This window comes from Cyprinodon tularosa, unplaced genomic scaffold, assembly GCF_016077235.1.
Source record: "Cyprinodon tularosa strain WSP-4 unplaced genomic scaffold, ASM1607723v1 ctg668, whole genome shotgun sequence".
NCBI lineage: Eukaryota > Metazoa > Chordata > Actinopteri > Cyprinodontiformes > Cyprinodontidae > Cyprinodon > Cyprinodon tularosa.
In genome coordinates, this window is record NW_024039416.1 from 245,202 (window position 1) to 306,149 (window position 60,948).

General features: G+C 40.7%; 4 protein-coding genes across 11 annotated transcripts; 2 read left to right on the forward strand and 2 right to left on the reverse strand.

Annotated features, from left to right (window-relative positions):
- Nucleotides 1–11,458: 11,458 nt before the first annotated feature.
- Nucleotides 11,459–23,623, forward strand: mbpa (myelin basic protein a). Of its 6 annotated transcripts, XM_038267273.1 has the most exons (8): nt 11,459–11,655; nt 13,410–13,505; nt 13,854–13,880; nt 17,963–17,983; nt 18,274–18,326; nt 21,028–21,111; nt 21,231–21,251; nt 22,786–23,623. In XM_038267273.1, exons 1-8 carry the CDS (start codon nt 11,536–11,538, stop codon nt 22,949–22,951), a joined length of 588 nt encoding a protein of 195 aa, XP_038123201.1. In that variant the 5' UTR covers nt 11,459–11,535; the 3' UTR covers nt 22,952–23,623. The 6 variants fall into 6 exon arrangements, with proteins under 6 accessions (XP_038123201.1, XP_038123206.1, XP_038123202.1 ...); XM_038267274.1 differs by lacking the exon at nt 21,231–21,251 and having other exon boundaries at nt 11,461–11,655; XM_038267277.1 differs by lacking the exon at nt 18,274–18,326 and having other exon boundaries at nt 11,463–11,655; nt 22,786–22,907.
- Nucleotides 23,624–31,085: 7,462 nt separating this feature from the next.
- Nucleotides 31,086–39,274, reverse strand: zbtb22a (zinc finger and BTB domain containing 22a). 3 transcript variants are annotated; one of them, XM_038267249.1, is made up of 4 exons: nt 39,117–39,274; nt 33,130–33,346; nt 32,364–33,054; nt 31,086–32,217 (listed from the first exon to the last, which is right to left on the reverse strand). In XM_038267249.1, exons 2-4 carry the CDS (start codon nt 33,331–33,333, stop codon nt 31,238–31,240), a joined length of 1,875 nt encoding a protein of 624 aa, XP_038123177.1. In that variant the 5' UTR covers nt 33,334–33,346; nt 39,117–39,274; the 3' UTR covers nt 31,086–31,237. The 3 variants fall into 3 exon arrangements, with proteins under 3 accessions (XP_038123177.1, XP_038123179.1, XP_038123178.1); XM_038267251.1 differs by lacking the exon at nt 39,117–39,274 and adding an exon at nt 37,330–37,435; XM_038267250.1 differs by lacking the exon at nt 39,117–39,274 and adding an exon at nt 37,274–37,421.
- A 2,967-nt stretch (nt 39,275–42,241) lies between these two features.
- On the forward strand, nt 42,242–52,007 carry LOC119771387 (sodium channel subunit beta-1-like). The gene is made up of 6 exons (XM_038267272.1): nt 42,242–43,264; nt 43,347–43,513; nt 45,936–46,173; nt 47,946–48,087; nt 49,343–49,417; nt 51,651–52,007. The coding sequence occupies exons 1-5, from the start codon at nt 43,213–43,215 to the stop codon at nt 49,410–49,412; spliced, it is 669 nt and encodes a 222-aa protein (XP_038123200.1). The 5' UTR covers nt 42,242–43,212; the 3' UTR covers nt 49,413–49,417; nt 51,651–52,007.
- Nucleotides 52,008–53,285: 1,278 nt separating this feature from the next.
- naxe (NAD(P)HX epimerase) lies at nt 53,286–60,609 on the reverse strand. The gene is made up of 7 exons (XM_038267254.1): nt 60,492–60,609; nt 57,855–58,046; nt 57,668–57,776; nt 56,874–56,984; nt 56,676–56,786; nt 56,438–56,585; nt 53,286–53,732 (listed from the first exon to the last, which is right to left on the reverse strand). Exons 2-7 carry the CDS (start codon nt 58,025–58,027, stop codon nt 53,533–53,535), a joined length of 852 nt encoding a protein of 283 aa, XP_038123182.1. The 5' UTR covers nt 58,028–58,046; nt 60,492–60,609; the 3' UTR covers nt 53,286–53,532.
- Between the last annotated feature and the right edge of the window lie 339 nt (nt 60,610–60,948).

Here is a 60,948-nt window from a genome sequence, read left to right on the forward strand (position 1 = left end):
TTAAGGTTTTATATTTCCGCCACAGAAAATGTTCAGCACTGAGAGCCGCTACTGTTGTATATTTGTACTTTATTACACTTCTTATTTGGTTATGAGTGAAAAGATAACTTGATATGATATGAAATTAAACAGACTAAACAGACTGACAGGTAAAAGCAAACAAACATCAAATAATCTGGCCTCGATCGCTCGGCTGAACTGGATATTAAGCAACAGACGCAGGTGGATGAGATGAGTGATAATTAGAAAACCAGGCAGAGTTAGGCAGGTGAGGGAAATGAACAATTAAGGTGAGCTATCAGGCATGATCATGACATGAGTCTCTTCAAAAATGTGTGAAAATCCTCCACTATACCTTTAATTTAAGAAGGAAACAAGATGAAAAAGGATTCTTGTTTTCATTTAAATGAGATTATTAGATAATTTGCACTTGAAGTAAGAGACTGCAGTTGTTGTTTTTTCTTATTTAAATGTAATTTTTCTTATTCAATTGAGAGAATGTCTCACTTATCTGCTCAACTCATGAAATAATTACTTTTTTTTTTTTAAATTACCTCTTCTTTTCTAAAACCCACTGTTTCATGAGATATACTACATTTAATTTTATTTTCTGTCATTTATTTATGTATTCATACATAAAATGGTTATAAATTGAAAACAAAGTAGAAGTTTCTTTGCTTGTGAGCCAAAACTTGGTCAATAAACCTTATTTTAATATTTAGCTACAGGAAAAATATGGAATTGATAAATACTATGATGATGACTTTCTACCAACCTTCTGGTTCTAAAGGCTCCTCTAGAGGTCAGATATCAACATCTAATTGGCCAAAACTATTTTAAAATGTATGGGGAGAATTTTGTTCCAAATATTGTAGAAAGCAAAGTGAAAGAACATGTTTTGTGAATTGATATAAAAAAATGAAATGCAGAAAATAAACTTTTTTGGGTGGTTTTGCTGTTTTTTGAGACGCTGTTTTTTCACCAATTTTATTTAACTTGTTCATTGAATATTTTTTGCTAACTAAATATTTAGATTGTTTCAGGGTTTGGTTGAGGTTTGGAGGACCCAAATGCAGAGGCAGAGAGGCTGAGGAGATTTCTTGGAGTTTAATGGGGCAAAAACAGTAAACAAAGGCAGGAATGCAAAAATCCAACTAATAATCAAGAGAAAACCAGAACTACGGAGACATCTGGGGAAACCGAACACGAGGAGCCAGGGAGAGACGAGGGAGGTGGACAACAGCATGAGGACAGCAAAGACAAGGAACCAACAAAGAGTGAGAGCAGAGGGAGAGCATATGTAGCTGACTGAGACAAAGGGAGGGCTAACGAGCTGATGAGGAGCAGGTGTGAGAGGAGACAACGAGGGAGCCAAGGGGAAAGGAACACACACAAGAGGGCAACAGAAAAACATGAAAACTAACATAAATCTAGAAATTAAAACAAAACTGGAATTAAACTAGAAACTAGAAAACAAGGAGCAAAGTAAAGAACAGAACCAAGACCATGACAGATTTATTCTAAATGTTTTATTCCAAGCCGTTTTTAATTTGCTAATTAAATGTTGAGTTTATTAGCTAAATAATTGAATTTAAATCTAAATATTTAGGTCTGGGCTTAAAACAATATTTAGTCTACAAATAATATATATTTCACTTATGAACTACTTATTTAGTTAACTTGCTAGTTAAAGGCACACTGCAGACTTTGTGACCTAAAGAGTTGATGCATATAAGCAGAGATGGGAAGTAACGAAGTACAAATACTTTGTTACTGTACTCAAGTAGATTTTTCTGATATTTTTATTTTTATGGCGACTTTTTACTTCTACTCCTTACATTTTTACACAAATATCTGTACTTTCTACTCCTTACATTTTAAAAAATTGTCTCGTTACTTTAGTTTTGAATAATTTCAATGCAGTTACCGTTATTATTTTTCACGTCATCAATACCAAATCCAATCTAATTGGATGGGAATCTACGTTGCATTTGACGCACCACTACAAGATGAATCGACAGATTCGGCGGGATTCATTGGCGGCAAATCATTGCAGCTTGGTGGCGGTGGCGTTAGCATAGTAGCATGGACGACGAGATGATTGAAAATGAACACAACGGAGATCTAGTCCTATTGGCAGACATCCATTTAAAATGTAGGCAACGGCATGAAAAAAGTGGTTTCTACTTTTACTTTTATACTTTAAGTAAATTTACAAGCCTGTACTTTGTTACTTTTACTTGAGTAAAGAAGTTTAATCAGTACTTCCACTTTTACTCTTGATTTTACGTTATTACATCATGTTCTACTCACCCATACGAGTTTTGTGTCATTTGGAGCCGTTCTACCAGCAGTAGAAATGCTGCTCTGTCAGGCTGTTTGCCCTAATAAGTGCCGTAAAACCTGATGTTATCCAATGATACTGTCCCTATTAACTTAATGTGATTGTGAGCTGTGTGCTATGAGCTATCTCTATAGTTCTGCTGCTATAGGCTTAGACTGCTGGAGGACATAGGGACCCCTTTTTCATCATTCTGCTTCATTCTATCTCTATTCTCCCACTCTGCAGAATCTGTTAGTTCAATCTCTAACGTTCTGCTCTCTCTGCTTTTTCTCATAGTAGCTTCATCTGGTCTGTTCCTGTTTGGCTGTGACTCCATCCTGGAGAGAAATATCAGCTGTGCTGCTGCCATCAACACCTTTGTTTCTAGATGTTGGAGCTTGGCCTGTTTTCCAGTGTAGTCCTGTTTCTCTGACTGTGACTAACTGGATGTGCTCTCTTCATCCTCTGACATGGGAGCTGGCTCGGAGCTCGTCTGCCTGGCTGTGTGTTTCCTGGACGGGGCCGCCTGTGGAGCTGGTTGACAGTTGCCTTTTGTATCTATGCTTCTTTTTCTATGTCTGCTTCTGTCTCCTTGAACCCCAGTCGGCCTCAGCAGATGGCCGCTCACACTGAGCCTGGTTCTGCTGGAGGTTTCTTCCTGTTCAAAAGGAGTTTTTCCTCTCCACTGTCGCTACAAGCATGCTTAGTGTGAGGGATTGCTGAAGAGTCAATGAGTCGATGCAATCAGCTGGTTTTCCTTAGATAGAAAACTTTGAATCAATCTGACTGGATGATCTGGTGAACTGGAAAGTGACCTGAGATGACATGATGTGAATTGGAGCTATAGAAATAAACTGAATAGAATTGAAATAATTGAGAGTTGTACAAATAAAGCCAGATGTCATTAATTTACTGTCTAAAAGCTGTACTAAACAAAATTTACTTGCAAAATGACAACGAAAGCTAAGTCTAAGCTGTAATGCATTTTTTTTTTTGTTAATATAAAACTATTATTTTCTAAATTTCTCCCGTTTTCTGTGTCTTTGCTCATTTCTTTGCAGTAACTGTTCGCATCCTGCACATCAGCGCTGGCTTAGAATTTGCTCTGAGCATCAGTCTGAAACAAGAGAGCGTGATATTGTTGAGATGCAAAACAGATGAGGGCATTATTCTGTGAGCGCCGAGCTGCTGCTCCTGCCAACGGCTGATGGAATCACTGGCTTCCAATCTGCAAGACATTTGCATGGAGTTGTTTACCAGCCTCCAAAAAAGAGATGGAGTGCCGGAATAAAAATGTTAAAAACTGTGCCTCGGCTTGAGCTTCTAATTTTTAAAGGAATATGTAAAGGAGAATTTCAAATAAGATGTAATCCTTAGAAGGACATGCTAACATTTTTTCTTACACATCCAGGCCTTTTCTCTCACTGATAAATTGATCAATCATTCCATTTTACCTCCAAGTTCCTGTCTCATTTCTGGATCTACAAGGAAAGATCTATATGAAATCAGGATATGAGTTTCTACAGGAACAGAAAGTCAGAACAAAACTAATATTTTATTTGTTTACATCTGACAGCAGTGAGAAGATTTTAAAAGACTGAGAAAAGGGCATAAAAAGACTCGCATGATTAGACCATGAATCGAGGTTTTAAACTGGGGTTTCAGTTCAGACGGTGTGACAGAAACTCTTGCTCTTTCCTGCGGTGCTTATCGCTGCCTGCATGTTTGCTTACAGAGGTTGCAGAAGTCATAAAAACTGTTGTAGCTGAAGCCTGTAAGGACGAGCTGTCTGATCTGGACCTGAGGGAACAGAGAGACCCTTTCTTTCTCAGTGGGCGTCCTGGTCCACATTCCTGCCAGGGTTCAAGGATATCTCCCATGTTTGTGTCCCACCGCTCTCTGGACATGGCTGCCATTGTTTCCCACAGCTCTGCCTCAACCCTCCGGCCACAGGAACAAATCCAGGACTCTTTGGGCCGATCGGTCCAACCAGAGTGCACGGCCCACTCTCTGCATGCTTCTGTCCGGCCCGTGGGTGCAGCACGGATTGAGTCCTGCAGGTCAAATATGTCTCCCTCTCAAATCGTCAACATTTGATTCCGTTTAAAATGAAAGTGAGACGCCCTGTTGGATCCTGAGGCTCAGTGCTATCAGCACTCCTCTTGGGTTGAACTTTCTGCTGACTTTGTGTCTGGTAGAAAGGTGTATTTTTTTGTCCGTCCATCCATCCATCCATCCATCCATCCATCCACCCATCCATCCATCCATCCATCCATCCATCCATCCATCCATCCATCTTCCTCCGTTTATCCGGGGTCGGGTCGCGGGGGCAGCAGCTTAAGAAGGGAGGCCCAGACTTCCCTCTCCCCAGCCACTTCTTCCAGCTCTTCAGGAGGAACCCCAAGGCACTCCCAGGCCAGCAGAGAAACATAGTCTCTCCAGCGTGTCCTGGGCCTCCCCCCGGTGGGACGTGGGGCCACCTCACCAGGGAGGCGTCCAGGAGGCATCCTAACCAGATGCCCGAGCCACCTCAACTGGCTCCTCTCGACGTGGAGGAGCAGCGGCTCTACTCCGAGTCCCTCCCGGATGACCGGGCTTCTCACCCTATCTCTAAGGGAGAGCCCAGCCACCCTACGGAGGAAACCCATTTCGGCCGCTTGTATCCGCGATCTCGTTCTTTCGGTTATGACCCAGAGTTCATGACCTTAGATGAGGGTAGGAACGTAGATCGACCGGTAAATCGAGAGCTTCGCTTTTTGACTCAGCTCTCACTTCACCACGACGGACCGGTACAGTGCTCGCTTCACAGCAGACGCTAAAAAGTATTTTGTTGTCTGCTGACCTTTTTCAGTGTGTATGTGTCCAAGTGTTTCAGATCATTATCCTTCATAAAGCCTCCACCCATTCTGATTATTATTATATATTTGCATCTCAAATATCTTGGGGTTTAACTGGTTCCTCGTGGCACAGACTCCACCAAGGTTCTAAGGGTCTCTGAGAGAGAAACTGGCCCACCTCATCACACATCCTCCACTATACCCAACAGGATGCTGGAGCGGCTTTCCAAACATTCATCCTAGCAGACGCATCTGTTCCAATCTGACCAAAGCTCTCTGTTCTCTGTGATTTAGCTTTAATCAGTAAAGTAATAAAAAAAATACTTTTAGTCACAACCACTGAGTCTGGAACCCCTCCCCCCTGCCATCTTCCAACAGTGACGTCACGGTGCGGTAAGCCTAGCGCCATTCTCCCCGCTTTCCAAGCTAAATCAATGGGAACTACTAGACACATCTGCAATCAACAACAATTATTGAAGATTTCCAGAGGACTTCACCATTGAAATTCACCAGAGCTATAGTGAAACTGACAATGCCCACGTGCATGGCAGCTGGATGCTGGAATACATCGGGTAAAAGTGAAAAAAAGAGTTATTCCACCTTTCTGATTCCTGATCCTCCACGGACGGGTTGGTCGTTGGATCGCCAACTTGTAGAGGGAGGATTTGCCATCGAACTTCTGGCCAGAGAAAAAACCCGTAATATGTAGCCAACATTTGGAAGAAGAATGTTTTCAAGATGACTTGGATAATAGCGCGTTGTGACAAACACCAGATACAGCACTGTTTATGTTATGTATTCGTGTTAGTGGTTCATGTTTGTTTTTGAGTTTAGTTAAGTCTGTGGTTCTTGTCCTGACTCTTGGGGGCCTGCGTATCCAGAGGGTGTTATTATTTGTCTCCTCCCTCCTGATCGTGTCCCGGTCCTTCTCCGCTGAGCCCACTGGTTTTGTCTCGGCGTGCAGGGGAGGCCAGTTTTAATTCCCATAATCCTGGCTCCTAGGAGGAGCACAGTTTAAAGTTCTGCAGTTATCCTGGTACCATGGCTTTACTCTATTCCTCTCAACCACCGGGCCCACTTGTCTCTATCTGGGTGTGTCTGTCTGAGGTCGCTGCTGGACTCATGGAACTCTGAACCTTCCTTAAGACTTTGTGGATTCCTGGAACCCTGGATCTGACTGTTCCTGTTCAGAACGAAACCCTTGGTCGGGCTACAGACTCCTGGATCTCAGAACGGTCCTGTTCTGAACTGTTTCTCTGACCCGGATCGGCCTTCTGCCTGCTTGCTGGGGCTGGTACACCGGAGACACTCTGGGCGGCGACACGGATAATCATCTTGGTTCAGATTATCGTGGTCACTTACCTGTGTTTCTTCCTAAACCAGAGTGCCAGTGATGGGTTGTGCCCCACCCCCCTGCATGTCCACTCATCCATAGCTCCACGTTCAGTTTCTGGTTTGTCTTATTATTTTGTCATTAAAATTGCCTGAATACTGGGTCCATCTGTCCTGCTTTATGACATTAGAGCCTCTAATCTGCAGCTTTGGCTGATCTTTTTAATCCTCTCATACATAAATGGTTTTAATTAAATGCAGGTTTTAAAATCCTTATTGTATATTTTGTGCTTTCTCTGAATCCTGCGAGTCAAAACCTTCCTGATTTCTCCAGAAATCGTTAGAAAAACTTTCATACATTTTTCAGAAATAGTCCTGGAGAACTGTTTCCCTAAGTGGTTTAAACATTTCTTTGTTTCAAAGTTGCTCTGTGATTAAAAATAAAAAGCAGCCCAAACAAGAAGCTATTTGTATGAAAATATTCATATTCTGTTGCTGCTTGGGTGTTTCTGAGCGAGCCTAAAGAACAACAGATCCTGCTTTGTTCTGCTGCCGCTTCACCAACATAAGCAGGACTTTCTGTTCCGCTGTAACTCGGACCGAGATAATTCATGAAAGGGTTTACATTTCATCCTCTGACTGAAGGTTTACTGGAGCTTCATGTTCAGTGAAATTAAAATAAAAGCATCGATTCTAGAGAAACGCAAAAATCAGATTCCCTTCATCAGTTTCCTGTGCCACAATCCATACGGTTAATTTCTGATAGGAGGTAAAAGATTCTGGGAAGAAAACTCAAGATAAAAAATCTGGAACAAAAATTGTGAAACCCTAAGTTTGACTATTGTTCATTAGCAGAAATTAACTGATCAGTTTAATTATATTCAGTTTATTTCTATAGCTCCAATTCACATCATGTCATCTCAGGTCACTTTCCAGTTTACCAGATCATCCAGTCAGATTGATTCAAAGTTTTCTATCTAAGGAAAACCAGCTGATTGCATCGACTCATTGACTCTTCAGCAATCCCTCACACTAAGCATGCTTGTAGCGACAGTGGAGAGGAAAAACTCCCTTTGAACAGGAAGAAACCTCCAGCAGAACCAGGCTCAGTGTGAGCGGCCATCTGCTGATGCCCACTGGGGTTCAAGGAGACAGAAGCAGACATAGAAAAAGAAGCATAGATACAAAAGGCAACTGTCAACCAGCTCCACAGGCGGCCCCGTCCAGGAAACACACAGCCAGGCAGATGAGCTCCGAGCCAGCTCCCATGTCAGAGGATGAAGAGAGCACATCCAGTTAGTCACAGTCAGAGAAACAGGACTACACTGGAAAACAGGCCAAGCTCCAACATCTAGAAACAAAGGTGTTGATGGCAGCAGCACAGCTGATATTTCTCTCCAGGATGGAGTCACAGCCAAACAGGAACAGACCAGATGAAGCTACTATGAGAAAAAGCAGAGAGAGCAGAACGTTAGAGATTGAACTAACAGATTCTGCAGAGTGGAGAGAATCAGTGGCGGCCGGCCCATAGGGGGCGCTGGGGCACCGCCCTCCCTGATAAGAAGAGAGAAACGTAAAATATATTTTTAGAAATTAACTCATAAATGTCAGTTTTACTCTCTAGACTGTGTACATATAAGCAAAACAAATTATATAAACTACATTTCCCTATCTACTGTCATTAATTTGTGGATTTCCACAGACAGACTCCTACCGTCTCTGTTCTGGGGGCGCTGATCAGACTGACCCACATTTGCAGAGAATCTGCCAATCATGTACTATTGCTAGGTGAATTTAATGGCCAATCAGCGTCTCGGAACTTTTTGGTCTTGGGGCGCTGAAAATACTGCGCTTTTACAAGCTTCTGCACCCAAGCGCAGGTGCAGACAATTAGAGGGAAGATGGCGAACGTAACGACCGAGATGCAGCTTCCACCAAATTCGGTGAGATCCTTATTTATCTACCCGTTTGCCAGAAGAACATCCCTGTTGTAGGATATGAACATTTCATGTCATGGTTATTGTGACTGTGACGAATCCACCTCGTCGCTTAAAACAACCTCTCTAACTTTGCGCGCCACACACACATTCCTGTTATACTGTGTTTGTGAGGACCAATACACTCGCGCTGAGACCAGTAGCTCCATGAACGTAAAACACACAAGCTCTTCCTGGTTACCTGCTGGCGTATTGAGGGTGCACACTTAATATTTCAGTGGGGTTAGCCGTGTGTGTGTGTGTGTGTGTGTGTGGGGGGGGGGGGGGGTGGGTGTGTGTGTGTGTGTGTGTGAGTGTGTGTGGGTGTGTACGTGTTTATGCTACGGGGACTTGTCATCTTCAGTCTGGCTGCGTCTTTGCTGGGTTCAAACCCAGTTTGGTGTAATTGAATAAGTCAATGAATCTGTGTAAAAGAATTAAGTTGTAAAAATTATTTGTTTTTGTACATCAATTGTTTGTGGAGGTAATATATGGACAAAACTGATTAATGAGAAGAAATCAGAAATAAGAGAGCCTGAGGTGAGGGGCTTAAACTATTTAATGAGGGCTGTGGGAAGAAAAGCGGCAATTTTTGTTTTCTGTTTCTTTGTTACATTACTGGTAACTGGAGGGAGGCTGAGGCCCAGAGTATCTTGTATGTTTTGTCTTTTGCACCCTGTTTTGAGTTTTTGAGCTCAATAAATCACCAACACCGGTAACCCGACTGAGACTGGATTCTTGGAGGCCAAAGAACCCCGTCACAGTGACCCAAATCATCACTGTTACTGTTATTATATAGTAAATTAAATCATTACTGTTAAATTGTATGTATTGTCCAATTCTTTATTTGAATTCTTATTCCGGATTAGTTGGAGACATACACTAGGCTATATCAGCCCCACCAAAAATATTTTTCACCAGCCGCCACTGGAGAGAATAGAGATAGAATGAAGCAGAATGATGAAAAAGGGGTCCCTATGTCCTCCAGCAGTCTAAGCCTATAGCAGCAGAACTATAGAGATAGCTCAGGATAACCTGAGCCACTCTAAAGTTTATCCTTTACACAATCAATGTAGGGTCTTCAGTTCCTTCCAATATAACATTACCAGGTGCTTTGCGAAGGTTAGAGATGTAGATATTGCAAAACATAGAGATGAGCATTTAGTTTAAAGTAGTGATGGGTCGGGCAACACCGATGCGTCGGCGCATGTGTCTGTCTCATAGAGCGAAACCTGTGTCGACGTGTGTATCGCTACGGAAAAGCCACGTGACCGAAACAGTTCCTGTATCGGTCACGTGACCGATGTTTCGAACTGACTGACAAGCCTTTATAAGGATGCGCATCTGCCAACGAGATGCATCTGCCAAAACAATCTTGCGTGTTTTGCGAATATAAAATTCATCAAAAATTATGGAGCTTCCTCAAGCAAAAAGAAAGGTTTCTGCCGTGTGGGACCACTTTGATGTCATTTCGGAAAATAAGGTATTTGTTTTAATTTCCTTGTTTCATCCTGTTCCTCTCAGAGTTTCCACTTGATTCATGTACTAAAATACTTTTTTTTTTTTAAGATGACCTTTGGGAACATTTTGATCTCGAAGTGGGGAGGCAGACCAAAAGTGCCACAGCTGATGCCATCCTTGAGCTGCAGAGATACATGGCAGAGGGCAATATTGCGAGGTCCCAGGATCCTCTTGTATATTGGAAAAACTAAAGGACGGTTTATCCAAACCTCTTCCGCCTGGCCTTAAATTTTTTGTGCACTCCAGCTTCATCTGTGCCGTGTGAGCGGGTGTTTTCCACAGCTGGAGAACTAATATCAAAAAAGCGCAACAGACTGAATTTCAAAACTTATTTTATTTTAATAAAAATGTGTAAAAAAAAAAAAAAAATACAAGTGAACAAGCATCTTCATTTACTACATGTTTACTTAGACTTAGACTTGACTTTATTAATCCCTTGGGATTACTCCCTTCGGGAAATTGTATTTCCAGTAGCAGGAAAAATTGCACATACAAGAAAATAGAGGATGTTTAGACACAGTATATACAATAGAAAAATAAAATCAATTAAACAAGGTGTAGGAAGATGTATTGGGGGATGAGGATAGACAAATAAATACAGATTAGAGATTATTAAATTATGATGCAGGTTCTCATTATTCATTGACTGTTTCTAAAATATCAAATATGTTTTAATAATAATACAATGCATCATACAATGAATTGCATCATATTAGTGTATATAATAGGTCATCAAATCAGTGTCAGTTAACTCTGTCAACTAGGTTGCCTGTAGGGATTTTTAATGTCCAGCAGGTGTCAGTATTCAGTGACACAGTATCGACACAGTATCAATACAGTTTGGTAATGTGTCGAAACGTTTCATGACGCCTCATCAACCCATCACTAGTTTAAAGGGTTTAGATAGCAATTAATCAATCAATCAATCAGCTATTATTGGCAATTCTAACTACTAATCAGGACCAGACATCAGTTGAATACGGGTTTGGGTCTAAAGCAGAAACTGGCAGAGTCACCATAGTCCACCCTGAAAGCGTTGCAGACACTCGGTCTGTTTTCACAGGTTCTTGCATCTTTTACGCGGACGTCTTCCAGCCCATGCCTTCATCTGGGTGGCTTTACATCTAATTCAGCCACGATTCATTAAAAAGATGTATGAGGGCGGTCCAACAATGGCCTCTCAGTGCTCGGTGACGCTTTGCATCGGGCCGTGAGTTCAGGCTCAGAGATGACCCTTGTTGTTCCCCTGCGGCCGGGGTGAGGCAGATGGGGTGAGGAACAATGGCCGTGCCCGTGTGGAGGGCGGCAGCGACTGATACAGCTTCTGAAGCTTCAAAGAATGCCTGGATCAGAGCCAGAACCAGGGTCCTCCCCCCCCCCCCCGGACCTAAACGGCCTCGTGTCCCATGGTGCTGGGGGCCGAGAGGACGACACCTTCAAGGACGGCCCCCCCTTCAGCGTCAGACCTTGAACACACCCTGAGGGAGTAGCAGAGCTGGGTGTTGGCAGAGTGGGCCATGGATCCGAACCATCAGCAGCAGATATAATGGCTACAGCCAGCACCTCGGGCCAGAGCAGCTTTGGGCTTGGCAAGAAGAAGAAGAGTCCCGGTCTGATGGATCAGCTTAGCAAATTCTTTGGAGGAGAGAAGAAGAAGAGGAGCAAGGTGAGCGACTGGGATTTTACAGATTTCTTTCCTTTTGCTTTAATTTAACTTTGATTTAAGCTGTAGATGTTGTTGACAGTTCTGTACCGCTCTGGACATTCAGGTTTAGATGGGCTCATTAAGTCCAGCTGGCTGTTCTGGATCCGGGTTCCGTCTCTAACAGAAACAGGCTTATAAGTGCAAAGATCTTGGTTGACTTCAGGTCAGTTTGCAGCGGTTCAGTTTCAATCATTAGCAGTTTATCATTTTTATTTTCCTACGTCGACCAATTCTTAGTCAAAATACTTCGGTTTGATGTTAATTGCCATGAACTTCAGGTTTAAATTGATTCTTTTCTTATGGTTTTATACATAGTTTCATGTTATGTTGCAAAGCTGGAAAAAAAAATGTCTCTTTTGTATAAATAAAACACTCAGTCAACACGTTTTTAGTTCTACTTTAAGCTTCGTTTCGCTGCAGCGGTGCAGATCAATTTCATGTGTAGTTTTGAAATGTTGATAAGCTGCTGAAGGATCCAGTGCTGAGAATATGATGTGAAGCTGGAATTAATCTCAGCTCTGCATCGTAAATGAGTACAATCTGGAAAACAGGGCAGAAGGTTCTCATTCTTTCACAAACGCACAAAAACAGTCAGTTACTCTGAGCTGCGGCTCCATAGGCTTCTATACAGCTGCTGCGTAACTTCACTGCTACCAGTGTTGTTATTACGGAGTATTAGGGCCAGGCTAGAGGATTCTTTTCTTCTATTTCGAGATTAAAGTTGTAAAATTACGACTTTATTCTCGAAATAGAAGCTTGGCCCTAATACTTCGTCATAGTTTTTTTCTGTTGTTTTTTTTTAGACACAGTAGCTTGTTTTGTGTGTGTTTTTTTTCTGTTTCTGTCTAAAGGATGCCTTTCCTTTCCATGGCTTTTCTTTCTTCTGTCTCTCTGTCAGGTTTATCGTTCACATGTAAAATAACAAAATGAATAAATAACGTAATTTTGGGTAATTAACACTGGAAAAAAAACAAAATCTAGATAAGTCTTTTTTTTCTTCAAAATGGCTGAATTTGTTCTTGGATTGAGGAGGTAAGAGAAACATTTTGCCAACGGAACAAGACAATTTACATTTAAAATAAGAAAACACAATTGCATCGTCTTATTTCAAGTGCATATTATCTAATTATCCTATTTTAAGAGTAAAAATACTCATTTTATTGGCAAACTATCTCATTTACCTGCTCAAATTATTTTCCCTTGGTAAAGCAAATGTGCTCAGTAGAGAACGGTACTCAGGTTTCTGTTCAGCTGCCATGATGCAGGACAGGACAAAAATCAAAAAAATCAAAAAAGGAATTAATCTCAGCTCCAGTATTTTATTATTATTGATTTTTCTTAAAAGATATAAAACAAAAACCTGCTTCTGTTTTTTATGCCAAATCTAAAGACAAACTTCACATTCAAACCATTCAGTGTTTAAATTGATGACCACAGATGTTTATGATTATTAGCTTGTTAATAAAAGGTATTAATTTTCTTTTTTTTTTCATAGCACAGGGTTTTTCATGTGATAAAAGGAAAAAATGACTGAAAAGAAAATCCATATTTCCCCCTGACAGAACACCTCTTACTGGACTTTAATTGCTCCGTTTTAACACAGGACTTTCTGAATGTTATCTTTTATTGTGGGAGCTGACATCCCTGAAACGAGGAAACTCTAATTGGTTCAATAATAAAAAGCATTTTATGAACAAATGTTCTGACCTTTTCAGGGCTCGTTCAGGGGTCACTCGGCTACCTCACCCCAGCAACCCTCCGCTCGCCGTCGCACCAATGAAAACGCAGTGGTGCATTTCTTCAGGAGCCTTGTGAGTCTCATTATAAATCCCACTCTGCAAAGTAAAATGATCTGCTTTTTACCATGAATTTGCTTCCATTTGCATCCTAACATCCTAATTCTGGGTCACATCTTGAATACATTTGAAGTTTCCTGCATTTTTTGAGTTTTTGTAAGATTTTAGAGACTTTTTAAAACAGCGAATGTAATTATTGTTCCCGTTCTTCCCAAAGTAAATGTTAAAAAAAAACAAAGACTAAGGAAAACTGCAGGAAATTTCCGTCAGCGGCTCAGGTCAAAGCGTGTTGTTGTGTTTTCTCTGCCCGTTTCAATCAGTCACTCTCTTGTTGTTGTTGTCACTCTGATGTTTTTCCTGCAGGTTTCCTCCCCTCCTCCCAAATCCACGGTGAGTCGCACTTTTTGCTTCCCCACATTCAGACAGTTGAATTTTTATTTTTTATTGTTTAGATTTTAGGAGAAAGTCCTTTTAAGTATTTTAGAATAATTGTTTACTCTCCTGGAAAATCAAGATATTTGCATGAATGAAAGACTTGATTAATGAGAAAATCTCAAACCAGTTGTGTGAATATTTAATAATCCAGGTAGTAGTGCCATCTGGTGGCTTCTTTAAAGAGTGTGCCACAGGGAACAGTATATAGCAACAAGCTCCTGACACAGAAACATAAGATATTACCTAACTATAGCACATGGGAACATATTTAAAATGTCAAATCATGCATTATTTACCTCCTCAATGTTTTTTGACCACAAAGAACATTATTTTCTAATCCCAGGGAGTAAACCTAGCAGATGCCAGACTCCTAAAAGCCTTGTTTTACTCCAGGTTTAGTCTTTTATCTATTTTTTATTTTCTTGGTTTTGTGGGGTGTGGTCTCATCTAATTAAAAAAAAAAACAGAACAAGGTTGAGTCAGACTGAGCAGTTGATCAGAGCTGGGACAAAGGGGAGGAACATCCATTGTTAATAGGGTTGCGCCGATGCCATTTTTTTGGCCCCGATACCGATACCTATCCTGACATAGTCCTACTCAATTCTAGTCAGAATGAGTCTGATGCTGCTCCATAGAGCTGTGATTATGGGGCGTGTTTCGAACGAACCAGGAAAAAAAATTCCTCTGCTCTCAATTGGATAGACCTACAACCAATAAGAGCAACGGAGTACGTGACGTATGTTAAGCGACGCATAGTTGTTGTCAACAAAAATCAAAGCGTGCAGTTGCACGCCTAGAATAAGAAGATGAGCCTTGATCGCGTTTCTCTGTTCCTCTTTTAAAATTAATTTGCTGTCGATATCTTCTAGAACAGACCTAATAGCAGAATCTACACACCTCAACTCTCCAGCGGCAGCCATTGTTGTTGTCACCCAAGCACGCTTTGGTCACGTGGTTGATTACGTTGATTACGTATTATCCGTCCATCATCGTATAAAGCCCGCCCTGACAATTTGATTGGCCCGCCGGATATTGTGCGACCATACTCGCGCTACTATTGAGCAATGCCAGACCGAACTTCCCGACCTCAAACGTTGTGGGCGGGACTAAGTTCGGAATGGCACCCAGGCTAACCGATACCTGGCTGTGCAGTATTGGCCGATACGATACCATCTACTGTATTTGAAATTAATGTGTGTGTATATATAAAGAACTGCAGACTACTTGGATGTAAAATAATTGCCATCATGGCTTCATGTCAAGCTGCTGCCTTCCTTTCTGAAGCAGGAAAAAGACTAAAACAAAGTGAATCCAGTAGAACTTTGTATTGCCTACCTGGAATAGGTGACAATAGTTGAATGAGCGTTTGGCTCTCAAATGGTATCAGTGCCCTATTTGTTGGTACTCGCAGGTACCAATGCCACCATTTTAGTGCTGATCGGGGCCCCGCCTGATACTGGTATTGGTATTGGTGCAACACTACATGTTAATGTAAATGAATCAACCAGAAATGAGTAATCTTTGCAAGGTCTCAAAGAGAGCATCTATATACATCAAAAATAAAAATAAAAAGCTAAGAGCTTAGTACCATTTTTGATACTCCAATCTTAGGCTTCTTAACATAAATGAACCATCGCTGCTGTATATAGATGTCTTTAAAAACTCTGTACTCTGTTTATTAGCCCATCTTTAATTTTACCAACAAGGTTCTGTCAAATGCAAAAAATAAAAAATGGCACGGAAAATTTGGGGGATCCTAGACCTTAGGTCAGTGGACTTAATACATAAACCGAATTTAATACCTTCAGATTAAGCCGGGCATACACTCTACGATTTTTTTTGCCCTTTTTGGGCCAATTTTCTAGTTGTGCGAAAATTCTTTGATCAGGCCAACCTTCCGCCTGAAGGTTCGTGGTGTCGTGTACAGGGTAACGAGGGGCGATCCGCCTCTAATGACCACCTCCCCATCAGGAATCGTAAGGTCGGGAGAAAATCAAACATGTTTGAAATTCAGTCGGCCATCATAAGGTGGTCGTGGACAAATCGCTCACAGACGAAAACACAGAAGCATTGCGGTGTGTGATTTTAATGGAGTTCTTTCTGTAAAACTGACAGACCGGAGTAGCCATACTTGCTCATCCATGTCTTTTCCAAATACGTTCTTGCCTTTTCTTTTTAGGGCTTTCAGCACAAATCACCAAGGCAGCGCGTTTCACTCTAGTGAGCTTCATATTCTTCTTCTACTCATTTGGCTTCCGGATAGACGAGTCTGAGTAGCGCCATCTCACTGCGGAGCTGAGTCCCATGTGATTTTTTTGACTTACAGTGAGCGTCAGAGCGTCGGGTCACACCGTGTGAACTTTTAAACCCTGCGGTGTCGTCGTACAGTGTGAGCTGTAGCTGCGTGCAACGACTGAAAAAAAATCGTACAGCGTACGCCCGGCTTTATTCCCTACCCTGAGGGAGAAATCTATTATTGATGGATGAGAAGCCTACGCTTAAGGTCAGGGAATTTAATACGACTTCTTTAAATTGTTGTTAACAAGAATATTAATGGATTTAGCAGACGCTTTTATTCAAAGACCCCTCTCCATTCAGTTGATTGTGAGGGTTGCAATTTCAGGGTGTCTTAAACTAGAGTGACTAGCTCAGTGGCGCTGGTTGAAAGACAAGCCAGTGTTTCAGACTTGAATTCCGAAAAGTTAAAAAACAATCCAATGGACCTTGTTCCGAACTTTGAAGACGTTTCTCTTCCCATCAAGGAAGCTTTTTGAATTCAAAATGTCAGAAATAGCATTGGGTTCCAGGCTTTATGCAGTTGCCCAACAACGCCTTGTTTTTGCTTAAAAAACATCCAAATTGAAACGGACTAACGGTTCCGCCCCTTTGGAATGGGGGTCATTTGGCCAAAGGGGTGGACCTGTTCGTCCATTTCAATGACGTGGATGACTGGGAATCTTCACCAGCATATTTCAGACTTAAACTTAGTTGCAGAACCCTACTTTTTATAATGGGTCAAGTGGAAATGGTAAAGCCTTCTGGACCATGTCAATGTTTAATGTATCAGTCCAGCAGACGTGAGTCCTTGAGTACTGGTACTGTGGTTTGGATTGACTCCGTCACACCTCCACATCACTCTTCTGCCATAAGAAGATCCCATCTGCTTTTATTGATATATATCTTATAATTGCTACTTTATGACACCTTCAAACTGAAGCACAACTTTCCACCTCATCTAAATATGCATATTGACAGAACCGGCTTGGCACTCAGAAGGAGGTTACTGTTCACCAATGTTTCCCAATGTGTCTATGGACCTCCCAGTAGACATTTGCAAAGACGCCATGTACCATGTAGGGTCATATGGTGGATTTGTTTAGGCTGCATGGTCCTAACATGAAAGGGTCCAACAGGCATTTGGTCTGCAGAAGTCACATTACAATGATATAGATCCCAGAGACATCATATATTCCAGGACTGTCATAAAGCATCTGTCCCATGGGTTCCATTGTTTCCTGGCCATATCAGATGTTACAGAACTCTAGAAATGTCATGTAGAAACCTCCAACTACATTACATCTACTTTATAATATTTTTAAAGATTAAAAAAGATTAACAAGAACTCTTAAACCAGCAGGCAAAGACTCAATCAATGCTATTTCCTTTGGTCTTGAAGATTATCTATTGGCCTTAATGACTCTACAAGGCATCCTCATCTACAAACTCAACCCTGGTCTGAGTTTGGACCAAAGTTCCTCCAAACTGGGCCATATCTTTGGGGATCTGAGCCTTTTTAGTCAGTGGGTGTGGATTCAATGGTTAAAACAGGCTAAAATGCAGGATTCAGTGTCTTAGGATCTAAACATACTTGCTGTATTATATATGTTTTTTGTATGGTTTATATAAACTGTTGTTTCTAAAATACACTTGGCCTATTTAAAGGGTGGAAGATTGGTGATAGGAACCACCTGATGGTTCTTCTCTGATCTATATTTCCCATCTAACTGTGTCGCTGTCTGTTTCTCTTTCATGTCCAGTGGAGAGAAGTCTTTGGTTTGGTACGTCACACAGTCGAACCCAGCATCTGATCCTTCATTAAATCTGTCTGTGGAGACCGCCTTCAGCTTTCTAACCTCTGCACCCATCCTGCTTTCTGCTTTTAGTTCCCTCCTCCATCGGGGGAAAAGTCCTTTTTATAGACAGCAGATGCAGACTCTTCTTCGGAGACCGAGAGGCTCCCTGCATGACTTTTAAACGTCCCCTTCCCTCACAGACTGATGTTTTAACAGATCGGTTTGTCCTGTTTTAAAAAAACAATCATTTATCCTCCTTGTTTGCTTCAATCCAGAGCGACTCGCTGCTTCTGGATGACTTTGAAATGGCTCAGCTATTTATGACCCGGTAAACGCCTTCTCTTATAGGAACCCTTGGCCTGTTTTCTCCTTCCTCCTCCGCCTCCTCCTCATCCTCTCCACTTTCACACATCTTGTTCTGTGTAACATATCCATCTCCTTTGTGCCAGAAATGACTCACTACCCTCCTTTTGTGTCCTCCCATCTTTGCAGCAACTGCAGGCAGCACTTTGACTGTTATTTCTCAGCAATCCCCCGTTCTGGACCTCTCGTCATCCTAGTCTTCTCTTTTCTGTCCCCTTTAAGGCTTCCAAGTGACTGTCCTCCTAACAACCCTTAATGTTTTTCTCCCTAAAAGTCTCACTCGTGATATTTTGTCAGAGTAAAAGCTAAAACATTCACCAATGCTGCAGAGACACCTAACATTTCTATCTTTGCCATTCTCTTTGAAGTTAACAGCAGTGAAGGAAGATTGACATCTTTTAAGAGATATGGGACACTGAAACCCTCAGTTTCCCCTTTATTATCCACAGGGGGGGGTTTTGGCTGCACCAACAAGCTGTATATTATTTCGACCCTAGCTACAGATTGGAATCAGAAAGTTTTGCTCACCAAATGGCTGATTAAATGGTCCTATATAGAGACAGTTCTGATATTTGAAGAAGCTGCAGTGCAACCAACTGCATGGAGGTAGCATAAAGGTGCAGGTTTTAAAAAACGGTAATAAGAGGAGAACCAAATTGAATCACTTTAACTCATCCAGGACCAGGAATGGATTTCCAACCTATGTTAATTTTAGGGTAAATGTTAAAAAACGTCATCAGCATAGAGTGAAATTATGGTTAAAAACTGTTAAAGGAAAAGTCCGTTCAGCAAAGAATAATCAATGGATCATTATTTATACCTAAAACTAATACATTCAAGTTGATTTGATGAACTTAGCGTTAATCAGTTTAAAAATAAATATAATTTTCGTCACAATCACTGAGTCTGGGAGCGGCCATTTTCTTCCGGCAGTGACGTCACGGTGCGGTAAGCCTAGCGCCATTCTCCCCGCTTTCCAAGCTAAATCAATGGGAACTACTAGACACATCTGCAATCAACAACAATTATTGAAGATTTCCAGAGGACTTCACCATTGAAATTCACCAGAGCTATAGTGAAACTGACAATGCCCACGTGCATGGCAGCTGGATGCTGGAATACATCGGGTAAAAGTGGAAAAAAAGAGTTATTCCACCTTTCTGATTCCTGATCCTCCACGGACGGGTTGGTCGTTGGATCGCCAACTTGAAGAGGGAGGATTTGCCATCGAACTTCTGGCCAGAGAAAAAACCCGTAATATGTAGCCAACATTTGGAAGAAGAATGTTTTCAAGATGACTTGGATAATAGCGCGTTGTGACAAACACCAGATACAGCACTGGGACTTGATCAACAGCCGATACCGCACCGTGACGTCACTAACCAGTAGGTGGCAGTAGTGTTCTTTGACAAACATGGATGCCTCCAGTAAAGCACATTCACATGAAAATTACTCTGAACTAAAAACACTGATCATTTATTGAACAGGATGGAATCATTTCAGATTTAAAGGACTTTCAGAAGTTTGAATTCTGAATATGAGCGACTTTTCCTTAAAAAATAAAAGCTCCTCCACCTACTGGCTTTGATTTGGTGTCTGTGACCTGAGAGAAAAGTTAGGATTTTGTTATTAATGAGTAGTGAGTTTCTTAGCAACAGCAGAAAACGACTTTAAAAGCAACAGAACAAAGTTTAAATCAGTATTGTTCATCTAAAATCTGTTTAGCTAAATATAAACCACCACATCTGCTCCAGTCATTAAAAACATGACCTACATTGGCCCGCAGTCCTTGACAACCCCAGTTATTTCTAGAAAACATCTTATATAGATACATGCATGGGTCCCCGCTCTGCATCTTTAACTCTTTGCATGTTGATGCAAATGTTGCAGAGAATCCATGGACCTGACATGAAGAGCGAACTGTCTGATGAAAACCCTTTTACACTGGAAAAAATCCAAATCTAGATGAGTCATTTTTTCTTAAAATAAGTGCATTTGTTCTCGGATTGAGGAGATAAAAGAGACATTTTGCCAATGGAACAAGACAATTTACATTTAAAATAAGACAATGCAATTGCATTGTCTTATTCAAGTGCATTTTATCTAAATATCTTATTTTAAGAGTAAAAATACTCATTCCATTGGCAAACTATCTCATATACCCACTCAAAATATGGTAAATGCACTTAATTTAAGAAATGTTTAATAATTTCTAGATCGTTTTTCCAGTGTAATCAGAACCTTTGATGATTCTTATTGTTTACACAGTGCAAAAACTATCCAAAACTAGCAAAACTGTCTTAAAATAAGTGTATTTACCCTTCATTTGAGTAGGTAATGAGTGTTTTTACCCTTAAGATAAAATAATTATATGTTATGCACTTGAAATAAGAGACTGCAGCTGTTTTCTCTTATTTTAAATGTAAATTGTCTTGTTCCAATGGCAAAGTGTTAAAAAATGCTCTTATTTTAAGAAAAATTGACTTACTTAGATTTAGATTTTTAGCAGTGCAGCAGCTCCATGTTTGGGATTTAGTTCTATAAATGTTATTGTGAATTAATCAGTTAATTTAAAACAGATCAATAAGCAGTTTAAAGGTAAAAGGCAACAGAGTGAGGTTCAGCTTCCAGCTCTCCACCTGGACTCACTCATCATCTTTTTCTAGGCCTCTGCGTCGCGCACTGAGAGCACGAAGTCGCCTGTCAGGAGACGCAGAGAACAGAGCACGCTGTCCCGGATCTTCAACCTGGTGAGCTGGCTGCATGTTTGCCTCCTCTAAGCCCCACAGTATCCAGCCTCTGCCTGTAAGACGGGGGGGGGGGGGTCTTAAACTTTGCTCTTCTGTCTGTGTTTACTTGAATGCAACAGTGATGTTCTCCTGGGAGATCAGTGAGTAGTTTCACAAGCAGCCCTTTTTTTTCCGCCTCCCTCAGCGTTTTATTCAGTCATCTACGTTCATCAAACATGCTTTAAAATCAGCCCGTCATCATAATAAGAACCTAACAAGCAGCAATATCATTTTTATGCAGAAATTTCATATCCAGCCGTGGGAAAAAAGAAAGAAACGTTTTTTCTTAAGCAGGTCCTAAAGATGAATAAATCAGACAATAAAAACATGATTATTCAGCTTTTTAATAAATTAACACAAAGCTAAAATAGGAAAATATATAAGGCTTCGGACAAAACAGTCCTTATCCTGCATGAATATACTTATAAATAGTAATAGATCCAAACTATAATGTTTTAAAGTATAATAACTAGGGATGCACGATATAATCGGCCCCTGATTATAAAACTGAATATCGGACATCGGCCACCCCACCGATATTTAACCCGATATTTGATCAGCTTCTGAGTTTCTAAAGTCTAAACAAAAAAATAAAAAATACTACTTCTTCTTCTTCCTCAAAAACGTCTTTTTACAGACTTAAAAACTTCTAAAGACGAGGGAAAAAATATTGATACATTAAAATATCCCAATATCTTCATATGCTGATATATTGCCATTTAAAAACACCATATCAATCTCTTTTACTAATGAAATATTGCTATATGTCATCGTTATGCTACGAAATCCCCCGAAATTTCACCAAATGTTGCCATATTTTTATATGTTGATATATTGACGCGGTATCGATCTATTTTACTAACAAAATCTCACAAGAATTTGCAAAATATCATGAGAGTTTGTAACAGAACGATGAAATTTCACCAGATTTTGAAAGTAAAATAGATCGATACCACGTTTTTAAAAATCTATTTGATATCAGCATATGAAAATATATTTGAGTATATTATTTTTCAAAGAGTCAGAAATGGATAACAAAGCTGCTAATTTCAATGACTACTTATTTTTGTCCAGCTTTAACATCGGTATCGATATCGGTTATCGGCTACATGAGTTTTAAAATATCGGCATATTGGATATCGGCCAAAATCCCAATATCGTGCATCCCTAATAATAACGTATTTTTTGAGAAAATATATGCATTGAAATCTGTTTTATTACTCGTCTTTTCCCGATCTGCGCCAGAGTTCTGTCACATCTATCTGCAATGACCCCAAACAGAGGTCACTCTAGAGTGTCCTAGTCAAAGTCCAACCCAAATGAAAGGCTAAACCCACTGATGGATGCTGCTTTGGGGGGAGCTCCTACCAGCAGGTGGCCTAATTAACTTTAAGGTCTGGTTAAGATCAGATTATATTTCTCTTTTTTTCGTTTTGAAATTTACAGATTTAAGATGTTGGACTTTTTTTTTTTCCCATGGTTGTAAATTTGGATATCCATCAACCAGCTTCTCACATATTGCATCACATAGTTGCCATGGTGATCTCTAAGCTCCGGTTCCTGCATGAAATCTGCTGCTTTCAGCAGGAATAAAAGAGATTATCATTTTTAATCTTCCTGCTCTCTTCTGCCCAGGGAGAAACCAAGTCCCGTCCACCCCCCAAACGCTGGAGCACCATCTTCTAAGCTCTTCGTCGACCACCAAAGCTTAGAGCCGACGGGACCAGAAGATCGCCGAGAACAAGGAGAGACGGATCCCCAGGAGTCAGACTCACAACCTCAAGAAATGCTAACTGACTAACACCAGCCTCCGTGTCTGTAGAAAGAGACACGGCTTCCTGTAAGATCAGGAAAAATGTAGAGTTTAATGTTTATCATGGCGTCTGTTTCTGTAGAGATGCTCGGCGTCTGCACTTCTGTCTGGGTTTCCATGTCTGAGTGATGTGACTTTTTTTATTTTTAATCCAAACTTTTTTTTTTTTCCCCAGAGCTCTGCTTCTGTTTGTCGCATTTTTAAGTCTAAAAGTGGAGACCTTTAAAGCAGCTTTGTGTTTCATTGGGAAAAACTATACGTTGCCCTTTTCACTGCACTGTGATTTAAATGTTAAGCCGTCCGTCAAACTAAGAGCTTTTCTCATCCACGCTGCATCCTGATTAATTCATGTGGCTTGGTTTGTTTTTATGGATGAGACGAAGGCGACTGATGGTTAAACTGTAGGTGAATCAAAGGTGGAAACGGGAAGGGGGGAGGGAGGAGAACAGAACAGCATGTTGGCTCCAAGATTTCTGCTGAGTCATGTTTTATTGGTTTTGCTCTGCTAGGATGTTTTAACAAAACAGAAAAAAGAACTTTGTAAATATTTCTTTTTGCTCATTTCTTTACCTACGTCATGTTTTTGTTAAACTGTGGTTCCAAAGTGCATCTTAACTTTAACTCTTTCAGTCTTGTCTTAATAAAAGTTAGTAAAATGTGGCTATAGACACAAAAACTTTGTTGTTGCACAAACTGTTCTTCCGGTCTGAGATTCTCGCTGCTCGTCCGTAAACCTCCTGTCATGATCAGCAGAGGCGTCAGAAGTAATAATGTTTATTATTCCAGTAGAAGTATAAATCTGTCAGGGTTAGGTTGAGGTTTTGAGGACCCAAATGAAGAGGTGAGGAGTAGTTATAATTAAGTTCTCAAGGGCAACAGAAGCAGGAATCCAAAAACCCAACATAAAAATGCAAAACAAACCAGAACCATGGAGACATCAGGAAGGACATGCAAGATGAGCCAGAGAAGGACGAGGAACTGCACAGGGAGAGTATATATGGGAGACTGAACAAAGACTGGACTAATTAGCGGATTGGGAGCAGGTGTGAACAGAGGAGTCTAGAAGGGAGCCGGGGAAAAGGAGACCAAGACAAGAGGACAACAAAGAAAAAACCTACAAACTCAAATATATCCAGAAAACACAACAAAATAGGATTTAAACCAATAAAACTAGAAAACAAAGAAAAACATGGATCAACGTGAAACTGAAAACTCAAAGAAAACTTAACAGAACCAAGACGGTGACAAAATGCTGTTTAAAAAAACTTTTGTAGAAGTTAGAGGATCAACTTCAGCTTTTTACTCCATTAAAACTGTAAAAGTAAAATTTTTAAAACAACTTAAAGTATAAATGTGAAGTTAATGCAGGAAAAACTGTTAAAGACAGAAGCTTTACTGCTCTATTCTATTAAAGGAACATTTTTCTACAATTCTGGATGATAACTTCCTTAGACTTCATTTTCTTAGTTTTAAAACTAATGGTAACAGAGTCACATTTAACTTTGCATCATCTGGAAAAACTATTTATTTTGGTATGTGGTGAGCAACAAGTTGAAACTTGATGAAACTAATTATTTTGATGGTTTTTATTTTTTATTTTAAATACCAACAGGCTATAATGAAAATGAGCTTAAATGAAACCAAACTAACGAGTGTATTTTTAAAATGTAAGGAGTAGAAACTAGAAATAATTGCAAAAAAATCTGAGACGTTGAAGGAAAAAGTTGTCTAAAAAGTAATTACTCCAGTAAAGTATAACGTCAGGTTGGGTTTAGGTTTTGGGGGACCTAAATGCAGAGACGGGTGCTGAAGTGGTTTCTTGCAGTTTTAATAATTCTAAAACGTAGCAACTGAGGCAAAAATCCAAAAATAACAAAATATAGAAACCAAAAACTACAAAACATCAAGAAAAACACAAATCAGGATCAAGAAATGACAAGGAACCAGCACTGAGGAGCTGCACAGTGAGAGTATATATGAGACGGAACAAAGATCGGACTAATGAGCTGATTGGGAGCAGGTGTGGATGGAAGCAACTAGAAGGGAGTTAGGGGAAGGAGACTGACACTCAGAGATGGGAAGTAACGAAGTACAAATACTTCGTTACTGTACTCAAGTAGATTTTTCAGATATTTTTACTTTACTTTACTACTTATTTTTATGGCGACTTTTTACTGCTACTCCTTACATTTTTACAGAAATATCTGTACTTTCTACTCCTTACATTTTTACACAAATATCTGTACTTTCTACTCCTTACATTTTAAAAAATTGTCTCGTTACTTTAGTTTTGAATCATTTCAATGGAGTTACCGTTATTATTTTTCACGTCATCAATACCAAATTCAATCTAATTGGATGGGAATCTACGTTGCATTTGACGCACCACTACAAGATGAATCGACAGATTCGGCGGTATTCATTGGCGGCAAATCATTGCAGCTTGGTGGCGGTGGCGTTAGCATAGTAGCATGGACGACGAGATGATTGAAAATGAACACAACGGAGATCTAGTCCTATTGGCAGACATCCATTTAAAATGTAGGCAACGGCATGAAAAAAGTGGTTTCTACTTTTACTTTTATACTTTAAGTAAATTTACAAGCCTGTACTTTGTTACTTTTACTTGAGTAAAGAAGTTTAATCAGTACTTCCACTTTTACCAGAGTATTTTTTATCACAAGTATCTGTACTTTTACTCAAGTACGGAAAGTGAGTACTTTTGCCATCTCTGCTGACACTTGAGCAGATCCAAAACCATGACATATACACAGCCAAATTTTCTAATTAACAAAGGTAACAAAGTGTTTATACTTTATTTGACACCTTTGATGATAAATTAAACGGAAACCATGAAACAAAGAAAAAAATATAAAGATTGAATTAAAACCCAACAGAGATCTGTGTTGCGTTTCTGGTTGCAGTAGGACCCAAACTCAGGACTTTGGCGCAGAAAGGGAAGTTATCAGGTTATAGAAACACTGTTTGTGTGTAAAACTTTATGATGCATATTAAGAACTCAGGGATTTTACCAGCCCTCTGAGGACCGACGCCCTAGGATCCAAACCTCGGTTCAATTCAATTCTATTCAGTGTATTTCTATAGCTCCAATTCACATCATGTCATCTCAGGTCACTTTCCAGTTCACCAGATCATCCAGTCAGATTGATTCAAAGTTTTCTATCTAAGGAAAACCAGCTGATTGCATCGACTCATTGACTCTTCAGCAATCCCTCACACTAAGCATGCTTGTAGCGACAGTGGAGAGGAAAAACTCCCTTTGAACAGGAAGAAACCTCCAGCAGAACCAGGCTCATTGTGAGCGGCCATCTGCCTTTCAGTGAAGACCCTTTGTTAAGTTCAGTTTAGACATATGAGGATTAAAGCAACTTTTGACCAAAATATTAGCTTAATTTGAGAAATATTTAAAAACATGTCAGGTTAATAATCAGTACTTGGTTGGTACCACTGCTCCATGCAGGCTGCTGTCCTCTGAAATACCAGCGGGTCAGATTATCTCTGAATGAGTACACCAAAGCTAACTCAGCTAAACGTATCACCCAACCAAAGATAAGACCCTCACCTAATCAGACATATTTCTAGTTCTCGTCGGATATAATTTAGAGGGAGGATGGTTTCTCTGGTCTTTCCCAGTAACACCATGACTCTCAATCTGCTGGTCCAAGTGGTCGGCTAGCAGATTCCAGTGAGACAAGTCTATTTAGCTTCAGTGCAGTGCTGCCAGGGGCCTGTAGGGGGAGCTAAAGCCAAATCCGGTCAGGTTTGGCGCCCCCTAGTGACTTAAAGTAACAGTGTTGCTTTAAAATTTGGTTAGGGTTAGAGACATACAGGTAAATCTCAGTAAACTAGAATAACCTCCAAGAAAGTATTATGCCTTTTACTAAGCTCACTTCTTTTTTTTTAAATTAAAATAAATTAAAAAAATGTAATATTCTAATCTTTTTCTCTATTTTAGGAAACTTTATTTACAGGTTTGGAAGAACAATATAACTTAGTCCCATAAAAAAAAAAAAGAATTTTAAATGTTTGTCTTTTTAATGGCTGTAAGAATAAAAAAAGAAAAGAAAAAAAAAGATATCCTGAATTCCCCCATTGAGGGACGATTAAGGATATTTTTATTCTATTAACAAAAATAAAGGCTTGTAAACATTAATCTGTGTCGCTCAACTTTAAAACATGATTCACTTCATCAATGAGTTCCTGAACTTTCTCTTTTATTCAGATTTGGCCTGAACCGACTATAGTTATGGTTCGGAATGAATGCATTTGATAGATGAAAAGAAAATCCTAGTATGATTGCAAGCAAAGGTGTAGCTAAACATTTTTATAAGCAATAACCAATTAACACTGAGGGGTGGCTGAAAGTGGATCGGCGCCAGAACCTCTATACTGTTGCAACAGGAAAATTAACGAGCACAACATCCATATTTTCTAAATAAAGACAAACTATACTTTCCTAAATCCTTTGCTAACAAGTAGATGCATATATTTAAACATTCATGCTTTCTAGATAAAAGGTATTGTGGATAAAATTCTTTCAGGTGTGACTTCTGGAGCGAACATCTTTTCCATTGTCATTACTTACCTACTTTTATCAATAATTATTCTGCATAAATTTTATATTTACAAGTACTAATATCTACATACATTGATTATTTATTACGTTTTTATTCAAATAGTTATTTATCTCTGATTTCAGTCTGATTGACACTAGAGAGTATTACTGCTTCCATCATCTGTATTAGAGGGGGGGAAATGGTAGGGGTGGCCAATGATTGCCTAAAGGTGGCCATGGCCCCCCATCTAGCTCCGCCCCTGGTTGTAAATACAAACATTAGAGGTCGAGTAAAAACTAGAAATGAATTTGGAAATCAGCTGGAGATGAAGATGTTAGATGTGTTTTCATCTGGTTTCCTAATTTATGGCTCACCACCATTGTTACAAACTTTACTGCTAAATCTGTGATTTTCAGACTCATCTGGAAGCTTTTTTAAACCATTAACTACTGATTGAATTCAGTTTAGTTTATTTATAAAGCTCTGATTCACTACAGCGGTCTGAGACGGCTGTTTACAGAAATGATTCAATCAGACGACGACTTTGCAGGATTTATAAACGACAACAGCCTGTTTTCAATCACTGAACACATCCTAGATTTTCATAAGGACTTTTATTGCTTTTATGTTTTCTTTGAATAGTCCTGCTGAATTTACATGTGCATTGCAAATAAAATCACCCTGCTCATTCCAAAAAGTTAAAAAAAATGATCCACTGGACTTTGTTTCCAAGTTTCCCATCCAGGAAGCTTTTTCCAATTAAAAATGTCAGGAATAGAGAATCTTCATCAGCAAGTCCCGATCTTCCTTGAAGCCATAAAGACGAGTCTTGGTAACAATTCCCGCTGTATTAACTCCTAGAGTAAAGTTTTGCTTTAGCTGGTCAGTGACAGGAAGCGGCTAGCCGGAAGTCTCACAAATATCCGTCACTTAAAGGTATAGAGGAGAATTTTGTTTTCTGAATGGATCATCTAGATAAGTGGTCCTCCTAACTGTCAACCATTCTGGTGATATGTTTACGTAAAGCCGTCCTATGGGCTCGTCCCGTTAGCTATCGTTTTCTGTGCATGTGCAATTTTAAGTGTCTATCTTCGGTTTCAGACAGTCATTGAAGCTCACGGCCCCTAGAATGGGAGGCAGATCTTTTAATTCTCAGGCTCCTCTCCTGTGGAACCAACTACCAGTTTTAGTCCGTGAGGCAGACACCCTGTCTACTTTTAAGGCTAGGCTTAAAACTTTCCTTTTTGATAAAGCTTCTAGTTAGAGTGGCTCAGGTTATCCTGAGCTATCTCTATAGTTCTGCTGCTATAGGCTTAGACTGCTGCAGAATCTGTTAGTTCAATCTCTAACGTTCTGCTCTCTCTGCTTTTTCTCATAGTAGCTTCATCTGGTCTGTTCCTGTTTGGCTGTGACTCCATCCTGGAGAGAAATATCAGCTGTGCTGCTGCCATCAACACCTTTGTTTCTAGATGTTGGAGCTTGGCCTGTTTTCCAGTGTAGTCCTGTTTCTCTGACTGTGACTAACTGGATGTGCTCTCTTCATCCTCTGACATGGGAGCTGGCTCGGAGCTCGTCTGCCTGGCTGTGTGTTTCCTGGACGGGGCCGCCTGTGGAGCTGGTTGACAGTTGCCTTTTGTATCTACAGGTGCTGGTCATAAAATTAGAATATCATGAAAAAGTAGATTGATTTCAGTAATTCCATTTAAAAAGTGAAACTTGTATATTATATTCATACATTACATACAAACTCATATATTTCAGATGTTTATTTTGTTTAATTTTGATGATTACAAATGACAACAAATGAAAATCTCAAATTCATCATATCAGAAAATTAGAATATTGTGAAAAGGTTCAAAATTGATGGCCCCTGGTGCCACACTCTAATCAGCTAATTAACTCAAACCACCTGCAAAAGCCTTTAAATGGTCTTTCAGTCTAGTTCTATAGGCTACACAATCATGGGGAAGACTGCTGACTTGACAGTTGTCCAAAAGACGACCATCGACACCTTGCACAAGGAGGGCAAGACACAAAAGGTCATCGCTAAAGAGGCTGGCTGTTCACAGAGCTCAGTGTCCAAGCACATTAATAGAGAGGCGAAGGGAAGGAAAAGATGTGGTCGAAAAAAGTGTACAAGCAAGAGAGATAACCGCACCCTGGAGAGGATTGTGAAACAAAACCCCTTCAAAAATGTGGGGGAGATTCACAAAGAGTGGACTGCAGCTGGAGTGAGTGCTTCAAGAACCACCACACACAGACGTATGAAAGACATGGGTTTCTGCTGTCGCATTCCTTGTGTCAAGCCACTCTTGAACCACAGACAGCGTCAGAAGCGTCTTGCCTGGGCTAAAGAGAAACAGGACTGGACTGCTGGTGAGTGGTCCAAAGTCATGTTCTCTGATGAAAGTAAATTTTGCATTTCCTTTGGAAATCAAGGTCCCAGAGTCTGGAGGAAAAGAAGAGAGGCACTTCATCCACGTTGCTTGAAGTCCAGTGTAAAGTTTCCACAGTCAGTGATGGTTTGGGGTGCCATGTCATCTGCTGGTGTTGGTCCATTGTGTTTTCTGAGGTCCAGGGTCAACGCAGCCACATACCAGGAAGTTTTAGAGCACTTCATGCTTCCTGCAGCTGACCAACTTTTTGGAGATGCAGATTTCATTTTCCAACAGGACTTGGCACCTGCACACAGTGCCAAAGCTACCAGTACCTGGTTGAAGGACCATGGTATCCCTGTTCTTAATTGGCCAGCAAACTCTCCTGACCTTAACCCCATAGAAAATCTATGGGGTATTGTGAAGAAGAAGATGCAATACACCAGACCCAACAATTCAGAAGAGCTAAAAGCCACTATTAGAGCAACCTGGGCTATCATAACACCTGAGCAGTGCCACAGACTGATCGACTCCATGCCACGCCGCATTGCTGCAGTAATACAGGCCAAAGGAGGCCCAACTAAATACTGAGGGCTGTACATGCTCATACTTTTCATGTTCATACTTTTCAGTTGGCCAACATTTCTATAAATCCTTTGTTTTTATTGGTCTTCAGTAATATTCTAATTTTCTGATATGATGAATTTGAGATTTTCATTTGTTTTCATTTGTAATCATCAAAATTAAACAAAATAAACATCTGAAATATATGAGTTTGTATGTAATGTATGAATATAATATACAAGTTTCACTTTTTAAATGGAATTACTGAAATCAATCTACTTTTTCATGATATTCTAATTTTATGACCAGCACCTGTATGCTTCTTTTTCTATGTCTGCTTCTGTCTCCTTGAACCCCAGTGGGCCTCAGCAGATGGCCGCTCACACTGAGCCTGGTTCTGCTGGAGGTTTCTTCCTGTTCAAAGGGAGTTTTTCCTCTCCACTGCCGCTACAAGCATGCTTAGTGTGAGGGATTGCTGAAGAGTCAACTTCAGCAACAGTAAAGAAAGTGACTTTCTTTACTGTTCGAATGTGTTGCTGATGATGCTGCGTTCCTCCTCCAGGGTTAAAGTACTTTATTACTATGGTTTCCATTTGATGACAAGAAAACATTTTCAAATATTTATTTTAGATCAGAACAACAAATAACTTATGTGCAAATTGCAAAAAGAACTTCAGTCTAAAGAAAGGATTGACAGAGGACAGGAAACGGTCGAGGAATAAGACGAGCGCCTTGAAGAGGTTCAGACTCAGCGGCGTTTATGTCTCACTGAAGCGTTCTGCTGCCTCCACCTTAAAAACATGGCTGACAGGGTCCAGGTTCTGAGGCTGCGCGCCGAGCTCCATCCCAGACAGCAGCCCCATCCCATCGCTAACGTCCCGCTGAAACTCCCCCTCCTCCAGCTTCACCTGCCCTGCCGGGACAAAGCTTTCCACTTCGTCGAATCCGAACCCGTAGCCGTCCTCCGGGTCCGCCGCTGTGGCTGCGCCGGCGCCGGCGTTGTTCCCGGAGGAGGCGAGCCTCTGGCAGCGGGCCTGGTGCCTCAGGAAGCTGTCCCTCCAGATCACCTTCTTCCCACACAGGCTGCACTCGTACGGCCGCAGCCCCCCGTGGGTTTTCAGGTGCTTCGTCAGATGATGCTTCATCTTGAAGGATTTCGTACAAACCGGACATCCGAAGGGACGCAGGTTAAGGTGCTGCATCTTCACGTGACGGTCACGCATGCTCTTCAGGGTGTAGGCCTTCCCACAGTGGCAGAAGTGGACCTTCCCCGTGTAGGCGGCGCCAGAGACGGACACCGAGGAGGACGAAGATGGCGTCGGAGGTGAAGATGGAGGAGGACATGCAGCAGAGGAGGAGCTGGGAGTCAGAGAACCGCCCTGACCTCCGCTGGTGGAGGGCCAGTTCATGTCTGAGGCCCCGAGGCTGAAGTCAGGGGACAGCAGGGGCCTCTGGGAGACCTGACCCGTCCTGTCCTCAACCTCATCATACGTGTCTCTGCCATAGGAGCTGAAACAGTCCAAGTCCACCTCCTCATCCTCATCCTCGCCGCCCTGCCGCCTGTGCTCCTGCTGAGACCAGGAGCCGCTCTGGAACTGGAGCCTGCCTGGGGCCGGACATGATGGCCCCGGGACGCCGGCGTCGGGTCCACAAACATCAGGAATGTCCTTCATCACCTCCACGCTCTGCCTCCCTGCACGGCGGCCGGCGTCAGCGCCGTCGTCTGAAAGGCGTAGATCTGTTGGAAAAACACAGGAAAAGCTTCTAAATTTCAATCCTGACCACGAGGAGAAAAACCTTCTCACAGGTGCGTGAAGAACAAGTAGCCAGAATCCCGACGGAGCGGAGAGCGAGAAAACAAGATGGAGGTTCTGAGGTTCTTACCCATCTGGCTGAAGCCTTCCTTCGTCTCCGCCTCTTCGTCTCCAACGCCTTCATCGGCTTCGGTTTCTCTTCTGACGTTCCTCCTCCTCTCCTGTGTCTCGTCACCCTCTCGGCCCTGCGGCGCTCCACGCTGCTGGAACCGGACCTTCTGCTTGGCGCCCTCCGTAGCAGGAACCCCCCCGTGGTGTCGTCCGGTCTGGCCCAGTCCGTCGGGTTTAGCGGGAGCAGTGATCCATTCCTCCTGGCAGCCGTACCCGGGGAGCCCGTCCAGCTGGGAGTCGGCCGAGTTCTGCTCGGACGGCGGCCGGGGCCGGCTCCACCTCACGGCCTGCTGCGGCCGCCTCCACGTCGCCAGCGGCGGCAAAGCGTCGGGCTTCCTCTCCCGCCGACGGCCCTCCCGCTCCACGTACAGACACTCGGTGCTGCTCGGCGACTGCTGGCGGGACACGGACCCTGGCTGGGCGTCGTCGGCCGAGGCGGCTTCTCCTGACGGACGCGGCCTCTTCAGGATCTCGGTGCATTTGTCCACGATGTGCCACATCTGGAGGAAGCTGGCCACGGTGACGTAGTTGACGATGTCGTCCTGTATGATGCTCAGCTGGCCCGTGTAGGCTGAGCTCAGGACGCTCTCGAAGGCGACCGGGTCCATGACGGAAGGAAGGGACACGGTGGTCACGTTCTTCAGCAGCACCTGTGAGACGATCAGAGGAACTGAGCTGCTTGACGACTGACCTTCAACAAACTGACCGGATATGAAGGAACCCACCTGGTCATGGAAGTAAGGCGAGGACGCGGCGAGCACGCAGCGGTGGGCTCTGAACAGCTGGCCCTGGACCTGGATGGACAGGTCACACAGCCGCCCCTCCTCCCGCTGCCGGTTCAGATTGTCCAACACAGCGGCGCGGACACCCGGGAAACACACCTGGACGGTCAGGGTGGGCGGAGCCACAGAGTCGCAGGTTGGATCCATGATGGCAGAAAAGCTACGTACAAAAACCAAAACAGAAGACAAACGGCGTCCGTCAGGTTCAAACACCTAAAACCTTCATAACTAGGGATCGAATATCGGCCGATTTGGTGGAATTTTTTTAATTGGCCCGATAAAATTTTCCGATAAAAATAGCCGATAAATTAACTAAATTGGTGGTATTTTATTCAGGCAGAGTAGCCCCAAAGCGGGACAAGACCTGTGGATTTTGCGCTCCTTACTATCAGGACCCAGACTTGGCTCCGTTACTGCCTGACTGTAAATCATCAACATGTCTTCACCAGTTTGCAGTTAACACCTTATACAAACCTTATAACGCACCTAAAAAAATCGTCATTGTGGCGAAGCGACATGGAAACTATACGAAACAGCCGTGGCAGCAGCCGGAGGAGCTAAAGCTATAACGACAACAACGACACGGACCGCAGATGTATCCATTCAGAAGGCGTTTGAAAACTAAAAACTTTCCAAGACACTGCGAAAAAGCTAAAGCTATTAACGACAAAGTGATGGAATTTATAGCGCTCGACAACCTTTTTCTGTCGTCGAGAACCCGGGTTTTCGTAACTTAATAGCCCTTTTGGAGCCGCGTTACACCATCCCTAGCCGTCGCTTCTTCTCGGACGTCTCCCCGCCTGCCCTCAATGATGCCGTCGACACATATTTAAGGGATGCACTTTTATTAACTTTATTTAATCTTTTAAGCTAAGGCTGACATGCATATGTGTGTCTGAACATTTTTTAAGAAGTTGGCATTTTTTCTTTCACCTTAGCTGTGGTTTGAGGGTGGACTTTATTTTGAGATTACATTTTTGTAACTCAGGCTGACAATGTAAATGCATATTATTTTATATGTGGTATAAATATTTGACTTCACAAATACCTATGCAGGCATGGATCTGTTCAGTAATTTTCAAGAAATGCTCTTTGTATTGTGAATTGATTTGTTTCTTTTGTTATGTAAAGCAAAAAATAAACATTTGAAGAACCAAAACTTTTTGTTTGCTGTTATAAATAAGCCAGAGCTACTAAATAATCATAATCCAGCATAAGCAGCTGATTATGCAAAAACTATATTCAATATGAACTTATCGGTATCGACCATGAAAAGCAGAAAATGATCGGTTATCGATATCAGTTGAAATTTTTATAATTGTGCATCACTATAGGAGCATTAGTGTCCTTTCCCTTTAAGGAGAACAGACAGAGATGTGTTCAGTTACAAACTCCTACAATCTCTGGTGGATGTCGGAGCATGTGAGCGTAGCGCCGCACAATTCCCGCTCAGGAGGATGTTCGCTCATTCGCTCTGCCGCTCATAGTTGCTCCATGACGCTCCGCTCTGCATTCACCTTCATTTTCCTGGCGAAATCGCTCCACGCTCACTTCATTTTTCAGGAGAAGGCATTTCCTGCCATTTTTCCTTCCTGTAATGATGCCAGAACCCTGAGACACGGCGTTTGATTCAATGATGCGACCGATACATGTGGATTGTCTTATTAAACCGGCTGTTAAATTATCGCACTGTTTCCCAGCTGTAAGCTTAATGCCTCGCTCCATTCATGTTACCCCACGTTTCCTATTTTATTATCCATTTATTTTACTAGACTACATTAAAAAAGGTCACTTTGCATCCCATTGCAAATGAGATAATAGCGTATAATACATGTATGCAGGCTCTAACCACAACGTTCACTTTATGCAAACATAGTTTTTATTAGGGATGCACGATATTGGGATTTTGGCCGATATCCGATATTTTAAAACTCATGTAGCCGATAACCGATATCGATACCGATGTTAAAGCTGGACAAAAATAAGTAGTCATTGAAAATAGCAGTTTTGTTATCCATTTCTGACACTTTGAAAAATAATATACTCAAATATATTTTCATATGCTGATATCAAATAGATTTTTAAAAACGCGGTATCGATCTATTTTACTTTCAAAATCTCGTGAAATTTCATCGTTCTGTTACAAACTCTCGTGATATTTTACAAATTCTTGTGAGATTTTGTTAGTAAAATAGATCGATACCGCGTCAATATATCAACATATAAAAATATGGCAACATTTGGTGAATTTTCGGGGGATTTCGTAGCATAACGATGACATATAGCAATATTTCATTAGTAAAAGAGATTGATATGGTGTTTTTAAATGGCAATATATCAGCGTATGAAGATATTGGGATATTTTAATGGATCAATATTTTTTCCCTCGTCTTTAGAAGTTTTTAAGTCTGTAAAAAAGAAGTTTTGGAGGAAGAAGTAGTATTTATTTAATTTTTTTAGACTTTAGAAACTCAGAAGCTGATCAAATATCGGGTTAAATATCGGTGGGGTGGCCGATGTCCGATATTCAGTTTTAAGGCCGATACCGATAGGGGGCCGATTATATCGTGCATCCCTAGTCTGTATTGTTCAGTATAGTTAGTCAATCTTCCATTAATCAAATAGCATCAGCAGGGATCCCTCAGGGACGTAGAAAGTCGCCTAATTCCATCATTTTCCAGCAATGTGTTCCTGCTCCTCCAAAACATCTCACATCTTTTCAGAGAAGCTGAAAGCTCCACATCTCTGCCTTCATGGACTGTAGCAAAGACATTGGCCTGGTTTCAAGTCATAAATGAATTTAAATAAATTCATGTTTGACTGGCCAAAGGCCAAACCGAATTGAAAACCACTCTGTGCTCCACCATATTTCTTCCGCTCCGCTGCTCCGCTAACATGCTCTGGTGGGTGGGCAATATATGGAATATACTCGATATATCTCCAGTTTCCCCGACGCATAATAATTTAAACTTTCTTTGCCTGGAACAATGGCGGCTATATTAGCTGTGATCAGCAGGTAAAAAGTAGTTAGAATCTATGTTGAAGTGAGAAAGTCCTCCTTCGCAAGCATGTTTGGTTGTGGCCGGTTTGTGGGAAGCATCTTGCTAACCAGTTAGCATCTTAGTGCTAGCAGGTTCCCGATGGGAAATTCCATTGGGACCAAGTGGCACTAAATTGGTGACTTAGAAACGACGCTGTCAAGGAACGCTATGGACAGCGGAAACATGCAAGAGGAGGAGAGTTTAGTGTCGGAGGTCGTGGATGAGTCTCCTCCGTCATCCATTTTTTATTTAGAGGAGGAAAGCGGGGACCAAGATGTTGTGGAAGAGGACGCCAGGGCGGCAGAAGCTTGGTTTGGTGTAGAAGGCTTCCAGCCGTACATGTTTGAGCCCTTGCCTCGCAACGCTGCCAGTTCTGTTAGCTCTACGCCTGCCGAAGACACAGTCGTCCATCCCCGTGAACACTGGGACGCAACTCAATGGGAAAGGAAAGGATTCTGATTTCAACCGTTGCGTATATTAGCTGCAACACATGAATCAAGATGCTATGACCAAAAACATTTGATTGACAGATGACTGTTGATATATGATTGGCCGAATTTAGGTGTTCAGGCTAACGTAGAACTAACTGGCCTGCAGAAGATAACGGAAAAAACATAGATTTTAAGACAGGATTTTTTTTTTTTAAGAAATTTCTAAATTTTGGGACAATATGGTCTGATAAAGAGTACATTTATATACATGTTTAAGCCAGAATGATTTTACATTTAAATATGATTTTCCTACGACTTTGAAGAAAAATAGCCCAAAACAGCATTTGATCTATTCAGTTAAATTCAGTTTATTTATATAGCGCCAATTCACAACATCTGGATGGGTTTAAAGGAACAGAAGGGTGTTTTAATGTCCTAGTCAAAGTCCATATCACAGCCTTAGAAGCTCTGATGGGGGCTTCAGAGAGCTGAGAGGAAATAAACATCTTCTGACCTCCTGGAACTGAGAATATGGAGGAAAGTCAGAGATGTTCTGCTTCTATCAGCAGGTGGATCAGGCCCCCAGCAACAAACTTCTCCCCGAGCTTAGCTCACCTTTGCAGCTAGAAGCTGTCAGAGCTGCAGAAACTCCTAAAATAGATCATAAATACCAGATCTGATGAATATTCGGGTCACATCAGCCCGGTTCCTGCTTCTCTGTGGAAGTTTAATATTCATTTCTCTCTTGTTTACTGTCTGGTTCAGCTTCAGCGATCTTCTTCTTCTTCTTCTTATGGGATTTTATGGCGGTTGGCAGACTTGTGAATTGTGCATTACCGCCACCAACTGATATGGAGTAAAGCAAGAAAACAGGAAACGATTCACCCCCCCAAAAAAAAAAAAAAAAAAAAAAAAAAAAAAAAAAAAAAAAAAAAAAAAAAAAAAAAAAAAAAAAACCTGTGTAACTTAAACCAACATAATACTAAATCACATTTGCCCATATAATTTTAATTTACTCTAGGTCATCTTAACTCTGCCAGTTTCTGATGGTCCCATCGGTCCTCCCATCATACTTCCAACCATCTCCCAGTTCAAATCTTTAATGTCCAGATATTTTTCTGCAGCCTTCACTATTATTTTGATTTTTTCCGTTTTTTTTGTTGTCTGTGCAGTACAATTAATAACTTCTACCATGAAAAGAACAAAATTTGTCTTTTTAACAATAAGTGAGTCTTCATCAATTTTTAGAGATTTCTCTAGAGGTTTGGAATTTGCTGTGTGTTGAACTGTAGGTTTGGGTTTTTCTGACTGAGATGGGATCCTTTTTGCAGCTTCAGCGTAGGTTATTCCGAGCTCAAATTTCATTTTTTTAATTTCCTCAGACCTTTTGCTTGCTTCACAGCCGCGATAGGCAGCAGTATGTTCTCCACCACAATTACAGCATTTTATTTTAGCTTCTTTTCCACATTTTCCGTACTCATGTTCTCCTGCACACCTTCCACACCTCTGTTTCCCTTTACAAACTGCTGCAATGTGACCGAATTTTTGGCATTTGAAACATCTCAATGGTGGAGGATTGTAGATTTTGACATTATAGCTTATGTAACCGATGAATACTTTGCTTGGTAATTGCTCTTCTTCGAATTTAATTAGCACAGATAAACTGTCAGATCTTTCTCCGTTTCTTGTTGTTTTTAACCGTTTTACTTCTTTTACTTTTGCACCTCTTATGTTTTCCAGAATCTCTTTTTCAGAAATTTTTAGAGGAACTCCTCCAATGACTCCCCTGCTGAACTTTTTGTTCTCCATTAAGCTGCACTGAACTCTTATCCCGTCAATTTTGTTGATCCGTATTGCTTTGCCTTGCTGGGCGCTGTCTCTGCAGATAATTAGCAGGTCTCCACTGTACAGAATTCTGGCACCTCTGACTTCTCCGACAAGTTTATTGATGGTTTTTGTTAAGTGAACCGGATTCCAATTTGTAAAAGAGTCTGCCTGATTAACGACTTTGAATATGACTTTGAATTCATTTTGTTGTGCTGTGGAATGTATGGAATGATCATCACTGGATTGTTCTGAACTAGATTCCCCTTGAACTGATCTCTGTTTTTTCCGCTTTTTCTCATTTTTTGATGTTGCTATCTTCCAACCTTCATTGTCACTATTTCCCTCTTCCATCCCACAAGAATCGCTTCCTGTTTCCTCACTACTCACGGCCCAAGACATTTCTCCATAAGCAGCTTCAAAACACGCGCCATGCACCAAACGACCATCCACATGCAATCTTTCCGGCCTTCCACCTCCGACGTTTCTTCTTCGTGGGAAATTTTAGTGCAGCGTTTGCTGTGACTGACCCTCTACCGCCATCCTCTCAGCTTCAGCGATCTGTTCCTACTTCCGGTTTTAAGCTAACTCGTTAGCTCCTAGCTGCTAGCTTCATTTCTTTGGGTGTTTTTACCTGAGACGTGTCCTCTTCTTTATGGCTGCCGGTGATATTTTATTAATCGCTAAACCGCATCGTTATTCTGCAGCTGAGAACTACGGCCGCCTGTTAGGGACTAAATCAGCCCAGCAGGTCCTGCTGAAGCTAACGCTGCGTTCAGTGACACTCGGGAGCAGTTAACGAGTATCTGTTTAATTAAACCTTTATAAAAAGTTTACTAACTGGGATATTATCAAAGTTATTTTCTCAAGACGTTTTTTATATGTGTTTAGGAAAACCTGCCAATCCAGCGCAAACGCGGCTGCATTTTAAACGATTGCTTCACACGGATCACAACAATTCCCACTTTCTGGGAGTAAGTGAATGCACCTCAACGGTCCGGCCTGTCTCCATGGTTCCGGTAGCATCTTCTGCTGCGTAGCGATGGGAACGGCGGTTCCTTTGAGTGACAGGAACTGCTTCAAATGAATGATACGATCAAAGAACCGGATCATTCGCTTTATCTAATATATTTTCTGGTCTTTTACAATTTAAATAAGTATTACTAAAGGGACATTAAGTCTGTTATTTATAGAACTTTAATGACTATTTCTGTTCCTTTAGTTAAATATGTGATAAAGACAAAATCAGGGAGACTTTTTAGGCTGTAAAGTAATAGAAAATGTAGAACATATATTACTAAATTGTAGGAAATATGATGAAGAAAGCATAAGATTAAAACAAAAGACAATACAAATAGGAAGGGAGTGGAATCTGGAGGGATTAACTGGAACAACCGGAGAGGGGATGAAGAAAATACATTACTAGTAAATACACAATCTTAAGAATATAGGATTATACAATAAGATTTAAAATATGTAGGTGTAGGTATATATATATATAAATAGAGAGAGAGGGATGGATATAAAAATATAGAGATTTTATATAGATATGGGTATTTAAGTAAATTAAGTAATTTCCCTCTGGGATTATTAAAGTATTTCTGATTCTGATATATGTATGTGTGCATGTAGCTATATATTCATATATATATATATTCATATTATATATTCACATATATATATATATAAATATATATATATAAGTCAAGGTTGCAATCTGCCATTAAACTAATAAAAGAAGAAGAAGAAGACTTCTTAGGCTTTCTAATTACCTACTTTAAAGTTCAGAGGGAAAAAACAAGGAAAGTTCATAAAACTCTTAATAATAATCATAAAACTCTTCATAAAGTGAAGAAAAGTATGGACAACAGCGAGCATCTTCTTCTGAAGATTTTTAAACGACAACAGCGTGTCTTGAGTCAGAGGCTTTTCCAGATCTGGTGAAAGACAGACCTCTACAGAAGATCCTTCCTGAAACATCAACACCTACAACAGAGACATAGCTGACAAGTTATACCTTTTATAAGGCAAGTGACCATTTTTGATCACTTTACCTTACAAATGGAGCCCCCCCCCATCCCTCAGTGAGGTCTAGAAGCACAAGATCTATATCCAGCCATTCAGCAAAGATCCTGCTGCATGGCTGTACAGCTTATTTTGGCATTTGAGCAATTAGATGAACCCTTGGGTGATAGATTGCCTACTGGCAATTAAGTTGAAAGAAAAGGTTAACAAGTCAACAAAAAAGGTAAAAAGCTAATTCAAATTATTGAAAGTAAAGTTAAAAAGGTAATAAGCCTAGTTAATTATATTTAGGTTTATAAACTAAAAAAATGTAATTGCCAGTATCAGCATTAATGCCTCTAAGGTTATGTTGGACCAGAAAACAAAAATTGTTTCTTTCACTCTCAGTGTTTTTCATGAATTTCTTCTAGAAGCACTTTTGTTTTTTTTCTTAATATATTCGGGCAAGTTGGCATTTCTTGTTATTACCTTGATATTCATTTTTACCATCAAAATATCCATATTTTTTAATGTTACAAAGGTAATAGGGTCTTTATCTGGATTCCAAGAACACTATTGGCTGTATTTAACTGAGTGAGCTATAAGAGGGACCCTCGAATTAACCCTTTAAAAGGGTTAATAATAAATAGTAATTATAGTACATAACTATAGAGGATATTAGGTTATTATAATATTACGGAAGAGTATTAGGGCCACTGAAATAAAAAGTTAAATGATTTTTAAATATTAGTTCAGTTTAATATGGGGAAAAAAGTCTGAATTCTGACTTTAATCTGAGAATTGTGGATCTTAACATAGATGGGCACCATGAAGGCAGAGATGTGTGGAGCACTGAGCTTCATTAGTTTGGGAGAAACAGGAACACATTGGTGGAAAATGATGGAATTAGGCGACTTTTTCCGTCCCTGAGGTTCCCTGCTGATGCTGTTTGATTAATGGAAGAGCAGAAGGTCATTAAAACAAGAGAGCCAGACTCTAAAGCAGACATGGCTACGGCTAAACATGCTAACATGTTTGTTAGCTGTCAGAATTCAGTCAGAATTCAGAGAAAAAAGTCAGAATTCTGAGATTTAACTTTTTTCTCACACTGAAATAAAATTGAAAAACCAGTTAACCGTTATATTTTTTTCAGTGGAAAAAAAAGTTAACTGATTTTTTTTATTTTATTTCAGTATAGTATGAGAAAAAAGTCAGAATTCTGACTTTAATCTCAGAATTCTGATTTTTTTTAATTGTCAGAATTCAGTCAGAATTCTGAGATTTAACTTTTTTCTCACACTGAAATAAAAAAATTGAAAAACCAGTTAACCTTTATATTTTTCCAGTGGAAAAAAAAAGTTAACTGATTTTTTTTATTTTACTTCAGTATATAATGGGAAAAAAATTTAGAATTCTGACTTTAATCTCAGAATTCGGACTTTTTTCTCAGAATTCTCACTTTTTTATTGTCAGAATTCAGTCAGAATTCTGACTTTTTCCCATACTATACTGACATAAAATAAAAAAAATTGTTGTTGTTTTTTTCTCCAATGGCCCGTATCCTCTTCCGTATCTTCCGTATGTTATTGATATAAAGTAGATTTATTTATTTGTTAGTATGTTGTCATTTTCTAAACCAATCCAGACCAGCAGGTGGCGGTAATGCACTGATTGTTTTCCATCAGCCAATAAAATTCCCTCCATAAAGAACATAAAAGCAGCCGCTCTCTCAGGTGAGACATCTTTCCCTTCATTTAAGGTCATCATTTGGAGCCTCGCGGCGGCTTCGTGTCCCACCTGAGCTCGTGTCATTCCGGATTTAAAAAAAAAAAAAATACAAGCAGACGCATCCGTCTTGTTTCATCACCTGCTCGCGCGCACGGCGGCCGATTTTTACCGCAGTGCATCCGCAGCATCCCGCGCTGCCGCTGTGGCGTCAGAGACTAAAGCCTCCGATCCGAGAGGAGAAGCCCTCCGAGCGGCTTCCTGCCTGCCTTCCTGCCCGGCCTGCCTGCCTTCCTGCCCGGCCTGCCTGCGATGCCCGCGCGGCGGAGCTTCCAGCAGCAGGGGGTCATCAGATAGGAGCGCGCGCCTTCAGCTGCCATCGGAGGGAGGGACACCGTGTCTGGGCTTCTCTTCTTCCAGAGCTGCAGGCCTTTAAGCACAGCTGCGGGTTTTTTCCTGATCGTTCCCACCAGAGCAGCCTGCGGTCTGAGTTCTGTATTTAACCCGGTAGCATCACACTGGTAGCCATCAAAGAGCTTTATCTGATCCGTTTATGCATTAGCATGTGAGTGTTGCAGAGTAATCAGTAGCTGTTGCATGTTGCACATTTAAAGATCCATCTCTTTGGCTCTAATGACCCTCTGAGACCTCAGGGACAACACAGCTCAGGGTGTGGATGTGGAGGACACTGTGAGGCTGCAGATATCAGGAGAGATCCGCTTGGAAGGAAGAGTCCTCAGGCTGGACTGCAGACCCAGAGCTGAGCCCTAAGCAGCAATAATCTTAGGTAAAGGCACAGGAACCAACAGGAAGCCAAAGATCATCAGATCCCCTGAGGGCCAGGAACCAGTTTGCACTTCACTTCACTTTGCATGTTCAGCAGCTGAAGGAGCTGCAAATCTTTCTGCCTGCACCTCATTTATAATCTACAGACAAGCTTTTTAAATCCAGTCCTACAGCAGTCAGCAGATCCAGGTTAGAAGTGCTGAGTTAGTGACAGCATGGCCCCTGTAGCCCCCCTGCTGCTCATCTCTCTGCTCTGCGGCCTGTTTGGTGAGTCCTGCTGCTCTCTGGGCATCCTTTGCTGTTTGCTTTTGTTCTCTGCATCATAAGTCCTGCATCTGTCTGTAAACAGTGGACCGCGGTGAAGGCGCCTGTGCAGAGGTGGACTCCGACACGGAGGCGGTGGCGGGCAGAGGTTTCAAACTGGGCTGCATTTCCTGCAAAAAGAGAAGCGAGGTGCAGGCATCCGCCACCGTGGAGTGGTTCTTCAGTCCGACTGGGGAATCTGACTTTAAACCGGTGAGCTCAGTTCTGACTCAGCCTATCAAGGTAATAAAGAAGAGAAAAGTTATGCAACGGGACATTTATAGATAGATCAACATTTCTCCAAAGGCTCCACTGTGTGTCAGCTGCTTCACTGCACATCTCCAGATATATGGAGAGAACTTTACTCCATTATTGTTGCAAAGAGCACGTTTTCTAAACCGTCATTATTATTTTATATTTCTATTTTTTCACTTTTTCATATTTTATATTTTCAAATTGTGTTTCACACATCATGTTCTCATCACTCCTGGTCTAATCCAAACGCGCGCTCTTGACCAATGAAAATGCTCATGCTAACGTCCACTAGATCGATCGAAAGGCGCCATTGCTTCTCACTCCAGAGGAAAGGCCGCTCTCGATCTGAACAGAGTGATCTGTATTCTGCAATTTGAAAAGCTCAGTTTAAAAAAAGACATTTATAAAAATAAACCCTGTAAAGATAAACTAGAAATAAAAGTTTGAAATGATATAATTTGAAAAAAAAAAAAACGACAAAAAAATTTGAAAAAATCTGTAAAGAAAATTTGAAAAAAATAAAACTGATATAGAATATTGAAAAAAAAATTTAATTATAGAATTTCACAAAAACAGATAGATTGAAAAAATAAAACCTGTAAAGAAAAAAATTAAATAAAACTGAAATAATATAATTTGGGAAAAAAAAGCTAGATAAAAAAAATCTGTCAAGAAAAACTGAAAAAAATGTATAATATAATAAAAAAAAAATAAATAAAAAAAAATTATTGAAAAAATAAAATGAAAGAAAACAGCAAAGTTACTCTTGAAACTTTTATTTTTGATTGAGAAGTTCTTTCTGGATTGTTTTTTTCCCCTCAAATTTACATTTCTAAAACATCTTTGTAACAAAAAATTGAAAAAAAATTCACTCCATAAACCGGCTTCATGACACATTCCTGTTCTGATCACCTTTTTATTCCAGTTACCATGGAAATCTGCTAGCAGGAGGTAAATGCTGGTTCAGGAAAGCCTTTAAAGGTGCTTGACTTCGATGCTAACAGAGGTAGCATGCGTATAGAAAAGGCCACAGTTTGAGCAGCAGGAGGCGGGAATTTAACTCTGAGATAATTTATACAGTCATTGGCTACAACCTGACAGGAGAAAAACAGAAGAAAACTGTCTGATATTTTGACATGTTTATTTTTTCATCTCCAGACCCAGAACTTACCTATGGGATATTTATATATATATATATATATATATATATATATATATATATATATATATATATATATATATATATATATATATATATATATATATATATATATATATATATCTTTTCTCCTTGTTTTTGTTTTTCCTTTCCTTGCAGTTTCTATAAATCTGTAAAACTCCCTGCATGAAAAATAATAAAGATATTTACATGCATTAATCAAGCGGAACACTATGGCGATAGCCGTTCTGCTCCACTTCTGAAAGCAAAATCTGTTGGCCTCTTTTTGTGGCATTAAGACAATTATTCTTATTACCACATTGCCAGACAGAACACAGTCCTTATTTGTGCACATTAATTATGTTTTTGATAAAAATCCTTTGGCTAAAATGCCATCAGAACGCTGATAATATTAAGTGTGTCTCAGCCCCCCCCTTCAGTGTCCACCATATTGGATCAGTCCATTTGCTGCACATGTTCAGAAAGGTCCAAACAGACAGCAGCAAACCATTTGAAAACAAACCATTCAAAGAGCAGTGTTGCCAACTTAGCGCTTTAGTCGCTATATTTAGCCACTTTTCAGACCCCTCTAGCACTTTGATTTCTAAAAAGCTCCTAGCGCCAAATCTAGAGACTTTTTTCTGCTACTGGAGACTTTGGAGACAACATCTAAAAGCAGCGAACTCTGCTCTCCAGAGCGAGTAGATTGGTAACCCCGCCTCCTGCTCTCCTCTATCTTGTCTGCTGTCATGATTCATGCAGCTATTATTTCATCCAAATGAAAAATGGAGAACAGATAAGCAGATCATGGCTTGTCTACAGTGAAAAGAAGGACTGGGTTATTTACTTTGGCCTTTTTGGAAACACAGGAAGGAGCAATCAGCTAAGTGAGCTTAGTGCTTCTCTATCTGTAGAATGGGTCTGTTCTATGTGTTGTCTTCTCCATTCAGAGGGCCCCCTGCCTGTCTTTGCCTAGGGCCCCAAATTTCCTAAATCCGCCCCTGAGTATTTTAAAAATACAGAACATTAATAGGCTTCTGTTTAAACATGGGAAAAGTGAAAAATCCTGCTAAGATTGATGGTTGGGGTTAATAAACTGAGCAGGTTTTGGAGGTATTTTGGGGAGGAAACCTGAGGTAGAAACCTGACCGTGGCTCCGGATGTTTGTCATATCTGGATCAGTTTGATGCTGATGAACCTCCATCTGTGCTGAACCCCCAGATCTACACCTACAATGAGAACGGCCCCTCTATCGAGCACGATCAGTTCATGGACCGCATCGACTGGAATGGCAGCAAGAGAAGCAACGACATCCAGGATGCTTCCATCTACCTGTTCAACGTCACCTTCAACGACTCGGGCACCTACCAGTGCTTCCTGTACCGCACCCTCATCTATACCAACAACGAGTACCAAGACGAAATCAGCAAGGTGGTGCACCTGACCGTGGTGGCCAAAGGTACGATGTACGACGCCGTCATGAAGCGTTCAGCTTCCGTCGGCGCTCTGTGACGCTCTAGATCTAGATCTCTTAAACAGGATCATGTTGGGGGCCATTTACAGAGTTTTGATGGCCCCCAGCAACGACTGAAGAATGTTGGAAACCTTGGGCCTGATGCAACAACATCTTCTTATTCTTGTCGTAAATTTCTCTTTTCTCCTACAGTGGGTTTTTAAGAATACGACGCGAAAGATTTAACAAACGATCCTCCTAAACGGGATGCAGTCCGCCTGTGCTTAAGAGAGCACGCCTTCCCGAGAAACGTAAATCTGCATAATTACCGCGCAGATACTGCCTTATAAGCAGAGATGGCAAAAGTACTCACTTTCCGTACTTGAGTAAAAGTACAGATACTTGTGTTAAAAAATACTCTGGTAAAAGTGGAAGTACTGATTCAACTTCTTTACTCAAGTAAAAGTAACAAAGTACAGGCTTGTAAATCTACTTAAAGTATAAAAGTAAAAGTAGAAACCACTTTTTTCATGCCGTTGCCTACATTTTAAATGGATGTCTGCCAATAGGACTAGATCTCCGTTGTGTTCATTTTCAATCATCTCGTCGTCCATGCTACTATGCTAACGCCACCGCCACCAAGCTGCAATGATTTGCCGCCAATGAATACCGCCGAATCTGTCGATTCATCTTGTAGTGGTGCGTCAAATGCAACGTAGATTCCCATCCAATTAGATTGAATTTGGTATTGATGACGTGAAAAATAATAACGGTAACTCCATTGAAATGATTCAAAACTAAAGTAACGAGACAATTTTTTAAAATGTAAGGAGTAGAAAGTACAGATATTTGTGTAAAAATGTAAGGAGTAGAAGTAAAAAGTCGCCATAAAAAGAAGTAGTAAAGTAAAAATATCAGAAAAATCTACTTGAGTACAGTAACGAAGTATTTGTACTTCGTTACTTACCATCTTTGCTTATAAGACTATGAATAGAAACAACGTTGGAAACCAGTCGGGAGAAGAACAAAAACATCTTTTCCTCTGAGAAAAGCCTCCAGAGCAGTGTTTTGCTCTTCTTTCAGTGAAGAAATACTCTGTAATTCCCATAAAACTTGCTCGATAGCCACGCTAACGCTAGTTTCATCGGCTGAAGCCGCCATGTTCTTTAAACTGAACTGTCGCGCTTCTCGTTGCGTCACACCTCAACCCGCCTCAAAGCCAACGCTGATTGGACGTTCGTTTGGTGAACGGCTCCAAATTTTCTTTAACGGAGAGTCTCCAGACTGATCTGCGAGTGAAACCTGATCTCACGAAGCTAGGGGAGGGTTAGCTCAAAGGTCCAAAGGCAGAATGGGTCAGGATCAGGCAATCAGAATCACTCGGGAACGCTAGAGAACTCTCACCAAAGGCTTGAATAATCTGGCCCTGATGGCCGGTCTGAAGGCTGGTTAAATAGAGGCTGAAGCAGGTGGATCAGAGGAACGTAAAGAGAACTGGGCGGAGCGAGGCAGGTGAATAAAATGAGTAATCAGGATTGTGAAAATAAAATTCTGTTTTCTTCTCGATTCAGAGGGCCCCTGCCTGTCTCTGCCTAAGGCCCCAAATTTCCTAAATCCGCCCCGACTATAAAGTCCACTATATAGTCCCCTCTCTGACGGGGCAAAGAGCCTCGAAATAAACGCAGCAGGCTCCATTTTCAGTCGGCTTCTTTAGATCCAGCTGTTTTTTCAGATTTCCTGCAAAATGTGTGATTCGGTTTCCGTTTTTCTGTCTGCAGCCAACAGAACCACAGCTTCCATCGTGTCGGAGGTCATGATGTACGTGTCCATCATCGGGCTGCAGGTCTGGCTCCTTATAGAGATGATTTACTGCTACAGAAAGATCGCTGCGGCCGGGGAGGAGGCCCTACGAGAGGCGGCGTGAGTGTTTCCATCTCCGCTCGCAAACCCGCAGAAAATTCACTTTTTTTTTTTTTACACGTAGTTTGGAGGTCATTGTTGAAGGCTCGATTTTACAGAAACTAAATATTTAGTTTGCAAACTATATGTTTAGCCAAAACTAAATATTTATTGAACAAAAAAAAAATTGCAAAATAACTATTTAACTCCAAAATAAATGTAAAAAAATAAGATTTTTAAAAATGAATGAATGACACAGTGAAAAAATTATTTGGAGAGAAAAAAAACTTGTAATTTTTCTCTTAAAATATGCTGAATAACCATAAATATTGCTCCTAATTTTTGACTGTTTAACTTTACAAGCAGCCCCCAATTACGGAGCCCCTAAAGGGACATGGAGGGGGAAAAAATAACTTTTGCGAGATCCTACAATACTTTTGCGAGAACCCAGAAATAGTTTTGCAAGATCTCGCAAAAGTATGGCGGGATCTTGCAAAAGTTTATTTTTTGCGAGATCTCGCCATACTTTTGCGAGATCCCGCAAAAGTATTGGGAGATCGGGCAAAACTTTTGCAAGATCTCGTAAAAGTTAATTTTTTGCGAGATCCCACAATACCTTTGCGAGATCCCGCAATAGTTTTGCGAGATCCCGCAATACTTTTGCGAGATCTTGCAAAACTATTGCGGGATCTCGCAAAAGTTTATTTTTTGCGAGATCTCACTATACTTTTGCGAGATCCCGCAATACTTTTTCGAGATCTTGCAATACTTTTCGAGATCGGGCAAAACTATTGCTGGATCTCGCAAAAGTATTGGGAGATCAGGCAAAACTTTTGCGATCCCACAATACTTTTGCGAGATCCCGCCATAGTTTTGCGCAATCTCGCAAAAGTATGGCGGGATCTCACAAAAAATAAACTTTTGCAAGATCCTGCCATACTTTTGCGAGATTGTGCAAAACTTTTGCGAGATCTCGCAAAAGTTTATTTTCTGCAAGATCCCGCAATACTTTTGCGAGATCCCGCCATACTTTTGCGAGATCGCGCAAAACTATGGCGGGATCTCGCAAAAAATAAACTTTTGCTTTTATTTTTTCCCTCCATGTCCCTTTAGGGGCTCCGTACCCAATACCTTTATGCTCGCCAATAATAAGTCACAAAACATCCATGTGAATCTTTTCAGCTTTAAAATGTTCTCATCTTCCCTCCGACTGAAACCCGCCTCCTCTGATCAGTGTCTAACTGTCATCTTTGTTTTTCTCATGTTTTTCTTGCAGGAATGCAGAGTATTTAGCGATCGCCTCGGAGAGTAAAGATAACTGTGCAGGAGTGCAGGTTGGAGAATAGCACAGGTGAGACCTGAACGTTCTGCTCATCAAATATCAACCAAACCCTGAAATTTTTCTGTATTTAAAGGAAAAGTCCGGTCAGCAGGAATAATCAATGGATCATTATTTATAACTAAAATCGCCGATACCGCACCGTGACGTCACTAACCAGTAGGTGGCAGTAGTGTTCTTTGACAAACATGGATGCCTCCAGTAAAGCACATTCACATGAAAATTACTCTGAATTAAAAACACTGATCATTTATTGAACAGGATGGAATCATTTCAGATTTAAAGAACTTTCAGAAGTTTGGATTCTGAATATGAGCGACTTTTCCTTTAACATCTAGAGAATAAAATAAACGGATGTGGTGCAAACTATGAGGATTTGTTTTGTGTGTTTGTTTCCTTATTTTCTGTGGCCAGTTTTAGTGTGAAATATGGCTGCAACTAATGTTTATTTTGCAAATCAATTATTCTGTCGATCATTTTTTTGATTAATCAGTTAGTAATCAGATAGTTAAAGGTTCCTTAAAGACGCAGCGCAGACTTTGTGACCTAAAGAGTTAATGCATACGAGTTATTTTAAACGATTCCTGGGCTAATATACAGCGACTGACGCTATCCATGCTACCAGCGGGGCTCCCCTCTTCAAATAGCCACTATGTAAGTTAGGAGAAGACGCACCGTCGTTGGCCAGGTCATGTGACCTGGAAGAGCCTATGGCTCTTATATCGTCATGGAGATCTACTATTTTTCCGGCCGCTCGACTACTGGTCATGGCTGAGGCAAGGAGAAAGTTTAAACCTTCTGAGGCTAAAGAGAGAAAACATGAAAGGGATCAAGGACCTGGGATCTGGAGTATAGAGGCTCTTAAACCTGCCTAAACTCTAAAAAGCAGGATTTATACCAAGATTGTAAAAAAATATGTATAAATATAAAAAAATTCATTTTTGTCAATCTGCTCTATCCAGAACTCCTCAAACTTGAGCTAGATACATTTTGTTTATTTAATAAATATTGAATTTGGAGCTAAATATTTATTTAACAAACTAAATATTAAGTTTGGAGCTAGATATTTAGTTTAAAAACTAAATATTTAATTTGCAATACGCTTAATAACCATATATGTATTGCTCAAAATTTTTGACTGCTTAACTTTACAAACGGCCCCCATATGCCTCCGGCCCCTTAGCACCGGGGGCTTTCTGAACAGCCCTGGTGTTCCGCCTGTAGCAGCTAGAAGATGCATTAACCCCCAAAATGAGTCCAGATTAAAGATTTTCATTAAAACAATCCAATCATCCATCACCGCCTGACAATGAGGGAAAAGAAAAAGGAAACTAAACTGATCATTTGTGCACACGCTGTACCGCGACTGCACGACTATCTGCCCTGCAGGCATGGATGGACTGGGAGTCCAGGGCTGCTGGTCAGCCTCATTCATTACTTATACAGGTTAATCATCTCATTATCTCGAGAAATCAATAACTGTTTTCTCGTGATAACGACATAATTATCTCGTTATCACGAGAAAACAATATATTAGGGCCAGGCTGGAGATTTTTTTTTCTTCTATTTCGAGAATAAAGTTATAACGTTACGAGAAGTTGGAAAATTATGAGAATAAAGTCCTAAAATTACGAGAATAAATTTTATGACAACTCCTCCAAGAAGCCCTTTCTTCCCTAAAATGAGGAATGTGGAGCATCATGTGAAGTTCTACTTTAGCATCGGTTTGACAAATCAGGAAATCTTTTAGCAGCAGCATCAAACTGGGCAGGATGTCAAAGTGGACTCTGGCTGCTGATTGGTGGAGCTGGTCGGACGTCATCTGCTGGGCGGAGCTCCAAGCTTTCTTTCTGAAACAGGTTGCTGTATGATGACTTTATTCTCGTAATATTACGACATATTCTCAAAATAACAAAAAATCTCTAACCTGGCCCCAATAGTAATGGTTAAACCGTGATAATGATTTAGTGTCATTATCTCGAGAAGGCAAAGGAAAAATAAAAAATGGAGAGCGATCGCTCTCTGCCTCCGTATTAAATCAAATAGAAGAACTTAAACATGAATTCAGCATTTATCTGCAGTTTGAAACACATTCGGTTTGAACAGATGCAGGTCTTCTGTGCTTATTCCATGGCTCTGTAATGCCCTTCAATGAAAATAAATGAGCATTTTACCAAATCTTGTTTTCTAATATAATAAACATCCAGCTGTAGTTCTGGTTCTGATGTCCCGTCTCTGTCCTCAGGCTTCCTCCCTGGACTGACATCTTCGCTTCCAGAGCTGAACTGCATGTCAACATCTCGTGTCCATCTCCAGCACCTGGACCCGACCTACACAGACAGCATAGAACCAGCACTGTACATAGCCTTGTGCTTGTTGAAGCATGTCGTGCACTCGTTATAGAAGCCATTATGCATTATCGTATACAGGTCCGTGTGTTATTCCCAGTCACAGAGCTTTTTGCTGACCCGTCAGCTGGGGGATGAATGAGACCCACCTCAGGCACGTTCCATACGGATCCTCACCGATTTATAAACTGTCCTTCCACTCTAACTCGTGGTTCTACACTCGGATGTAATTAAACGTGGTATTTAGAACCTCATTCTGGGTCCTGTGTCCTTTCGGTTTTATCCATAATTCACCTGCATATATAACATTTATATTCATTCTACTAAGTCCTGCTTTTTGGTTTTTATTTTTCTCATTTTGAATTTTAAAGGTTTTTGGCTTAATTTCGATTTACAATTTAAGGCAACACTAACTTTTAGCCACTAGGGGGAGACAGACGTTTTACAGTTTGGCTCCTCCTGAAGGCCACAGGCAGAAAATTCACCCCATTTTCTCTCCATTAATATGTAGTGAATAAATTATTAGTGCAAAAGACATGTTTACTAAAGATATAATTAAAAAAGATTCAAATAGATTAAATCCAGAAAGGATATTAATGTTAGCGTAACTTTATTTTGTCCTAATTTTTATTAAAACATTTTTCAGATGAATTTTTATGTCTTTCAATTGCAATTTCCAGATTACATTCTCTCTAAACACTAGCTTTTGACCAATAAAAAATTTATAAATGTCCAGCAGACCAATAGAAATTAAGTCTTTGCTCCTGTCTCTAATCCAGAGGTCACAGATTAGCGGACTGCGGTCCGGATCCGGACCCACCTGCTGGCTAATCCAGACCCAACCTGATTTAAAACATTTATACCGCATGTTGCTCCAACAATTCTCTAACTTCACTTGCTCCTTTTCTCCCGTTAATACGGTAAAGCCCTGGGGAGCGTCCGGCTCCAGGCTGCACGTGATCCAAATGAGCCAATGAGCTGTCAGTCTGGGTTGCTGCTGCTGCTACTTTTAGACACAGCAGGCAAACCTGTGGCAAGCCGGGCGATGGGAAAGAAGGAGAAGACCATGAGAAAAAGAGAGCAGAGAAAGTGTGGACTGCTGGAAGAACTGCGGTGAACTGGTGAAAGAAAAGTGAAATGGCGTGCTCAAAGATGACCCTGCACATTTAGAGGATGTTTGGCTCAACCTGCTGCTGTGAAGCAGGATTCTCCACCATGAACAGAATCAACAATAAATCTGGATCCAGGCTCAAAATGAGCACCTTGATATGAGCTTGAGAATGGCTTAGTCTCCGGTTAAACCCAGGTTTAAAAGAAAGAAAAAAGAAAGAAAATAATCAGTTCAGATGTTTTATAAATAAAACTGAAGGAAATCATCTATATACCAAACTGAAAGATTGTTGTTCTCTTTTTTTAAACATATTTTTTATTTAAAACTTCTATGTATCACATGGAAGCATAAAAACCTCATGTTATTTCAGTGTTAAATTCTGTTTAGGGTAACATAATTAAAAATGTCTCCAGACCTTCACTACTTATTGATTTTCTTTATTCGATTTTTAATTGGTCACCCCTCCTCTAGAGGAGAATTATTTCTACAAAGCTTCATTCCACAACAACCAGGAAGTATTTAGAGAAGCTTTATTTTCCTCAGGTACAAGAAGGGACCCAGAAAGGGAGTGAGAAATCGACCAAACCAAAAAGAAACTGAAGAACCGGAGCCCAGCGGATCTAGACTCAGGAGTCTGTTAGAAACCAAGCGGATGCTGCATGTTGCTCTCAGAGCTGCAGCACGCAGTCTGTGCCGGGGTACGCAGGCAGGCTGAGCTGGTACTTCTTCTCCAAGGCCGCCGGGACGAAGCGTCCTCCCAGGAAGTGGTAGCGTCCTCGGAACAAGGAGGCGGATTTCTTGGGCGCCGTCAGAGAGATGAGAGTGTCGGGCTGGAGGCCGTCTGCGCTGCCTTGCTCCACATCCCAGCCTTCAAAGGAAGAAGAACGGGGATCAGGACATGGAGCGTAAAGGTCAAAGGTCATCATCACTTAGGTCGGGTCTGAAGAGTCCTGATGTGAGCAGATCATTAATATTCTACTTTTTAACCACTAGGGGCACCAGAGCTGTACCTTTCAGGCTGATAACAGCTCTCCGGTGTCTCTGAATCAGCGGTTTTCAAACTTTGAGGAAAAAAATAAAGTGTTCATGCAGCTTATGTCAACATAAAGCTTAATCATTTAATAATCGGATTGTTAACGATTCTTTAAAGCAGAAAGGATTTAAACGTATTTATTTTCTCAGGAAATACATTAATAACCTTTGACACATTGTAGTTTAGTACACTTACTATTTTTAGGGAAGGAAAAACTTTATTTAGTTTTTTTTTTTTACAAAGTAAAATTCGAAGCGACCTGCATGTATATCTGGTGGAACAAACGAGCTGATGGTTCGGATCCGGTAAAGACAAGCTTGACCCTCCTACTTCCTGGAAGGAAATTAGGTGTTTTTTTTTTATTTTTTATGAGGCTTTTCCCCTCGATTCTAAAATTTGGTCTGGGTCGGGGGTTTTATCTACATGTAGAAGAAGGAAAAATGGCTGTTTCAAATATATGTAAAACTCTGGATTGAATCCTTCATCAGAGAACCAGAAATGTGATCATTAACGCTCGGGGCTAACAATCGTTAGCTTAGTTAGCTCTGGTGTTTAATGGGCGCTCCGACTGACGGAAAGCGGCGCTTTAAGGAGAGCCTAAAAATGTAAAATATCTCAAATGAAGCTAATGCTGGGGTCAAATGATACTTGGTGCTGCTTAAAGTTTAATAATTCTAGTGGTTCCTAGAATTTCTAAAGTAGAATGGGAGGCAGATCTTTTAGTTATCAGGCTCCTCTCCTGTGGAACCAACTACCAGTTTTAGTCCGTGAGGCAGACACCCTGTCTACTTTTAAGGCTAGGCTTAAAACTTTCCTTTTTGATAAAGCTTCTAGTTAGAGTGGCTCAGGTTATCCTGAGCTATCTCTATAGTTCTGCTGCTATAGGCTTAGACTGCTGGAGGACATAGGGACCCCTTTTTCATCATTCTGCTTCATTCTATCTCTATTCTCCCACTCTGCAGAATCTGTTAGTTCAATCTCTACGTTCTGCTCTCTCTGCTTTTTCTCATAGTAGCTTCATCTGGTCTGTTCCTGTTTGGCTGTGACTCCATCCTGGAGAGAAATATCAGCTGTGCTGCTGCCATCAACACCCTTGTTTCTAGATGTTGGAGCTTGGCCTGTTTTCCAGTGTAGTCCTGTTTCTCTGACTGTGACTAACTGGATGTGCTCTCTTCATCCTCTGACATGGGAGCTGGCTCGGAGCTCGTCTGCCTGGCTGTGTGTTTCCTGGACGGGGCCGCCTGTGGAGCTGGTTGACAGTTGCCTTTTGTATCTATGCTTCTTTTTCTATGTCTGCTTCTGTCTCCTTGAACCCCAGTGGGCCTCAGCAGATGGCCGCTCACACTGAGCCTGGTTCTGCTGGAGGTTTCTTCCTGTTCAAAGGGAGTTTTTCCTCTCCACTGTCGCTACAAGCATGCTTAGTGTGAGGGATTGCTGAAGAGTCAATGAGTCGATGCAATCAGCTGGTTTTCCTTAGATAGAAAACTTTGAATCAATCTGACTGGATGATCTGGTGAACTGGAAAGTGGCCTGAGATGACATGATGTGAATTGGAGCTATAGAAATAAACTGAATAGAATTGAGTTAAACATTCAAACATGTTAAAAAACAAACTGAACTAGAAAAAGCTGTTTCGGAGAAACATCAAAGTGGGAATGCTTTTGCTGAATGAAAAAAGCTGAAATTACCTGAAGAACATATGAAAATGTGATAGGAAGTCATCAGAAACTTCAAACTGCAGAAAACAATTGAATCATCTGAAGATTTTGTAGGGTAGAATCATTTGGCAGTAAAATGGCAGAAACAAACTCATCTTAAAAGCTGCACAGCCCAACCATACATGATATCAAAAAATGTCTTCAATGTGGGCGCTAGAAGGGTCTTAATATAATGTCTCCCAAGTTTCTAGAAAAATGTATAAAGAAATTTTGAAGGGGGGCCACCTACTGCCCAGAAACATGTCAGGCATGTCATGAATTAGCAGCAAACAGAAAAGCTTAATTCCTGTCCAGAAACAGAGCAGAATGAAGCCAAAGTTCACAACATAGGCTGAAAAGTATGAAATTAGCTGAATCAGAATAGAAATTACAAAGAAAAACTTGAATCTTATCTGGTTGAAGAAAAAATAGTAGCTTAAGGATGGGAAGTAAAATGTTGAGGAAGATGGTATTGAATAAGTATCAAAATTTTGAAATCATATGTGGAAATGTCAAGACTTGGCAAAACAATTTGAAATGATTTAAAATGTGTTGGTTGATCAGCATAAAGAAAACAGTGTCATCCTTAGAGGATTGAAAATCTACAAACCTATGTGCAAGACTGACCATGAGAAGCAGAGGAAGGACAGAGAGAGAAGCTTATAGAAAGAGAGCTAATACCACTTAAGGAGCTGAATTTATCAAAAAATTTTATCTGCATGTTACGAGCCGCTGTGTTGATGACAGCACCGTTGGCAGGCTTATTTAAAGCCGTTTGGTCCAAGTTGCCTTAAACTGACAGCCGACCGACAGCCAAACAGGAAGTGGTGGTTTTCTCCTGACCTGATGGGATGTCGATGCTGGCGATGGGGGCCGTGGTCTTCTTCAGAACATCCAGGATGGAACCGAAAGGTTCTCGCACGGCTCCCTTAAAGCTGAAGCCGAAGATGGCGTCGACCACCAGGTTGTACGCTTCATCGATGACCTCAGCCTGAGGAAACAGAGGAAACAGGATCCGGTTCTTTCAGGTCTAAAGCTACGGTTAGCATCAGCGAATAAATGATGACGGGTCGGATCCCACCTCTGGCATTTCGGTCAGGAAGGGGATCTCCATCTTCTCACACTGCGTGGTCAGACCCTGGAACAGCGGTTTGTTTGGCCTCTTAGGGTACAGGATGGTGGGCTCATAACCCTGCAGCACAAACATTTCATTCTCTTCAGCACCTTTAACCCGACACACACGCCTCACCACAGCCGGTGAGAAGTTAAATTCACTCACAAACAGCTTGAGGTGTCGAGCGCAGACCAGACCGTCGCCGCCGTTGTTTCCTGGTCCACAGATGACCAGCAGAGAAGGTTTGGCTTTGACCAGAGAAGAGAGCGGGTACGCCTGCAGGGAAGCAAAAAACAAACTAACAGAGAGACAAAAACTAGCACCAAGGACAGCGCCGCCATTAGCCTGCAGAACCAGGACCACAGAGGAACCAGGTCAACTCGGTGCTGAACCCGATCAGAACGTTTATCTGCAAATCAGCGCCATCTATGGGGGGAAATTAGTGCCATTATTGTTGGAAAAAAATAAAATTAAATTCTAAATGGAAACTGGGAAAAAGCACATTTTGTACCTTGAAATTTGGAATAAGGAAGGAAATAAAAGAAAAAAGAAATTGTCTTCGGATTTGGTATTTTTTTTATTTTATTTTCACAAATTTTTGACATTTCGTTTTATTTTATTTATTCCGACAACTATTTTTACAAATGTTATATGTTCAAAATTTGTTTTTAATATTTATAAACGTTTTTTTTTCTTTTTCCAAATTTCTCTTTTTCAGATGGAGTTTTATGAATCGCTTTTTTTTTCAAACTGTGTTTTCTGGATCATCAAACTCTCTTCACTTTCAGCTTAATCTAAACTCCTTGTTTTGTTACTTAGAATTAAAATGTTTAAATTCTCAGTGAACTTTAAACCTTTTAGTCAGAGCACCTCAGACCCAGAGGATCTAGGCGCTGCACACTGCAGCCCAGCTGCTCCCTGAATAATGAGTTTAATGTGAAATGCAAAAGCTGTCTGACCCGTGTGATGGCGGTGGCGCAGCTGAGTCCAGCCAGCTCCATCAGCTGATCCACGCTGAAGCCGTACTCACTGAAGAGCTCCTCGTCGATCTTCTGGGCCTCCTCCTGCCTGTGAGGAGTCCACAGCTCAGCTCCACACCTTCAGCAGGTCGGTTTTCACTTACAAACACACTCGTCGTGACCTTACCCGAGGTATTTGACGGCGTGGGCCATCGTAGATGCTTCTCGGCTGATGAAACAGTTCTTCTTGAGGCGGTCAGCTGCAGCAGAAGAAGAACATGTCCCCGTTTGAGAGAGAGAAGCCGCGGCTCGTGAGGTCACCAGAAAGCCGATCCCAAGCAGAGCCCGGACGTTCAACATCCAGAGACGGATACGAGATCTTGGGAGGAGAAGACGACCGAGGAGAGTTTACTTTAAAAGATATTTGAGAGACCCTGCAGCTGCATCCCAAAGAGAAAACTACAGGAGATCAAGAAGATTATGTTGAGTTCTCATCTTATCTTTCATTCATTTGGAGGAAAAATATTGAATTAAAGGAGAAGTCCAGTCATATTCAGATTTCATTTTCTGAAAGTACTTTAAATTAGGGGTGTAAATAACCCCCATCATGGTGATTTGATTTAGTATCAATTTCCTGACCCAACGATTCGATTATTTTCTATACTCAAAAATACATCATCTTCTTTTTCCTCTGCCATGTCTGTCTTGCCTACTGTTTACACGAGTGTGTGTGTGCAAGCGGACAGAGGTTAGTGGCTAAAGGAAGCAAGGTATGAGGGCAAAATAGGTAAAATAGAATTACGTCCAGGAGCAAATGGATGAAAATAGACTGGAGGGGGAAAAAAACATGAATCAATTCTCTTGCGGTCGATGCATCGATATAAAACGATTATTATTTACACCCCTACTTTAAATTTTAAACGATTCCATCCTGTTCAATAAATGATCAGTGTTTTTAATTCAGAGTAATTTTCATGTGAATGTGCTTTACTGGAGGCATCCATGTTTGTCAAAGAACACTACTGCCACCTACTGGTTAGTGACGTCACGGTGCGGTATCGGCTGTTGATCGAGTCCCAGTGCTGTATCTGGTGTTTGTCACAACGCGCTATTATCCAAGTCATCTTGAAAACATTCTTCTTCCAAATGTTGGCTACATATTACAGGTTTTTTCTCTGGCCAGAAGTTCGATGGCAAATCCTCCCTCTTCAAGTTGGCGATCCAACGACCAACCCGTCCGTGGAGGATCAGGAATCAGAAAGGTGGAATAACTCTTTTTTTCACTTTTACCCGATGTATTCCAGCATCCAGCTGCCATGCACGTGGGCATTGTCAGTTTCACTATAGCTCTGGTGAATTTCAATGGTGAAGTCCTCTGGAAATCTTCAATAATTGTTGTTGATTGCAGATGTGTCTAGTAGTTCCCATTGATTTAGCTTGGAAAGCGGGGAGAATGGCGCTAGGCTTACCGCACCGTGACGTCACTGCTGGAAGATGGCAGGAGGGAGGGGCTACTATATTTGGGAAAAAAAGGCCGCTCCTAGACTCAGTGATTGCGACAAAAATTCTTATTTACTGATTAAAGCTAAATTCATTAAATCCCTGCGAACATATTAGTTTTAGGTATAAATATTGATCCATTGATTATTCCTTGCTGACGGGACTTTTCCTCTAAAAAGTGACAAAAAGACATTTCCATTTACAACAAAGTAAGGGTAAAAGACAGATATCTGATTAGATCATGTTAATAGCGGTGAAGCAAGCTTTACGAGGAAACAGGGAAAGGAGGATCCAACCCGTCAAGAACAATCGGCAGGAATAATAGGAGAAATGTACTTTATGGAAAAACTGACACATCGTTTGAGACTTCAGCAAACTCAAATGGAAGAAAAGTGGATGAAATGAAAAACATTCAAGACAGCGACAAAATTAAAGAACTAGATAAACCAGATGGGACAAAGGTAAAATGCAGAAATGGCTCCAAAGCAAAGGTTGTATGTTATGTTGAATGTGAAGTTTTCATGTACATTGTGTATGTAAACTGTGAAAAATACTAATAAACAGTTAATTTTTTTTTTTTTTTAAGTGATTTCCATTGGAGGAAGGAAGCAGTGGGAGTGAAAATGTTCATGATCTCATCCTCAAATGAATAAATATTGATGTTGATTAAACAATCCCTGTCCTTTACTTTATAACAATCAGATAAATTAACCAGCAAGAAAAACAAAACAACTTTAAAACCTTAATAAATGTTCCTATAAAGATAATAAAAATTATTAACTGCTCAAATAATAAATTAAAATCTGTATTTAAAAAAACTGTGCTCAAAATAAAGCAAAATACCATTAATTAAGTAAAAATGAATATTTATTTATTTCACTTTAAAATACTGTTTGATTTTAAAAGTGAAACTATCAGATAACATATTAACATTAATTTGAGAAAATGTATTTTCATTGTAGAAATGAAAAATAACTATTAAAATAGCCGCCTAATTAGACCTGGTTAAAAATAAATCACTATTAATAATAATAATACCAAACTATGTGTTTAATAAAACTATCAAGTAAATATATGAAACTAACACCCAATTTAAATTAAAATTTCCCTCTAAATGTTCCTTAAAAGAAGCATTTTCACACCCCGTTTAAAAAAAAACCTTATTTGATGTTTTAAAGACATTAGCTGGTCTGTAGCTGTTAAAGTTTTCATGCTAACAGCTGTTAGCCACCGATGGTTTCTGACTTTTAACATAAATATTGTTCGGTGACTGAATTTGGTCTTTAGAAATAAGTTCTGAGGTGTTTAAAACAAAGTGGACCAACCTAAAGCCTGGTGAAGATCAGCAGGAGTTCTGCAGCTCAGAAGGTTAGCTAGTTAGCTTAGCCCTGTGCTACGTCGGACTCCAGCCGGAAGTTTAAGAACTACATAACAGAGTAAAAGCTGCCTTTTCAAATTAAAAGCCCGTTCAGTAAAAATCCAACTCTTAACATCTGATTTAAATCTGTTTAGAAATGATAACAGACGGACAAAATATGTGCGAGTTTTGGTATTTTAAATATTAAAATGCATACAAGTGTATTTCATGATTGTAAAAGAACAAATTTATGCAAAATAAATTTTCCAAATCCTTTCTTTAACTAATAAAACTAATCCTTACAATAAGAACCGTATGTTGGGAAACGTTAATTCCATTGACAATATCTACTGTATAAATAATTCGGATTTTTTATTTATTTATTGATTTTTTTACTCCAGTAGTAGCAGAGGTGGAAAAGGAG

Coding starts and splice junctions, on each gene's coding strand:
- mbpa (XM_038267273.1), top strand. CDS start 11,536: ATGGCTACAGCCAGCACCTCGGGCCAGAGCAGCTTTGGGCTTGGCAAG. Junction 11,656..13,409: donor AGAAGAAGAAGAGGAGCAAG/GTGAGCGACTGG, acceptor TGACCTTTTCAG/GGCTCGTTCAGGGGTCACTC. Junction 13,506..13,853: donor TGCATTTCTTCAGGAGCCTT/GTGAGTCTCATT, acceptor TTTTTCCTGCAG/GTTTCCTCCCCTCCTCCCAA.
- zbtb22a (XM_038267249.1), bottom strand. CDS start 33,333: ATGGATCCAACCTGCGACTCTGTGGCTCCGCCCACCCTGACCGTCCAG. Junction 33,055..33,129: donor CGCCTTACTTCCATGACCAG/GTGGGTTCCTTC, acceptor ATCGTCTCACAG/GTGCTGCTGAAGAACGTGAC. Junction 32,218..32,363: donor GGAAGGCTTCAGCCAGATGG/GTAAGAACCTCA, acceptor TTTTTCCAACAG/ATCTACGCCTTTCAGACGAC.
- LOC119771387 (XM_038267272.1), top strand. CDS start 43,213: ATGGCCCCTGTAGCCCCCCTGCTGCTCATCTCTCTGCTCTGCGGCCTG. Junction 46,174..47,945: donor CCTGACCGTGGTGGCCAAAG/GTACGATGTACG, acceptor TTCTGTCTGCAG/CCAACAGAACCACAGCTTCC. Junction 48,088..49,342: donor GAGGCCCTACGAGAGGCGGC/GTGAGTGTTTCC, acceptor TTTTTCTTGCAG/GAATGCAGAGTATTTAGCGA.
- naxe (XM_038267254.1), bottom strand. CDS start 58,027: ATGTTGAACGTCCGGGCTCTGCTTGGGATCGGCTTTCTGGTGACCTCA. Junction 56,787..56,873: donor CTCGACACCTCAAGCTGTTT/GTGAGTGAATTT, acceptor TTTGTGCTGCAG/GGTTATGAGCCCACCATCCT. Junction 56,586..56,675: donor TCCTGACCGAAATGCCAGAG/GTGGGATCCGAC, acceptor CTGTTTCCTCAG/GCTGAGGTCATCGATGAAGC.